The 64117-nt window shown below is 43.4% G+C and overlaps 1 protein-coding gene and 1 long non-coding RNA gene across 3 annotated transcripts in view; one reads left to right on the top strand and one right to left on the bottom strand.

The window, feature by feature from the left end:
- Nucleotides 1–4356: 4356 nt before the first annotated feature.
- On the bottom strand, nucleotides 4357–8045 carry LOC119025391. Its single transcript, XR_005076806.1, has 2 exons — nucleotides 7914–8045; nucleotides 4357–7096 (listed from the first exon to the last, which is right to left on the bottom strand). It is a non-coding gene; the product is annotated as an uncharacterized LOC119025391 (long non-coding RNA).
- A 32996-nt stretch (nucleotides 8046–41041) lies between these two features.
- The window catches only part of gli2a (GLI family zinc finger 2a), an 81609-nt gene continuing 58533 nt past the window's right edge, over nucleotides 41042–64117 (top strand). For both annotated transcript variants that reach the window (XM_037110650.1, XM_037110648.1), the window contains exons 1-2: nucleotides 41042–41577; nucleotides 58275–58414. In XM_037110650.1, coding sequence (XP_036966545.1) covers nucleotides 58300–58414 — 115 coding nt within the window. In that variant the 5' untranslated portion in view covers nucleotides 41042–41577; nucleotides 58275–58299. The remainder of the gene's footprint in view (nucleotides 41578–58274; nucleotides 58415–64117) is intronic.

The following is a 64117-nucleotide window of genomic DNA, read 5'->3' as shown; positions in this document are numbered from 1 at the left end:
CCTTTCGTGGTTCTTTTGTCATGCCCATCTCCCCCATCTGTCCGCTCCTCCTCACCCTCTATCCTTCACGCTTTCCACTCTCGCTTGTCTCTTTGTTGTCCCATCTGCCTCGCTTCCTTTCTCCGGTCGGAAAAGAAGGAGAGAAGCATCCTTGCCTCCATCCCCGTCCCTCCCTGCATAACTTTTCCTGTATTTTCCTTGGCTTTACAGATACAAAAAGTAATACAACCCTATCATCTCTTCCTACCTCCTTCTTTCATTCCCTGCATTCTTCCCTCCACTGCCTCCCTTCCTTTCCTTCTCTACATTCATGTGTCCAGTTTCCATCCCTCCCATCCCCTCCCTCCACATTTCCTATGTTTTCTTTGATTTTGGCCTTCATGCCCACATGACCGACATCATGAGAAAACCCTCATGACGGTGCACTCTGCCAGCTCTGCCATGCGGACAGTTACAGCCCAGGAGCAATTAACTGGTTTTTGCACAGAGCGCCTCAGACAGGCATTGTCCCCTCACTAAGTTAACTTTGAAACATTCATAGTCCACAAACCAAAGAAATGTTCAGCATCTCAGGAACCTTTATAGAGAGACCAGGGTCTTAATTTAGTTGTTCATTGTTCTTGGCCCCCCAAAAAGTTTGACCGGGCCTGCAATCCCAAAGTTGGGACTGAGACTCAAAAATCTACTGGCTTATGAATTGGACCTTTAAAGAACAGTAAACTAAAACTTTGTATGGTGATTGTCATCAGTGAAACTCCCTCACCCAACGTTCTGTTTAATTTTAAATGTGTTATCTGACTGATTTATATTTCCTGGTTTAATGTCATATCATGTTGTGAATACACATACATGTATAAGCTTCTTTGTTGGTAGTGTTACATTTAGGTAAGAATGGTGCCAAACCAGAGACGATGGTGCCAGATGGTGTTTTAGCATTAGCAGATGTAAAACCTTTCAATTTCTTAATGAGTTTAGTTTGTTGCATAAACTTCAGTTCCTTCACAAGTGTTTCTGTGCCTAAACCTAACCAGACCAACATCTGGGAACCATGAAATCCACCAAATTTAGCACCATGCCACATTAATCCAGTAACTGTTGAGATATGTAATTGAATAAGTGGAATTGATGACCTGCTGGTGGCACCAGAAGAAAGGCCAGTGTCAACATTTGTAAGCGTGAGGCGTCGAAACATTCTCCAGCTGTGTTTGTGGCAACAAAACCGGATATCTTAAGCCTAAACCTAACCAAAGCATGACCACAGCATAGAACTGAAAACTGACCCAAAAGACATGCGAAGTTGCCAACATTTATCCTGGCGACTGGATTGTGGTGTCTGTGCAACTGTGAGCCAATGTTTCTTTTTCTTTTTTTTGCATGGTTGAAGATCAGTAGGATGTGAATGTTAAACCCTTCAGAAAAGGAAAACCAGGCAGACAAGACATAGAGGAGATCAAGTTCACAATGTCACCTTCATACAGATTTTTAAGTTAAATCGGTTAACACGTCAGTTAAAAATGTTCCAGGCAGTCGTCCCTCAGTAAAGAATCGCTGCCATCATGACAACACATGAAAAGGTTTGACAACTTATTGCATTCTCAATCCACTTATTATTATTAATCGTACAATTAGTGAGTATCAAAGAGTATCAAAAGTATTAAGAGTCAAAGTACAGACAATAGTTTTCTTGATGTTTCAGCTGAATCTGACGCAGCACTGCTCGGAGGTGTGGGTGTTAACCGCTGCACGCTGAGAGGCATGTCTAACATGAATGCAGCCTACCATTAGCCTCGCAGTGAAGATAATACAACTTCCTCTTTCCACATGTTAGAACCTGACAGCCAATTGGAGCCATAAAAGTCCAGAAGGTTCCCATAGCCAGCAGTTCACACCAGGCAGACTGTTGTTAATGTTAATGAGGTGTGATGGCAGGCTGCTTGGTTGTCAAGGTCAAGGCTAGCACAGCTTACAACACAGAGGTCTGGAGACAAGTGGCTGAGCACCTCAGTGACGCTGCGATAAAACAGGAAAGAAGAGGGTTTTGTAAGGACTGTGGGTGAAGGTTTTTTTTTTTCAAAGCTGTATGCTGCCTGTTTTAACAACAGGTCAGAGCAGCTTTGAAAATGAAAATGAAAGTGAAATGACTTTTCAAATCATTTCTGCGACATACGATCTAACTTTACTCAACTTCATCAGCTCCATGCTGCACTTGGCAGCTGTTGGTCAAACATCATATAAGAGCCATATATGATGAAATCACGTCGGTCAGGAAACAATGGAGGGGTGATCACCAGGAGGGCCACGAACATATTAAACTGTGTGCTTTGTAATTATATGCAATAAAAGATGAAGAATGCTTCATGTATGTTTCTAATTGTGGTTCTTACTGTGGCAGTGATCTACGTGTTTTTTATGTATGTGGAGCTTTTATGTGGTACGTTTCTGTGTTGCATGTTTAAATTAGTGTGTGCTTTATGTTGCAAACTGCTGTGTTGTGCAGTATATATGTCTGGCAACATCATTCACTGTAGCATATTACAAACTTAAATAGTCTTTTTTATTGCTTTAGATGATTAAAAACCATTTCAATAACGCTGTCCTGTATTCTTTTTTAGAAGGAATACATAAAAAATGTGTGGAAGGAGATGAAAAACAGCCTCATGGCTAACTGTAGCACACTTAAAGCATAGTTTACTAATGTGCTATGTCAATTATGAATAAGCTAATAAAGTAGCAGTGAACTTGAGTGCAAGTAAAGATTACATGTTAAAATATTACTTTATTATTACAAAACCTATGGGGAAAAGTCTGAAAGTATCTTATATTAGATATATTTAAGTTTCAGTCAATTTCTGATCTAACTCTACATGACGTACTGTATATGATGGGTCATCCTATTATCTAATATTAATTGGGTTTTTTTATGATTATAGGAATCAGTGTTTTGTTTTTTGTTTTTTTGTTTTTTAAGCTAACTGACATTAAAATTAATTGGCTCTCATTCAGCAGGCAGCCTACAAAGTAAATAGTAACTAAAACTAAAATAAAAGTCCAAATACAATACTTAAACATTGTGCTTAAAGTACAGGTATTTAAGTAAATGTACTTAGTTACATTCCAACACTGGTAATCAACTTTTTTTCTGTTGACCGACTTACTGATTAATCGACTAACTGTTACGTGTCTCCAGGAGCGTGAGGGTGTTTTTCTGTTATTTTTAATTCAGTAAACAATAATTGAGGATATTTGACCTATGACTCACAGTCGCAGTATGTGTGTGTGTGAGAGAGAGATGGTCTATGAACCATATACGGGAGGCATTTCCACTGCTGTTTACACAGATTCACATACACTGCCTCACCATGCGAGGACACTCACACGCACACTTTCAGAGACACACCCATACATACAATCTATATATACACTGAACAGCAAAACAGTCCAGGTTCTGTCTGTGATGGTTAAAAAAAAAAAAAAAGAAAAGAAAAACCGAGGGAGCCAGCAGCGAGGCAGAGTCTTATCTTTACTCCTGATGAACCCGGAGCAGATCCTGACAAGGCCAGGTCACATATTTAACCTCTGACCCGCTGCACCACCACTGAGAGGCCTGCCAGGAGAAGCCACAGTGTTCAGAGGAGAGGGAGAGAGCAGGGATAACATGGAGAGAGAGCGAGAGAGAGTGTGTGTGTGTGTGTGTGTGTGTGTGTGTGTGTGTGTGTGTGTGTGTGTGTGTGTGTGTGTTTATGTCAGACTCGGCTCAATGTAAACAGCTTGGATGCTGTCTGTCACCACAGCCCAGTAACGCGGTTGTCCTGCGTTCACTGACTCATTTACAGCTGTTATGAAACTGCTTTTAGGAGCCGGGTTATGGAAGCATACCATGTACCGAAGCTGCACGCGGCCGTTTTATAGTGCTCTGAGGAGGGTGAGGTAGTTTGCTGCATTACCTCTGTTTGTACAGAGGAACAAACTGTGCTGAGGTTTGCCAGAGGTCAGAGAATCTGCAGGCGGATGGGAAACGCTCTTGTGTCTCCCTTATGCAAGTATATGCCCATGAGCAAGGCACTTCAAGTGATCACTGGTTCTTTAACTGCCAACCCAATCACTAGAATAAATGTTGGCAATTTTCATTTCTGCAAAACACGGACCTGGTAAGACTTCAGGGTCAGGAAAAGATCATGTTCTGGCTTAAAGTACCTCGTTCTGTAGCCACTAACACAGCTGGAAAACATCCTGACATCTCATTACAAATATCCAGTGGTTTCACGCTCACAAATGGAAAAAACATCAGCTCATATCATTGAGGTTTCGCAAAGGACACATTAGCAAAAGAATTGTCAAAAGCACCAGAAGCCAAGATATTCTTCAGCGGATTCAAGATTTATTTTTCAAAACAGCGAAGCAACAGTTCAAATAATACAACTCTGTACAATCACTGTTGTTTAACTACATTAATTAACACATTTTCCAAATTTTGACCCCAGCTTCTCAACAGGCTCACTGGTAAAGATTTGTAGTCCACCATCCCATAAGTAGGTGAACCCCGAGGGCTAGTTCAGTGGGTTGTTCCACAATATTAGTGGTGTAATGATTCTGAAACTGAGATAGAAGCCACAACACAAATGTTCATGGCCTGATGTCACTGCCTAATTTTTGGGACCTCCAAACCTCCAACCATGTCTGCCACCACCGTGTCACAACTTCATCACTTTTATTTTGAATATTAAACCTGTCACATGTTGACATGTCAGAAAAACTCTTTCAAACATTAAACCAGGCCTCCTTCTCGACTCTGAAACTCAAATTTTGCCAGACTATGTCCTGCCGGAAACAAGTTCCCCAAATCCATCAACTGACCGCAGTCTACATGGTGCCTTCAGGGCCTGCTTGTTAATCACAGACATTGTGTTATATTAAATCCACATCAAGCCTTTTTAAGGAATTATTGTTGCACTTAGTTATTACGTAAACTTGTTTTTAGATATGTTTCTTCTTATTATTCATTAATTTAATCATTTGCTTATTTGTTTCTGTTTGCTTCATTAAAATGGTCCTCAGCAAACTTGATTATTTATCATAAGTTAATCTATGAACTTAATACACCTTCATAACGCTCTCCGGTGTTCTTGATAGGTGCACTAAGTCGCTTGTGTCTTCACAAGCAGCTGTGTGAAGAATGAAAATGTCCTTAAGTGGCTGTTGAGTTTCCGAGGAAGAAGGTTTCCACTAGGACAAACAATTTGTAGACTAAATATACCTCAGTGTCTGCTGGATCGATCCTGACGCCCTTTATATTTCTAAACTGAAAAATGCTGCTCTTTCAAGCCTTCATTCCTCTGCTCAGTCTTTTGCTGCCTTGCCAGCTCATCTGAAGGCTGTGGTGTCACTTGCTGCTCCCGCTGCCTCCACTGCTGCTGTGCACGAAGCATTTGAAGCCCCACCTCCACCCCAGCCTCCACCTGCAGGCTCTGAGTCATCCCCTAGAGCACAGTTATCATCATCACTCCCCTTGCTGCTGTGCTGGGATCAGTGTTTTTTTTTTTCTTTGTGGAGAGTGACGAGGTCAGAACCTAAACACCAAATATCATCACTGTACGTGCTCTATAGTCACATAATTATCCATTCCACGTGAGTTTTGGGGGATTGAACTGACATAACCCTCATGACATCAGAAGGGATTATTTTCCCACACTTGACAAATCTCTTTCGGAGCCACAGCAAGCATTATACAACTGTTTTCATGGACTAAACACTAGTCCCCATGAAAAGTAATCTGACCTTTAAGTGTCAAAATCTTAAGAAATGCCTTGTGCTTAAGTTTAAGGACAAAGTCACTGTTTACTGCCTTCTGTTCTTTGTCTTTTAGTTTTACTCTTAATCCCTGGAATAGAATTACCAAGTCAATTATGGTGGTCTTAACTGAACAGAAAGGTTTTATGGTTACTACTTTGTTGCTGTAACCACGGTCTGCTTTTTATATATTACGACCCTGAACCCCTGGACTATGTTTGCATGCACATAATAATCCAATTATAGATAATAACAAGAGAGGGCTCTACTTCAATTAAGATGTTTCCATGGGTCTCATATGGGGCTGGGCCATTAATATTTCAGCGTAGAGCCCATTACATTACAATGATGTCAGAGGTGCCACCGCGGTGTTGTGGCAAACTTTGCAAGAGTATTAACCTCAACATAGCAGAGCATGTATAAGTATATTTGTTTAATTCAACTTTCTTACAAAAGCTTTCATGCTGCACAAATTACAGAACTATATATAATTATCCATGTACAAAATATACATGAACACATAGGCCATCTTTTGAATATGCGACAGGGTGAATGTAAGCAACAGCAACCATATGATGATGATGATGTGGATGGCATCTTCATAGCAAAAGTTAAAATCTGAGATACACTGTCCATCAACGTTGGCTGAGGTGTGAGCACCAAGCATCAATGTTATAAACACAGAGTCCACTTCTCCTCGTCCAGCTGTAGTCCTGAGCTCTGCCAGCTCTGAACACGGTGCATCCATCGAGTCCAGCAGCTTGATATTGTCCATTTCCTTTTCCTGTCACCAGTCACTAGCCAGGGGCAGCCTTAAAAAAAGATCGTTTGGCACGGCTGTTATTCTTCCTCGCTGTGGCGGTCCGGCCAGTTGAATGGTTGAAGATGCTGCAAGCTGTGATGGTCTCAAAGTCTGATGGCAGTGTTTCTGCTACAGGCATTTTTTGTTTTGTTTTTTTAATGTAGCATAATTTGGAGGAGCAACCAGACGCTGCACCTTCATGACCTGACATCGCCACAGTTTTCTTTTTTTCTTTTTGCTCTCGTGGTTATGAATCACATACATAATTTCCCCCCAAATGCAATAATTGTAAGCATGGCCAAAAATGTAATTGAGTATAACCTAATGTTTCACGTGAAGGCAGTCAATTAGGCCTTGTGCGGACCAAAACAATAGGCTTCTTATTTCGATTATTAATTGAAAGACACAGGCATCACTTCTTATAAAGACCCACTTGTAACGTCTTCTCCTCGAGCTCGATCTTCTCTTCACCATCACAGTCACGTCCAGACATCTGGAACTGTATTTCTGTAAAACACAATGAAACATATTCATGTTAACAACATGATCTCTGTAGGATAAAACTGGACTTTGAAGTCCATTCACATGGTAGATCTCTGATTGGCTTAGTATAAATACTTAGTATGTGTTAAATATAAACAACTTAATTCACTATTTCAGTTATTGGCTGAAAGATTTCTTCTCTTTCTTCAGCAAAATAAATCATGTCCTCCTGGATTACCTGGAAATCAGATCCTCAGCCAGCTGAAAACAGGCTGTTTTTCTGACTTTGTAAAGAGGCTTAATTCACACAGGACCGCCACACATACATATAGAATATGATGTATCGCTGTAGATTAAACTGACCAAAAGTGTGTAAGGCAGTAAAAATAAACTCAACCTTAAACATCTACAGCAGGAAAATCACAGGTGAATATTATAACAGCTATATCTATCAGATTTACTGGTAATAACCTGCTAGGAGAGATTTTACTACATAATGAGTAGTTTTACTTTAATTTGCTGATGATACTTTCATAGCTTTACTTTATGGATGTTTTGAATGCACAACTATTGCTTGTAATGGAGTATTTTCACAAAGAGTGTGGTATTAATACTTTATCTTAAATAAATGATCTGAATATTGATCAATATTCAACAGTTTTGACAGCTGTAACACTCACTAGTTGTTTTTCCATTATGGACCCTGAACGCATCATCCACCTGCAGCAGCGGGCAGCTAGTCGCTATTAGCCCCGCTGGTGCTAACACAAGCAGCGCCTGCTTCTTACTGCTGTTTAGTAATGTTGTCATCAGTGACATCCGTCATGACAAATGTAATCACCTTTAGTAGTTTTGCCGCAAACTTTCCGTGTTTCTCTTCCTCCGTTTTTCTGCCCTGCTGCGGTGACGTCGCTCCATTTCCGTTCGTTCCCCGCGTCTTTCGGTTTGTTTTGCTAGTCTCTTCCGGAATCATGTCTGCACATGCGCAGTAGCGCGGAATAGTCCAATGTAGCGGGGACTAAAGCGGGGGGGGGTCCGAGACACTTAAAATGCATTTTAGCACGCAAATTTTTAGAAAAACACAATTAATTAGCGAAAAGTTGAAGAAAATTGTTTGTAACTTTCCTCACAGACAGAAAAAGTGCTGCTCAGCATTGCTAACAATCTGGCCTGATGGCCAAAAGTGGTACTGCAGTGAAATATTCCCCTGTGGCCCAAAAGCATTTTCCCCATAAACCCCCATTATAAAGGAAGCATCTGTAAAACCAACAGAGTCCATTGTGACTTTGTTCATCCATGGAGGCCACGTTACTGCACATATTTACAGGCCACATTACCAGGATGGAAACGCAGAAGCCAGAAAAAAAATTACGCATATGCGCTTCTCTCAGCGGACTGAATGGGTATCAAATTCTTATACATATATGCGTCACATCCTGGTTGTTTATTACAAGTTAATGTGTTTATTTTTAATCCTCTGGTCATGTAATATACACTAGCATTTCCCTGGTTCTCCACGTACACAGTCTGGTCAGCTACCCAACCTAACTAACTGGCGGCAGCTGCAGTTAGCAGAACTAAGCAGCTACTCTGGTGATTTGCTTGCTCCCCTATCTTTTTTTTTTTTTTTTTAGCTTTAATTCAACAGGTGGCCAATTCTTGCATATTGCACCCTAAATTATCACCGGAATGCAGGAAACAGAGACCTCCAGAGCCACACTTTGGTTTTAAAATCCTCCCTTTTTTGAGGTCTCAAGGATGGCAAGTTTGCGTGTGTGTTGTGGTAAGTTTCACAACATTACGTCACACAAACAGGCCATGGAATGTAACTCCCACACCGCCACAGAACCCTGTGGCTAATCGATGCAACGCCTGATTTGGGCCTGAATGAGGCCTTAAAACGGTCACTGAGGTGCAGGAAGTGTGTTTGCTGCGAAAGAGAGACAGAATAAAGAGCTCCCGGTACATGTCCTGCATGAAGATGTACGTGTCACTGTATTTACTTGGTCTCCATCTCAGCAATAATGCTTCCCCCAGTGATTCTTCAGCATGTCCCCGTATCATCATCAGTTGCATATATACAGGATGTTTTCCCCCTCCGTGACTTCGCGTCCGCTGAAAACTTCAAACAGATGTATTCTAGACCACACTGTATGGGATTTCAATGAAGGGAAATTAAATGCAGAGGAAATGTGGAAGGTGTAGAAGGCCGGTGTCCATGTGTCACTCATCTGAACGTGGATTGCGTGGTGTGAAAAAATGATTCCGCACCTCGCTTCATCATCGCGAATCTCACCGTGGTCACGTTGCCAAAGAATGTTCTCTCGTTTACATGATCCATCATCTCTAAGTGATGAAACGTGTAAACCGAAACACATTCTTTGGCAGCATGGACAGTTTCAGAGGTAATATTATGAGAGGAGATATATTCTGGTACTTTTATCTTAAGATGTATTTGTTTCATGTGACGGAACAAAGTGCTGCAGAGGTTTAAGGGTCGATCACTGTAACTGTGTAAGTGCCTTTAGCCCCGAATACCAGAAACAGTGTTTGCGTGCCACATTTTTGTCAGTAGTAACTCAGGTTTTATGATGTGCTGCTTGACGAATAAAATCCCTCCGGTATGCTTCTTGTTTTTAAGCCTTTTCATTTATCAGAATTATGTAATTTTCTATATAGAGTGTTTAAATATTTAACACTGTTATGAATCGTGAGCCCTGTGGCACACAAAGTTGATTTGCTCCGCAGTAAAACTGATTAATGGAAATCATAAACTTGATTTTATGAAGTCGCCTTGTTTTTCTCTCAGTTTTCACAGAAGCTTCATGCAATGGTTATTGCCTTGCTGCAGGCAAAACACTGATTCAAGAGGCAAAGAGGAAGGTAATGGATTTATAAAACATGTCATCGCAGTACTTTTTCTTCCCAACTACTTTATTTAGAGGTCAAACTGCAAATGCATGCAGCTGAACCAGCAGGTCAAAAAGCAAACCAGGAGGTCAGTCGGTTAAACAGTGATGGATGTTTAAAATGAGCGCTGTTCTGTGGCTTTAAAGGGACAGTTCACTACAAAATCAAAAATAAATATTTTCCTCTTTATCTATTTAGATTGATTGTCTTTTCTCCAGAAATCATGACCCGGTTATTCAAGATAATCCACAGATCTTGTTGTGAGCAGTTTCATGCCAGAACTATTTTATTTCTGTGTCACCTTGCTGAGGTAAGGGTGTAATAACTCATGGATGAGAGGCCAGTTTATGTGACAGCTCAGTCAGGGAGGACGGCGTTAATGTTTCCAACACGGTCACGAGAAGCAGCCTTTTCCTCCTGAAACTGCTCACAACAAGTTCTGTTCATCGCCAATACCTGACAACTCTCGCAAAAGCAGTCTAGATGGATAAACGGCCCTACAGGTAAGAGCAGAGATATGTTGTTGTTTGGGGTTTTTTTGGGTTTTTTTTACCGCCCCTTTTAAACCTGTCTCATCAAGTTGCTGGCTTCACAAACTCACCTGACTGTTGACAAGACTTTGCTGTTATAACTCAACACACTTCTATCAGCTAGATAACTGTTTTTAAGAAAATGATTCATCAAGGTGCATGTTGTTTCATTCTTTTGTCTCTTTGCTCAGCTGATGCCGATGCTGAACATGTCCCAGAGAAAAAAGAAGTCACAACACACGTGACTCAGACTGTTTTTAAGTCTAAGTTCTGTAATGCTGCTGAGTGTTAAACCTGTAGTAGTATTTCTGAACTGCCTCTAAACATGCATTTGTCATCTTATTCTTCATTTTAAACAATAACAGTGTTATTGGTTGCAGATGTGGACTTCCTCTGGTCACATGAGTTATGTACAAACAAAAAACAATCAAATATTCGACCATTTAATCATCCAGAAAAGTTCATCTCACTCTCATTGAATTTAAAAGATCAAACCAACCACAAGCTCTACAGATCTATAGCGGGCGTCCATGCAGACAGTCCGGCCGGGCCAAGCTTAATGTCAACACAGTTCTTCCCGGCTGCACATTCCAGCCTAAAGTCCAGGCAACAGTCAAAGGAACCAGGCAATTACAGTGCAGCCGCCTGCGTCACTTTTCTGTTTACTTCCTAAATGTTCAGAAGTCTCGGAGCCTTTTGAAGTCACTTCCTTGTGTGAGGGGGCTCCTCTTTCTCTCCGAGGGCAAGAAACTCGCCGCAAGCGAGCGAGTGTGCTCGGTTCCAGCTGCGTGCCGTGAGAATGGACTCTGATAAAAACGGTCTCCATTTTGTCACCTTAGCAGAAGGAGTGCACATGTCAGACGGAGCCTAGAGAGTGTGTGTGTATCATTCAAATGTTCGAACTGATTTTCAGTCACAATGTTCCTCATGAATCTGAAATTAGTTGCCTTTCCTCAAACAAGTGGTCAGTGTTTACCCTCATTTACGGGAAATGCAACTGAGCTGCTGACCAGAAAGTAAAACAGAAAACAGTGAACAGATAAAGTACAGAGTGAGGATCTACAAATTACACTCTCCTGCACACATACGCAGCTTTTCTCAGGTATTCTGAGTAAACTACAGTGAGTCAGTAGAGCGCATACCTACACCGAGGCCAAGTCGTCTTTATCTGCATCAAACTGAACTGTAGATACCATCAAGGTGAGAAAGGTAAGTTTAGCTTTTTGTCCTGCAGACAAACCAACCAACCAAAAAACAGACGTGGGTGAAAACATCACCTCCTTGTCGAGGGTAACAGTAGATTACAAATAGAGCTGTCATAGTTTAACAGGTATAAATGTTATTTGAGTATGCACAATTAAAAGCAGGACACTTTGAATTATATAGTGTAATTTAAGTTACAGAATGAGTAAAGTTCCTGGGTTTACCGCAGCCTCGTCCTCCAGTTTCTCTTTGGTGATAACAAAACATTCCTCGGTAAGGCAGGATATGTAATCTCTTCAGCGTATTGTGGGTGTGCCCTGGGCTTCCTCCCAGGTGAGTATCCCCTCCTCAGGGAGGCTGCCGGGAGTCCTCCTGATTAGATGTTCAAACACCTCACTCCTCACAAAGAGCGTAAAACTCCTGCCTGACATCTGAGCTCTTCACCAGATCTCACCTCAGATGCTTGTATCTACCGTCTTACTCTCTTGGTTACTTCCCGGAGCTCAACAACATAAATAAGGGTTTGAAGCATCACTGCTGACACTGTACATGTCCCACTGTCAATCTCAAGTTCAATCTCAAACCCGCATCATTCTTTACATGAGGCATCGAGCGCCTGTGAGGTTCAAGTGTCCACGGCTGTATAAGGTTTACTGATAACAGCACTCCTTCCAAAATAAATCACTTCAACGTACAGTATATTAGTATTATGGCCTCCAGCAGTGAAGTGTAATCCAACAGAGCTACATCATCGTCAAAAAAACAACAGCATCCATTTTTCTCCAACTCACTGAACGTCCATCATTTCATCCCAGCAGATCCTGAAGCATTCCCAGGCCAGATGGGATATAATCCCACCAGCGTGTTTTGGTTCTGGCTCAGGATCTCCTCCCTGTCGGACGAGCCAAGAGTACCTCTGAAGGTATCCAGGAGGTTTTCTAACAGATGCCTGGACCACCTCAACTGTCTCTGTTTGATGCAGATGTGTACAATAACAAATCAGGTTCAAAACAAACCACATGACATCACAGAAATGCTTCCATAAGAGCACTTGAAATCAAAACAGCAACGGTCATACACACGATTTTCCCCCAGTTACTGAAAAAGAAGCGCCGTTCAAATGGATCCGTTACTGACACGAACGAACACAAAGAAGCCTTTCTCTGTTTACAGATCTGTGCTGCAGGAAATATTCTCTGCCCTCATCATCCTCTTCTTCTTTCTGTGCAGTGTGACTGAAACCACTTGTGTCATGAAGACTTTCTTGAGTTTAGAGGCCTGTTGGAAGCTCAGGACAGGTCAAGCAAGCAGCTCTCAGCGAGTCAAACCAGAGAAATGGGAAAGATTACAACCAGATCCATATTTTTGATTGATCGTGTCAGCACGCTGTCATCTGTTGATACAATCTCTGACTTTAATAGTCAGGAAAATCAGATCCGGACGTCAAGACAGCGGAGAAAAGAGAAAATATATTTATAAAGATTCTAATCTCTCCGGTTTGTATCTGCTAACAGACACACGTCGTCTCTGAGCCTGTTTGTATAACAGCAATTTGATCCCACGAGCACAGATCAATACTCTGATTACTGCTGTCACATGAACAACTTACCAGTGGTGAGTAATCAGAGAGTGATGAGTGTGAATCGATTAGAAGATCATCAGTGTACCAGTGTATGAATGGAGTTGTAACACTTTATAAACTCCCAAACATCAAACTTTTGAAATCTCACAATGTTAAAGAAAGAGAGAAACAGTTCCTGGATCCGTCCCTTTATCTGGATCGGCACCATAAGTTAAGGGGGCCAATTCTGGGCTGAGACACATCCAAGTCCAAGTTCTGTGGAAATCGGTTCAGTAGTTTTTGTGTAATCCTCCTGACAAACCAACCGACAAACCCACAGAAACAGGCAAAAACATAAACTCGGTAACAAACGTGGACGTAGTTTCATCGTTAATCAATCAATCAATTAATCAAACTTTACTGATTAAAACATGGGATGAAAAGAGGTTTTAGAGACTGTTGCACATAAATTACAATTAAATGAATAGTTAAAATAATAAAAGATGAACAAGAAAATATAAAAACAAGCATAAAACAAAACAGTGATGGAGATAAAATAAATTATTGCAGGTAAAATCTGAAAAAGTAAAATTAAGAAAAGTGTAGGAAAGATAAGAATTAGAATAATGAGAACAGCAGTAATATGTAAATAAAAAAATCCATATAAAATATAGTAAAAATGAATATAGGGCTGTGATAAAAGCAGAGTTTATCAGCTTCAGCCCTCAGCAGCTACAGAGCTGCGAGGATTCACAGTGTCACATCGGTTTCATAAAGAGCTTCAACTCATGATCACGTGTTTTCTCCTGCATCAACTTCAGAACAAGCGCACTTTGTTCCTGTTCCTGGAATACACATCGTCAAAATGTAAATATAACAGCGAGGTAATCACATGGTTACTAACTCATTGAAGTGTGTGGGGGGTTTTTTTTGCTGGAAATACTTCCACTCATGTACAAAATCCTACTTCTTTGCTGCCCTGCGTCTTTCTGGATAATAACTGAACTATTAACTGTGAAGTTGGGGTCACCGCGAATTACATAAGGACTTTAATCTATTAACATAATCTGGATTTTCACAGTAATCGAGTTGTTTGTGAATGTTCTGCGTGAATATTGTTTTTAAGTCTGATTTGAATGATGTTTGACTGGAATAACCCCCGGCGCTCTCTGCCTGTCCCCTGCTGCCCTCCCAACACAACATCACACACTAATCAATATGAATATTAAGACGCCGTAATCTCTGAGTGTGTGTGTGTGTGTGTGTGTGTGTGTGTGTGTGTGTGTGTGTGTGTGTGTGTGCTTTCTCTGGGTGCAGGGGGAAACAAAAATCCAACTGTCAGCTCCCTGCGCCTCAAACAGCCTGTGCGAGTCATTTAGCACACATTTAGCACATTAAACAATTAGGCTCTGAAAGGGGAACACCCCCCCCCCACACACACACACACACACACACACTTCCTCCCCCTTCGTGTCCACCCATGTTCAACAATGGGACTACACATATGTCACATACGTACGTACAGGGCTGAACATAACCATGCACGAGTAAAAAAAAAGGATAGATTAACCGTGATTTACATGCCAAAAGACGCTCATACAGCACACACAAGTTGCGTTGGAGTGCGTGCATCAAATGTGGAAATGTGCAGGGAGGGTGAAGTGGGAGCAAGCGGTGAGGATGGGGGGTGAGGCGGGGTGATGACGGGTGGGGGGGTTTAGCAGCAGAGAGGGTTTTAGCAGCAGCTGCCCAGAGAGCGACGACTGTATGAGAGGGAGAAATAAAGAGCGAGGGAAGGAGGAACGGAGGGAGGGAGGATGGAGTCTTAGCTGTCAATCGAGAAGAAGAAGAAGAGGAGGAGGAGGAGGAGGTGGAGGCAGGCAAAAAAATGCAAAAAATGTCATTTAGCTTCATGCATTTTAAGTCTTTCAGGGAAAAGGAGAAAAGAAGCCGCAGTGAATCGTCTGTTGTGAAGTCCTAACATGATGTACACGTGTTGCCTTCACTTCCCTGTGATATCTAGATGTTGCACCACAAAAATGACTAATTAATATGCCTCGTTTTTTTTTTTTTGTTTTGTTTTTTGTGCAGCGTGGATGGCTTTCGAGCTGCCGGTCCCACCAGCTGCCAGCAGTGTCACAGGGTTAGTGGGGCCTTGGGCCACACAGATAATCAGCTTTATTAGTGCTGCCGCTAAAACCAATTTAAGAGCAGACTAGAGGGATCAGACGGGCCAGCTGTCCACACCAGCGCCTCGGCAGGCACCCCGGCCCCAGCCCACACAAAACACCAAAACAACAACGAGCCAACTGTGTGCGCTGCCAATTCAACTGTGTGAGCAGGCTTATTACCATATCTCAAACACTGGCCCAGAGGATGTAAATAAAACTCTGCCATTACAAAATCTGCTCTCATTGATACAGTTGAGGTAACGATTATGGAAATATTCAGAATGTTTACAGGTTTATGTTACTTTAAACTAGGATTTTATATATATACATATATATATATATATATATATATATATATATATATATATATATATATATATATATTGGTGAGATGTTTGTTAGCTCCAGTTTGGTGCAGTTTTTTTCCTAATCACCTCCAGTTCTTTCCACAGGCCGACTAACTCATCCGCGCAGTCAAAACATCCTCGCCTCATTAACAAGTCCCTGACCCTGACAGTGACCCACCAGCAGCCTCATGACCTCATGGTGTTTCCTCTCCACGTACAGTGCATCGCCCAGCCCTCCCTCCGCTGATGCTAATTACAGAGCGGTGAAAGGAGGCTAACTCCATATTAGACGGGGCTAGTGTGCTGCTGCTGCTGCTGCTGCTCTCAGCCCCGGGCACAACTTCAGCCTTACGTCACGTTTGTGTCTGGGTTGAGAACGAGACGAGTGGGAAGTTCCTGCAAGATAATCTGGTCCGGTCACAGTCTCAGTCCCCGTCCTCTGCGGAGGGGCCAGGTCTCGTCCTCTCAGACAGAAGTTTCAAGACCAGATTAGACACGAAAAGGGCAAGTGAAAAATAGGACACGGTAATGGATTGGCCCTCCAATATCAGGGCACCAGGGCAGTGAACGTAACGTCTGAGGACCCAAACAGAAAACAAGTCTTTTACTCTTTAACGGACATTTAGGGGACATTTTTCATGCAAAGTGCATCACGTGTGGATGTAAAATAGTTACCCAGCCTTGAGAATTATGCAACCCCGCTGCACAATTAGCTAACATTCAGCTGCTGAGCCCAAACAATTACATTCAAGGAAATTAGAAAGTAAAAAATATGCTTCTCATGAGACGTAACACCAACCAGAGAGGACACGTGTTGCTCTTCTCTCTACGTTTGCTGTGACGATCCAAAAATTTGTAAACCAGCAAACTTCACCTGATTATTCATTCACATACGTGCTTCCATTGGACAAATGTGTCTCTAACTTGGGGGAAACAGCTGTCAGCGAGCGCAGGACTGAACTTCTTTGGTGGTAAAGTGTGAATAACAGTGATGTCAGCCATCACTGGCAGGGATGAAGAGTAAAGATTCCTCTCTCTGCAGCTCCTAAACATGTTCACACCTATTAGATACATTTACAATCCATCAGGGAGCCATTAGAGTCTCAAACTTTAGTTACACATGAGAAGCTCGAGCTCCAGCGGCGACGTCCCAGAGGAGACAGAGCGCAGGGCATGAATGATCAGTGTGTGTGTGTGTGTGTGTGTGTGTGTGTGTGTGTGTGTGTGTGTGTCCATGCACACACATAGCGGCTTGTATTCCTGTCATCTGTGTGTGTGTGTGATTTTGTGTGCACATGCCATGGTTTCATTCATGTATGTTGGTGTGTGCTGTTGCATGCTGTCTTGTATTTTCACGTGCGAGTGTGTGTGTGTGTGTGTGTGTGTGTGTGTGCAGGATTGAACGGCAGATTCTTCCAAACCAGCGGCGCAGATCTCACTTAATCTGCAGTTAACGGCTGTTTAAACAACCTCCATAAATGTTTAACGTTGCAGCCTGCGCCCTATTGAATGGGAGGCATTTTACTTCATGTGAAAACAGGCCGCCAGGGGCCTCGAGGGCCCCCCCCCCCCCGCAACCCGACTCACATTTAGTGTGTGTAAGAAGGCGGCCATTATCGGCCGCACAATGACACAATTCACTGCGACAGTGTGTCTGCTATCCCATTTGGTTTGTATCAGGGCCCCAGAGCTGCTGATGGCTATCTAATTGGAAGAGTTAATCAAGAGCTAATGTCTGAGGAAGTGATGCGTTCAGGTTCAGACCGAACACAGTGTGTTTCCTCCGGTAATTTCTTCGGTGCAGAGAGACGAGGTGATGCGCAGTGAGATTTTGTGATGTTTCTGTTGTCGTTTAGTTCATTGACTTCACATTTTAACCCTTGAATAATTTTGGGGGGGCATCTGACTCTCATTTATATATTTTGTCTTTCCTGTCCTGTTCTAGCAGCCAGCATGACCTGCCATACATCATCTGAAGCAGGAGAACCTGAACTTTCAGTCTGGCTCGTTTAAAGTCCCAATTTTACATTTGCTTTGTCTGAAACTGGAGGAATTTAACAGAATCATTTAAATACGCCATTTTAAAAGATGTACTTTTCGACTTTTAGACCTTTCCTAAGGAAGTTACACCCATCTATGATAATACTGTCAATAAGCTGTAATCTTATATTTCATTTACTCTCCATGAGAATAAAAACGAAGGGTGCCCTGAGTGGCCAAACATGACGTGTTTGGTACCTCTGAAAAACTGAGATACTCCACTTTACACTAGTTTATAGCATGAGGGTTAAAAGCTTTCAGTGGAACCTTTATTTCAGTATCCTTCTTCCTCATAAGTTGACTTTTTATTCCAATTTCTAAATGTTTATGATGATGGGATACCGACATGTCGAAGCACCGTTCCTCAGCGGGCCTTAAACGTCTCGAGGAAGTCTGAAACTGTACGTATTTTTTTAAAACCGTCTCTTTATATTCTGTTTGTTGTCGTACCTGGCGCCAAGTTATCTGAAGCGAAGCATTCACACACATACATTGTACCCAACTCAGCCACACACACACACACACACACACACACACACACACACACACACACATTTTTACTTGCAGCATTATGTGGATAACATACACAGTTTGTTAGCCGTGATCTTTAGAGACCTGAAAACAAAAAAACAGAAAGAAAACTCATTCTGCCTCTGCTGCCGCCGCTGTCGAGCACACACACACATAACACACACAGACACACACAGACACACACACACATAACACACACAGACACACACACACAGAGTCAGTGTTGTGTGTAGAGTGATGACCAGTGCATTCAGCAGGCAGGACTCCCTCCACTCAGCGCTCTAGGGGAGCACAGTGATTTACTGTTCCTCTCAGCAGTGTTATAAACGCTGCTCCGCTCTCTAATGAGCCTCTGACATGCTGCATGTTTCTTGTGTGTTTTCCTTCGGCTCGGTGGCGACGGCTGCCTGATTGCTGCCCCCATTAAGAGGGCATTCCCCGTGACACCGGCGTGCGCCTTCAGCCATACGCACTCAGGCATTACAAGTAATCAACTGAGGCTCGCTAATAAGGCGGGGAAGCCGAGTACCTGCCACCTGGCAGCACCCCACAGACACAGGGAGATATATGATCGATTAAGAGAGTATGACCATCAGTATGAAATGAATGTTTTTTTCAGCCTTGTTAAGACAAATCAGAGTTTTTATACTAATAGCTGCATCACCTTCCAATCACATGAGAGGCCGGTGACGGCAGTAACCTGCTTATGTCTCCTATAATGTGATTAATTGGCCTCTCATGGCGGCTGCTGGACGAGCACTTACTGATGCAAACACTACAGCCGCAGTGTCAGAGCGTCGTACTCAGGGCTGCACAGCATGGCTACAAAACTCAGACTGCAATAACTTCAACTAACACTGTGATTTTTTTGCAGTTTGCATTTTCACAGAGAAACAGCTCACAGCCTGGAGTTAATGATCTTCACTGGCTGTTAAAGAGAAGTGAAGCCTGCTGGATCGAACTTTTACTCACAGAGGTTTGAACACCGACCGGCTTCTTGGTCATAGAGATATATTGGTTAATTTCCAGTAACAGTCTGTTATCCACATTGTATTTTCCCAAATGTAATTATTTAAAATATAGATTTTTAATGTTGTATTTTGTCTTTTTCAGCTTCTTCATATAACTATATTTATCTTCTCACAGTTCTAACGTTATCATGACGATGTATGTTTTGAGTGACATTTGGAAATATTCTCCCACATATGATGTTACAAACTGTTTAATGTTTATATTGTAGGCCCACAGTGTCTTTAAATTGTTATCAATATATTTGTATTGTCAGTCTGTAGTGTGACCTGATTGGTCCATGTGGGTCTAATAACCTTTGTAAGATAGTCTCCTAAGTTTTTCTGTAGGAAACAACCTGATGAAAGTTTTTTAAAAACACTATTAAAATCATGATGATGTGATATTTGTTGGGGTCTTTGCCAAATAAACATGTTTTCTTACATCTGGAGAACAACATTTACACAACTTCATTATGGTGCCATAACTTTTTATAAAGAAACTGAATCTTCTGCAGTTTGGAAATTGCACTTGGTCGTAAAATGTGTTTGTCCAAGTCGTCTATAATTTTCAAGTTGACTGAATTTTGTAATAATTCAACACAAATAAAATGTTCTTGTAGTATAAACTTGGAATTAAATAAATACTTTATTTACTGTTAAGTCTACAAAAACAGCTGGTGGATTTATCTTATTATATCAACTTTATCACTACAAGTGACAGCTGCAGCTGCTGTTATTGGAGAAACTTTGTTCCAACATCAGTCCAACAGTGAAACCACATCATACTTACTACTTCTCTGGATTTTAGCTTGTCAGGGACTAAAGACTCAGTTCAGTACCAACCTAAATCATGGTCAGCAATATTTTCACCTAAACAATGCATGCTGGGAAGTCTGCTGAAATGCTGATCATGTTTTGTTTTGGAAACTTATTTTAAAAAGTTGACTGAACCAACTCTTCATTTCAAGTTTTCAAGTCGCCTGAAAACATTTTAAGTTGATGAAAAAATATAATTTAATTCCACGAGAATTGTTACAATAGTTAACTGGGACACTTTCACGTTTATCTTCATAATCAAATCAGACCAACACTTTGTTCAAACACTCTGGTGGTAAATTACTTCCACTCACCTCAGGTGTGTGTGTTGGAAGTGCACATGCTGCTGCCCCAATGATTCTCCTAATCCACTGAAGTTGAAAAGAAAATCAAAAACCATCCTTGTGAAATCAGGAGTCCCAGTCATGGATATATAACCTGTCTTCATATGCACACACACACACACACACACACAGTCCAGAGACCTGCCACACAGCCAGTCTAGAAGCCAATCCAGCGCAAAGGCAGGTGGTGACCGACTGACTGACAGCTGCCAGCACAACAGCTGACACCCAATATCTGCACGCCACCAGTTGCAGCTGGACCAATGGGACGTGGCAGCGAGCGTCGCGAGGTCGGCCCAGAGCTCGTTCACACTCCACTCTGAGGACCACAGATCCCAGTGTGCCCCAGTTTCCCACTCCTGCGTGACCAAATCCCCTCTCTAGGTCTGTCTGGACCTGCCGTGCAGAGCCGCCAGTCCCAAGGATGCTGTCCAGACGCCACGCGACGCTCTCTCTCCTCACGAGGCTGGATTACTCTATAACCACCTGGACTTCAGGATGAAGGCACGTCGAGCAAGATTGGGAGAAGTTCACTTAGACTTTTACTCATTCAGGAAATTAATTTTATTTCAAAACTGGCAGCTGAAGATCTTGAACATGCTTTTGAGTGTTATGTTCGTATGGCTGTGTATGAGCATAAGAAGATATAAATCATTATTTTGTGTACTAACTTGCATTCTGTGTGCATTTTATACACATGCGCATTTTTCACATTTCTAAAGTATTACGCCGCATTTGCAATTTAATTAAAGTATATAGTTCTGTCTGTGCAACACCAGTGACACAATGAATTAAATAAAATAAAACAAAGTCATTCCAAAGCGATACAGCACAAAATCATACCTGTGCTGATGCATATTTTTGTGTGTGTGTTCATGTTCGTGTTACGAGGAGGAGCTGTCTGAGGCAGCGACCGCTTAATAAGCATTAAGGGACGGACGGTGGAGGGTTCTTTGACTTAGCCTGCACAGCACACGAGTTAATCCCTTTCCTTCTGCAGACTGACTGCTACTTTGCTTAATTTGACCTCAGGCTCTTTGTTTTCCTTCCTTTGGTGGAAAACACCAAGCTGTTCTGGACGAATTATGCTGATGAAAGACATTGTGCGGCTTCTAGAAGGTTTGATGAGGTCAAATATCTAATCAAAATAATATCAGACATGAAGAAGTGTTGGGACCTTCACCTTCACCGGCTGTCGGTGCCTCATTCCACACATGTTGGACCTTCGTCCTCCAGGAGATTCAGCTTCACCTCTTGTCTCTTCTACCTCTGCATGAGTGGTGGACTTGAGTCGTGTCTACAGTGTGATTGTGTCTCCTGTTGAGAAGTCATGTGGCTCACGTCTATTTGGCAGCACCTGTCGTATTCTTCATGCATGTTTGCAGTCTATAATTTGATCAGTCTGACTGTCCATGATGTAATCTGTGCAGCAACATCAACTGCAGCAGCTCAGTTCAGCTTCAAACTGTGACACTCCATCTGACCTTCTAGTGTCAGTGACAGGCTCCAGGATCAAGTATGCAATGTTCACTTTCATTTACATTTAGAGCATTCAGAATAAAGAATAAAGCTTACGTTGTGACTTGGTTGCAGTTTGGTTAGGTTTAGGAAAAGACCATACTTTTAACGTTCATGCATGCTATCAAACTTACGTAACACAACTCAAAACAAGTCACTCTTGGTTTCAAACGAAACATGAACTCCACCTCCTCTCTCCAGCTCCACCTCTTGCTTTTTAAACTACCGTGGGCGCTTCAAGAAGTGACAGTAGCAGAGTGACTACAGCATCACTTTAGAAGCGTAGGACCACTGACATGTCTGTGGCTGACATGTCTGACCTCCTCTGTTGCTCTTACTGAGGTTTCATCCTCTTTTTCCATATTAAATGTTTTGCATGGAGTTCCTCCTCATCTGAAGTGAGTGTCTGAGGATGCAGGATGTCATATGATGAACCAGTCCAGCCAATATAATAAAATGTTGGCAGTTAAGGCTTCTGCAAATGAGGAATACATTACCATACAATACCATATTGACATTTCTACAATGAATATCATATCACGTCCGTATTACAAGTATATCAGCCTGCTCTCCTGTCCAGAGGTGGAGGAGATCATGGTGGAGTTACATGCAAGTGATGAGTCTGCCAAGCCAGTGACGACAGTTCGAGCCCTGGTTTCAACATTTGTTCATTCCAGCTGTGTTTGTGTGACAAATGCAGGTATTTTAAGACAAAAACGTGATCTTTTCCTCACAGTAACCAAGTGGTTTTTGTGCCTCGACCTGAACAGATTATAAACCTGGCATTTTCATGGTGTTAAAAAGAAAATAGAGCCCGAAGAACCGTCAAGTAACAACATTTGGAAAACATATTCGTGATTTAGCAGAAACTCACGCTGCCAACATTTATTTTGGAGATTGAGTTGGCTGTAAGGAACACACTCAAGCCCCTTGATGCACATTTGTGATTTTACACTGAATGAAATAAACTTTTGGCATCCGAATAAAACTATTTTTCAGGGGATACATATCGATTGGATTTCTGCCACTTTACTGGGAGTGAATAGTGTTGTGGAGCTGAATGTGGTGAAAAATGACACTAAGGTAAAATCAAAAGCAGCACGTCTTTTCAACAGGATGAAGTTTCAACAGGAACAACTATTCCAGGTAGCTGGGACGCAGTTCCTGGAAAGTTGTTGCTTTGTAGAAGAAGAAAAGCAGCGATATGTTCATCATTGAGGTGAACCGACCACTAAAACCCTCTGCTGCCTGGATGAAATGTGTCAGTGTAAACAGATTGGAGAGTTCAAATTAAAAAAAAACTTTTACAAACCATGATCCCAACATTTGAGACATGCAGCGAGAAAGAGAGGATGCTCTTGAAGTTGTCGTGTGTGTGTGTGTGCATACATGTAGTGTATTTGTGTGTATACAGTAAATGTTTCCGTCTGTGTGTGTAAACTTACACCTGTCCGTCCTCGGGGGGGAAACACACACCGCCATGACACTTGTCTCTGAGGAGCTGCTGTATATTGAAATCTGAAATATATGTCGCATCATGAGCTAAACACAGAACAATGGCTTCATAATTCACATGTCATTGATACTACAGGGAGACACAACGGAACACGAAGCCAAATAATAACAGTATAGAAGGTGTAAGCTGGGCGCTGTTTCACAACAGAGACCTCTGTGGCCTCTCACACGATTGGAACAAAGACACAGACTGTATCGCTGCTGGATGAAAAAAAAACCAAAACATCACACTGCATACTTTCATATCAGCTGGGATACATTTTTAAATTTATCACAGCTTTTATCAGCTCTGAGAAGATGAAAAATACATCTATAATGGTTAACTAAAAGTGTCCTTAAATAACCAGAGCTGTGGCCAGAGATTATTCCACATCCACTGATGAAACTACGAGGACCCCTGCGGTAAATTCCAACCAATCTTCTCAGCGTCCGACACAGTGAAACTAGTAGCCCCCCGGGGGCAAAAATGACTCAAGTGGAGAAACAATGCAGCGTTGCCCCAGTATCACCAGTATCACCAGCACAGAGCTAATAGATAGCAGGTGAAGGATGAGAATGAGCAATGTCAACACTGCAATCGGAGCTCCCCGTTGGCAGGCCTCCAGACCTGCTTAGCTCTTCAAATCAAGTGGCACTTTAATGCTCTGTGATGCCAACATGCGCGAGCGGGGGAGGGGGGAGGGGCGGGACCACCGAGCCCGCCGTGTAGCCGTCAGTCGGCCATTCATGTGGAACGCATTATCATGTGAACGCAGAATATGTGCAGATATTTGGAGAGGGAGTTCTGACCCTGTCACCTCCCCCTGCAAGGACACAACAAACTCAACAAACATCAGTGGGGTGACGATAATGATTTGGAGACAACAGGTGGATGTTGGGGTGGAGGCGGAGCTTATAGCACGCTATACAAACAGCAGCGGCGGCAGCAGCATGTGATTGAGATGAGCAGGCATGGCAGATCAAAAGACGGAGCAGAGAAAAGACACCAGATATGAAACCCGACTGCTGAGGGTGAGCAGGGTTTTGTTACAGAGAGTAAATCATGTCGTGTCCTGGTGTAACACCCAGGCTGCCTCCTGAAACTGACTCGCAAGAGACATTTTATTGGTGCAACGCTCAAAAAATGCTTAATACTAAATGTAGGTGTCTGTGAAATGGCTCTGTAAGACACGAAGGGTGCCAGGAAGCTCAACAGGTCTCTACATATTTGAGGTATCCAAGTATCTTTAAAAAGCTCCGATTTAATTACAAATTCTTGAACGTGTCTCAAAGGCCTTTTACTTTGAAGAGGGAGCCAGCATCGTCAGAGGAGCTGACTGGCCTGGAGTAACGAAGGTGGATCGAGTGAAGAAGTCTTGGAAGAAGAAGGAAACTGTCACTGGAAAGATTCAGAAAAGATGTTGTTTTCCAAGTCTTAGAGTCCCGCTGCTCGTCAGTGTCACGTCGACCCAGGCTGGACGCGCTTCTTACCCCTGGTCTAAACTCTGGACACACCAGAAGTGGGCAAAAAGATGATAAAAATGATAAAAACTTCACGTCAACTTGATCACCTTCACAACAGATCGACCTACAAACATCACCACCCTGCAGCAGGACAAACTCTATCACACTCTGTTACATCCACTTTATAAAGCGCTGCCCGAGGTCGGCCATGCATTGAATGATTTGCATTATCTGAACTTGTCCCTGAGGACAACGTCGCTGTTTTCAATTGTCCTACATTTCCTCGTTGTCACGGCGCCGATGCCCTCCATTTAAGGACAGCAGATCATCACCGTGAGTGAAAACACAAAAGGACGTGAACTCTTGTACACGGGGACAGTTTTATCTTCAGCTCGGCAGAGGAAATCCAGAACATTTTTCATCTGCCTGTGCTCGAGTTACAATGTGTCCCTGCGCTCTCTAATCCACGTGTTTGTCTGGAACATGTCCCGCCTCACAAAGCACACTATTAAGCACAATCAATCTACTTTGCTGAGAAAAACCCAGAGGACACATACTGATAGGAGACGGAGGGTGAAGGTTGAAAAGCAAAAGCAAAAAAAAAAAAAAAAAAAAGAGTCAGTCAATGAAGACAATGCATGTGCATACACGAATGTATAATGCAGCTTAACGCAACGGATTCCACTCATTCATCTCTTATGTTGTATTTTTAGAAAGGCCGCAAATCCTCTAACCCCTCCGTCTGATATTATGCAGTGTTGATTTAGGTGGATTTTTGGATGGGGGTTGGTTGCGTGTGTGTGTGTTTGTGTGTGTTTGTGTGTGTCGTGGAGGCAACCTCTCATAAATATAATGGCAGAAAAAAATTCACTGATGTCATTTATGAGCACAGAGTTTGGAGCGGTGCAGAGATCACGCTGTCTAGACTCCGGTAGGACTATAATGGGATTCAGCCAGATTACTGTGATTACACTTGTAGTTGTAATACCGGGCGGCTTTCTGGGGTAGCCAGGAGGCTTTGGTTTCATTCACTGATGTGCCCGGTCGAATTCCTCAATGGCTGTGGGGACACATTCAACATGCAGGGGAGGATTTAGCTTTTCCTACTCCTTATGAGTTTAATCCGAAAGATGCAGCCATGGAGAGACTACGAGATCGTCAGTTTTCCAAAAGATTGATCGTGTAAAGTCAATGAGCTGATACTGTCATGAGACCCTCCAGCAAGGTATCTGATGCTCAGCTCCACCGATATGTGTGCAAAAACATAGAGCAGCTGTGCAGGTCGAACAGGACGAACAGCTGAGGCGAATCACGGTCTTCATCTTGATGTAATTCAGTGTTCTGATGGGTTACCTTGGGTCCCGGCACGCCTCTCGACAAACAGAACCCGACCAAACTTCCAGTCTGTGGTCAGCGTGAGGTCAGAAAAAGATATTTTCAGCTTGTGAAAATCAAATTTGAATAAACAGGATTAACTTTGGTTAAGATTAGTGAAATATTGTGATTCTGGTAATATGTTAATAAAAAAAAAATTCTGTTTCTGAAATACAGAGAAAATTACTCGTTTTAAATTTATGAACATGGTCACGAATTTAATTTTAAACTGAACTGCTGACTGCTTAGATGAAGAGAATGGACAGTTCATGCCCATGTGCATGAAATGTCATAGATCACAATCAGTAAAACTCTTCTGATGGAGCTCTGTTCAAATATTCTGTTCAGCTCCGTTTTATTGGAAAAGTGGGAGAAATCTGAGAGACAGAAATGGATCAGCATGTTCAGGTAAAACTAGAGGTGAGTTAGACGAGATAAATTTCACTTGTGACATTTCAGTGAGCTGGTTTCATTTGGAACTTTTGGCGCTGGCCCTTTAAGGCCGAAGAGGACACCGAGCCACAGGTGGCATGGAGCCACTTCCACAGGCACACATGACTCTCAGGTGAGCAGCTTGAATCCTGCCAGGTAAAGGTCTTAAGATAAACGAGGGCGAGTTCATCCCGCACGCCCACTCGCTGGCTGTCTACCTGCGCTGACACAAGGTAAACGGGGTTAAGACAGTCGAGACAGTCACTTGGGGAATGAAGTCCCAGACGGTGCCCCAGTCTGGCTGATTCACAGCAGAGATGTCTATGACCTACATGTCATGTTATGGAGGGAGACCTGCTTACTCAGTTTTCAGCAGCTACCCCTCTACGCTTTAAGGGGAATAACACGTCTTTCAGGACTATAAAAGATGTTTTGTTCTCAGTATTTGTCCTTAAAATACCCGGTCCCACACGACACGGCCTATGTGGGCTCAGGTAATACGATCCACGGCTTGTGTTTTGTGCTCTGTGGATATGTATCAGATACCAATAGGCTCGCTTCAGTCACTGCAGCCTGATCTCTCTCAGCCATCAATCACAACGGGCCCTCAAGATGTTTTTTTTTTTTTTTTTCCACCAACATACTTCACGTGTAAAAGTTCCCTGAACAACACCGGTTAAGTAACGTGTCTCTGCAGGCATGAGGGCTCGATGCACAACACTGTGAGTGACATTAAGAGTGGTCATTTGGGACTTGAGTGCGCTCTTCAAGCAAATCCCCTTTGTAACGCGCTCAGATGCTAAAAGGTGTTTTTACAGTAGGGCCGAGACTGTTGACAACACAATGGTTGTTGTCTTTCATCATCACTCACCTGTCTGAGTCCATCACTCACCTGTCTGAGAGAGAAACCCCCCTCTCCACCCTCTCCACCCTCTCCACCCCTGCTCCTCTAATGGTACATCAAAGCACCTTAACTTAATCACCAAAGCTGCAGCGAGAGACCACAACAAAAGCAAGAAACAGTGGGGAAACTCCCCAACCTTTGACCTTTTCCTCCCTTATGAGACTTCTCAAGAGGAATCAAAGCTCTCAGATGTGGCACACATGAACCCCTTATTTCGATCCCCAGCCCCCTTCCTGCCTCTCCGAGCTTTGGTTACATTTAACTGTAGCCGCCCCTGCGATGGGGGAGCTGCGACGTGGAGTCAGTCACGGCAACTGGATCATATCTGAGTGGATCCTCTGGAGGATACCGCCAGAAGTGGGAGGCAGAGACTCTAAGTCCAATTTCCTTGTCTGTCTCGACGCTCGAGGTTCCCAGACGGTTCAGTCATATGGAGCAAACAGCCTGGTTCTCTCTGCTGAGAGGAAGCATCAGGCCGGCCAGTCACCCAGGCTCTCTGTGTAATACATAACAGGCCGCCCATAATGAAAACAGAGGGAGGAAGGCATGTCAAAAAAGAATGGCCTTGATCTCCTACATCTGCAGAGCGTTGAGGCGGCAGCGCTGGGACAGGTGTCTGAGAGCTCTCAGATGAGGTTCAGATAGAGAAGGCAGACACTAACAGGCCTGCAGAGACAAGAACGCAGTGTCACTGGTTTGACTGTCGCGTTACGGTTCGACTGCTGTGTGCAAATCATGAAAATGTCTTGAGAAAAGTTACTGGACACACAAGTTCAGGAGACACTACAGGAGATTTGATGCGCTGAGATTTGTTTTGCTTTGATAAAATGTCCAAAATGCACATTTGGTTGTTTATCTTAGTACAGACTGTACGTACATTAAGACATATTTAGCTAGTTTACATGTTTAAACATACAATTTCACAAAACCTAAAATAACGTTCTTGATGTAACTGGTGAACTTAAGCCAAACATCTCCACTTCAGCAGCACCTACAGACACCAAACTTTCCAGGTTTATTCCCGTCCATCTTCTGAAGGTTTACACAGAAAGGTTTGTTCATGTATCACTCACAGCCTGGTTTATAGAACAATATAGAGCTAAAAACATGCTGAGAGTCTATTTTTTAAGGCTGTTGACCGTATTTTCTAAAGTATGGAGTGATACATGGAAATATCTAAAACTGCCTGTTAAAACTTTTGTCGATAATTAACATTTATAAAAACTGTCTTAATGTAAGTTACCGACTCAGGATGTTTCATCATGATATCTGTCAGTTAATATTTTTACCTGTTCACCTGCATTGTCCATTTTTTATAGGTTAAACTACCCAAACAGTATGTAAAGTGTAAGTCTTATTCCTTATTTAATCTTAATTTCCCTTTATTACACATTCTATCTATGTTCAGCACTTGTTTTTGACATATGACTTGTGTTGTATAAATAAAAGTTTGATTTGATTTGCACTTAAATGTTTATGCATAAAGAGTGATACAAAATATTGAACCCTGTATAATAATGTAACACTCTGTAAGTATATAATACAGATTGTCCAGTTTTTTCATTGTGGTATCACATGTTTTATGTGAGTAAATAATCAGAGAACTTCCCCGACCGCGGGCCAGAACAATCACTCCATTATAGAAAAATGTAACAACTGAGATATTTTTTTGTTTTCAGGCTCTCAGATGTGGTTCCCTGCTACATTTCTCTGTCATGATAAATTGAGCTCATTTCCCTTTTCAGATTGCTGGTTGACCCGAACAATCAATTTCAATTTCAAGTCTTGGCCTCCAGAAACTTGGAATATGGTGATTTTGGGACATTTTGGCCTTTTTCAAATAGAATTAGAGCTGCAACGATTCATCTGTTAGTCACTTAGTTATCAGCTATTGAATTAATCACCATAAAGTTCCAGTCAACATGAATATTTTCTGGTTTCTTTCCTCTTTTATGACAGTAAACTGAGTTTCTTTGAGCTGTGGACAAAACAAGACATTTGAAATCAAATAAGTCAAACAACGAATCAATAAATTGACGACCAATTTATTGTCCAGCGATGCCAGTAATTATTTGTCAGCTAAAATAAATGTGCTGCACACGTTGAGGCTCGTCGAGGAGGATGAAACAACAGGGCGTCCAGCTGAAGAGGCCGAGGAGTCCCAGAGAAGCGAAAGAGTTACAAAAAAGGAAGCCTGAACACCGGCAACGTGGGAGAGAGATGGAGAGATGAGGGAGAGTTTATTCCTCTTCCCTCATCTGCTGTCCTTTTATTCTCCGAGGCTCAGACCAGCGATGTCTATCTCGATCTGGCCTGCATATTTTGGACTGATCTTTCCCTGGGGTTCCTCAAACTGCCCCTCTGTGTTTGGGCAAGCTTGAAAGAGAGCTGATAGTATTCAAAGTACCATGACAAGAGAGTGACGCACACAGTCGCTGAGTTTTATCTCCACAATCGGCAGCTGGGAGCGCGGCTTCAACGCATGCCCGCCGTCTCACGTTTCTGCAGCAGCGGCCCCAGATGCAAAACGGGGCCACGAAAGCTGCTTCATAGGTCAACGGCCCGGTGATTTATGAGACGGCGAAGCACCACGTTAGAACAATGCGCTGCACGGCGCGCTCTGGTGTCGCCTGAGGAGACGCATTGAAGGTCTTGAAATTTCATCAGCTGTATCTTTGTTAAACCGCTGCCCCTGAGCCACGGAGAGATAAAAAGACCGACTATAAATCACCAAGTCTTGCAGAAAGCCTGGAGGCCCAGTCAGCTGATAAGTTAATTATGTTAATGTGCCAGCGGTTGGTCTAATTTCAAACAGATTGTTCTAGTCAGAGAACAACAGGATGTTGTAATTCAGACCAACCAAGATGCTCTTATTCCCACTGCGCTGCTGTCAGGAAAGCTGGCAAACAAACGGCCGCATAAATCAAACTAAGACGGAGCGGATGTCACTGGAACGGCCCTCATCCATCTCAGCGCCGCGATCACCGAGGGCTGCGATCGCTGAGACCCGTCATCGCTCCTCGTGCCGAAGATCTAATCGACAAAGATTGCGCTTGTGTGATATTCTCCTCCGCGGGTTTAAGTCAAATAATGAGACAATTTATCTCTCTAGATGCTTCAGTAATCTTGTTACAGAGAGTCAGAAATAGGAACATTAATCAGATTTGTTCCATTTTGAGATTCTTTTCCTAAAATGTCACCAAAGACGTCACTGCTTTCACCCCACAGCGGATGATTTCAGGCCCGGCTGGCAGAACTAAATGTTGGCATTTTGTGTTCCTGCACTTGTATCATATGAGCATTTCTACAATTTGTGTCCTGTCATGTTCACATAATACGTTAATGAGCTGACTTTCATGTCAAGAGGTAGACAGTCCACTGCTGTAATACCGCTGGATAATGGATTTTTTATTTTTTTCCTGTCCTGTTTGTGGCGACAGAAGCAGGTGAGCCACATTACGACCTTTTTCTAACCCTTACCGACTGTTTCTTACGTCTTAATTTTGACCAAAACAGGCTACATCCTCCAACAACCACGCAGCAACATCCTGGCTCGAAGGAAATGTGTTTCTGGAGACATTTTAGGTGAGAGGAAAGCCAGGAGCTTCATTTTCACATGACAATATTTAGTTTCTACAGCATGTCCAAAGTTTCCAGAGGCATCTCATCCCACCTGATGCCCCTCAGATGTGAATAAAGCAGCCACAAATCAACCAAATGCAAATGTGGAGTGAACAACGTGACTAGAATGCACTGCACAGCTTTCTACATGGACAGTGAACGTAGGTGACAGATCCTGTGGTCACGTATCTTGAGTCAGGGGAGGGTGGATGGGTCGCACACTGGACTTTCCCTCTGGAGACGGTGGGATTATGTCCGACCAAGTGTCAAGAGTGATATATTGAAGTTATGTTACGTAAGGAGGTTATTAAACACGAGTGACATAACTTAAGTTACGTGACGCGAGCTACATCACGTACGCAACTTACAAGACAGAACGTAGTGGTTTTGGAGCCTAAACCAAACCAAACCACAACTGTTTGACAACCAATGGACGTGTCGGCTCTGTTCCAGGATGAATAGTGTGTGTACAGTAAACCTGAGGATGTGGGGAAAAGTGGAAAATTGCCTCAGAGGCCCTGGACTCTGAGGAGGCCCAGGTTTTTGCTGAGTTCTCAGTTAGTTTTTGGCAGCTGAGTGATATCTAATTTGTTTGCTAATATACGGCACTAAAGCCTCGGACAATTATGAGCTCCTGGGCCTCTGGGCACACACATGTGAGAGGCCTCCTACACGGGATCAAGACTTTTCATTTTGCATCTGTTGTCGGTGCTTTCTCACGTCTCTGAGGACGTTTTACACCTGCTTTTAGGTACTGAAATGATAGAGATGTCAGTGTTTACACATGTTCCAATGGCGACACTCAGATAAAGATGGGAGGAAACGCTGGTCATCACAGAGCAGGGGTGAGATGTGATGATGAAGAGGGTCGCTTAGAAACCCTGCTCCCCTTCGTCACCTTCGCCCAGCTGGCCGGTCGATGTGGACCAGGCGGCGGGTTCGTGTCCGTGACCTCCTAGCAGGGTTATCCAGTTCACTCTCCATCATTAGACGGAGGAAAGCGTGCAGGGCGGTTGTGTCACACTATGCAATTTGTACAATTAAAATCTGTCTGCTGGACAGTCATGGCGGCCTGGGCTCTAATGTGTGTTACTGTATAACGGCAATGCTCCTGGTTTGAATATCTTATTATCCTTATCTTATTGGACTGTTTAGGGGAACTTTTAACTGAGCTTGCCCTGACTTGACTTTATCCTTTCCAGTTTCTCACTCAAACAAACCCTTATCCAGGGATTCATTGTCTTTATATCATGAATACGTTATGATTGTGGACATGAGGTCATGTTATTGTTGTGAGCTAGCAGCACTGATGCATATTAGATTATGCTCAAAGTCTTGTGATCGAGCTACAAGGCTGCCAAACCATCGACCGCAGTCCGAGTCTGAGGCGACACGTCCAACCGCTGAGGTGGTAAATTTTCATGAGGTGATCGTGACGACCAAAAATAGGTGTTTGAAACCAAACCAGGAAGTCTTCCTTCCTCTAACCGAGGTGGTATTTGTGCCTAAACCCTTACCAGAGCATCAGCACAGTGTTGTGACAACAGAGAAACCTAATCAGACTGCAACATAAAGAATCGTTACGCTCGAACGTACCTGTGATTCAGAAGATTGGGTTTGAATCTTTGCTTTAAAGTTACAATAAAACAGTTTTCTGCTCTTGGAACAGAACTGTTGAGGAAGTCGAGGAATTTACCAGGTGAAACTGGGAGACTCACACCACCAAGACGGTTTTGGTTGGCTGGTTGGTTGGTTGGTCGGTTGGTTTCCACAAAACCTGGATGGAGGATGGGTCTTGGATCAGAATGGTGCTTATCCAGATAAAGAGAAAGATCCAGGACATCAGGCTGTTTTTTGACATTTTCATTCATTTCTCAGAGAATGTTAATGGACCTCGATGAAGGATTATCAGGTTTATCTACGTGGTTTGTAACTTTGAGTAAATGTAATTTGATGTGGATCCTCGATCTGATGAGCGTAGATTATAGTTAAGTAGTTGTGGATGACATCCAGTTTGATATTGGATATTGGATTAAGTTGGATTGAATTAAAGCGCACTGGTGAGTGACATTGTCGTTGTAACTGCATTTTAAAGTTATAATTACGTTTTCTGCTTTTCTCTGAGAGAATGAACTTCTTCTTCTTGTGTTTAATGTTCTCAGATCCTCTGTTTTTTATTGATATTCTCAGTCTGTGGGAATCCAGCGTGTCCGCTGTCCATGTCCACGTGATGTCTTACCCTGTTAAAGACAAACAAACGCTGGCCTGAAAAACCATCACAACATGAATACAATAAGCAGGTAATCTTTTCCAAGCCATGCACCAAAAAGTTGTTGTTCTACTGAACCAGCAGGAAAAGCAGATCGCTGGTTCCTCCTAGTGTTCGGTCCGGGTAGTGCACCTGCCACTTGGGACTGTGAGTGAGAATCTAAACTCAGCACAAACAGTAAAAGCACATTTATTACTTCTTATAAAAGAAACACTGGCTCCAGCTGTAAACTTTCCTCTAATGTGTGATTTTCTTGCTCCTCTTTACCGTAACAGTGGGGAAACTTTTTTACTGGATCATTTGGAGACATCACAGAACCCTGACCGAGTCGTCCCTCCCGAGAGAGAGACCGTTAATGTGTGATTAGTGGTCGGGGTGTGTGTTGACGTCTGATGCGCTTCCATAGGCGCTGCGCCGCACGCTACCGTGACTCTGAGAGCCAGACTGAGGCCGTGAGTCAGAACACAGGGCACTTGCGGGCTGCTGCACTGCCGGCTCACTCGGCCAGCTGTGACTGCTGTGGTGAGGGCCTTGGCTGCAGATTGCCTGACAGCTACTGTATCTGCAGCAATCTGCGGCCAAGGAGTCTGGACCTCAAGTGTCCAGAGCGACGTTCTCATGGTCTTCAGAGAGGGTGGAGGGGGTGGGTGAAGGAAAGTCCCAGACCGAGTCACGGCCTTGTAATTCTTCCTGTGGAGGGAAAGTAAAATTAGTGCTGGAGTCTTAAAACGTCAGAACATGACTTGTTCCCACCTGCTGGATTCTTCAAACCTCAGACAATGACGACCTCTTGACCACATCTCCCAGTTAAGCCAACAAACTGCCCGGACCGGATGTTACAGACCGGCTCCTTTGAGGTTGACCATGAGTCACTGAAAGGGGACAACACCCTGCCTCCCCCCTCCCTCCCACGGTCCCCTCCCACGGCTTTGAAGTGGTGGCAGATTGTGCACAAACAACATAAACCTCCCTGCGACAAACGCTGTGATTTACCACCCAAGGCAAGGAAATGGCCACTAAGACAGTTCCATTCAGTTTATAGGGCTGTTTTGTAGCCCTTCGTACCTCCGGACGGACACGCTCTTTTGTGATGGCCACTTTGAGAATGCTGGAAATGAGGATTCCCAAAGCGGAGCCAGAACAAATGCCCCTCCGACCAGGCACCTTAGCTGAGGCTAAACAAGCTCAGGACGAGTGTGTCACGACAAAACTCACACTCTCAGCGCTGTGGTCCAGAGATCGGAGGGCCAAATGTCACTGAGATCACAGGTTAGATGATCCTCGCGTCAACACTCAAGTCCTTTATCTATGAAGTCCTACAGCTTGTTGGTTATTGGACGTATTGGACACTTTGTCACCGAGTCAGAATCAGATTTACTGGCCACGTATGTGAGTTTGACTCCTGTTTATCACAGCGTGCGTACACAGAAACAGACATACAGCTGAGAACACTGACGACAAAAACTGAGAGTTTAGGTAAAGAAGGTAAATAATGAAGCGCTTACGTAACGTGAAACGTTCCTGCATTACCAGGACTTTCACCTTTAATACTTCTCTTGTTTTCACTATGTAGTTTTGGAGAAGAAATTCAAACTATGAATTTTAATATTTACAACATAAACGAGGTAATAACACAAACTGAGAAATATTTATAGAGGATAAAGAGGATAAGGTCTCAGAACACTGTTGGAAGGTATAAAGGTGGCGGGGTCCGCCACATCTAAACAAAGTAAAACCTTCAGTTTGTTTATTCAGTTTGTTCTGGCATTTAAAAAAAAATCAGTCGGTGAAGATCTTAATCTTATATATCTTATATATTGTGAATGCAGGATTTTTATTTGTAATTGAGTATTTTTTTATTGAAGTTGTTGCAGAATATATTTTTTGGTGCCTGCACCTCGTTTCTTTGATTGGATAATATTCACAGTGTGTTGGAGTGGCAGGAGGGAAGTGATCAGAGTTCAGTCAGAGGTTTTGTTTATATGTTCATACAAATCAGTGTTTCAGATACGGCTGAAATACGCTGTGAAAGGTCTGTACACACTGTAGTAAACCGGCATCATTTCAAAATAGACACTTTAGATGTTGAACTGTGAAAAAACTTTAATTTAATTGATGTGGTCAACAATGTGATGGTTGAGCTGTTGGTGCCAAACAAGCTGCAATGATTCAGTAGACCATGAGAGGGCAGCATGTTCAAAGAAATACTTCAGACTGACAGATCGACTGAGGGCATTTAGTATCAACTGAGGAAGTTTATATATCAAAGTATTTTTAAGATATAATAAAGAGGTCAGCAGATTCATAAATATTATTTTCAGATATGTTGCTAATTTTTGCTTTTTCTGGGTTTGAAATTCTGAAAACTTTCTCCTTCTAAAGATGTTAATTATGCTTCAAATGAGACAATCTGAGAAGGAGAAACTTCTTTCACAACTGAATGTCCACATTAATTACCTGTGGTGACTCCAACAACAAGACAGAGCTTTATTTTGAAGGGTCACAATTCAAAAGGAGAAAAGAAAAATACGATTGAAGGTTTCACACGTTTTACATCCTCATCTCATCTGATCTCAGATAATATTTACAACATCAATTATGTAATAAAACAAGTTCAGAAATATTTATTGCTTAATGTATTTCCAGAGTTGTAGAAACAAGCTGTCCTCAAGAAAGAAAAAGATCCCGTGAACGGCGTCTTAAGATTAATACAGTCCGGCAAAAATCAACCAAGTTAAACAGCGTGAGATTTGTTGTCCTGGTCCTTTAATTGTTAACAGTCCCTTCTGATAAAAATGTTTCCCTTAAAACTACATACTGCACCTTTAAACCTGATTGTTTGATTGCACATTGGATGAATTGATTGACTTGATGTAATCTATTGTGTCTTTTTTATTCTACACTTTTATTTTGGACTTTTGGACGCTGTCTCGGCTCGACTCCCTTCTGATGGGAACATTCCAGGCAAAACGTTGAATAAATGTGACTTTTGCCTTTTATTTCTGCCGTCTGAACGCTCACCTTCAACAACCTGAAGCTTCATACCTGTCTTAAAGACACAGGGGCAGGTTGAGGAAACACTGCAGGGCTGTGGAGGCCTCAGAGAGTCTGTTTGAATAAACCGTCAGGAGCCCGGCGACGATCAGATAAGAGGACAAAGTCACCACTGTGCTCCAGCAGAGGGCTACCTCACCTTCCTCACCTCCCTCACCTTCCTCACCTCCCTCACCTTCCTCACCCACTCCACAGGGATCTGAGTGAAGTCAGCTTTGCTTTATTGAGTCTAAACACAGAGAGTGTTTTGTGTGTTTTCACCTCCGAGGGGGGAAATTTGTGATTTGGAGCTCTGTGAATAATAAACTAATGGCTCGTTCGGACCAACACTGTGTTCAGCTCACATCAGAACAACAATATTCACCACATATCACAGACTTTATGTACATAGAGACTAAAACGGATGTGAAGTAACGAAGTATAAATACTTTGTTACTGTACTTTTCCTCCCTACATTTCCAAAACAGACTTGTTACTTTACTTTGAATGCATTTGAGGGGAATTGTGGATTATTTGTGTCAGTACTTCGTCTTTTTGTTTAGTCTCTATCTTTACTTCTACTCGAGTAAACAATGTGTGCACATTTACCACGTCTGTGCTCGAGTACAGTTTTGGGATACCTGTACTTTACTCGAGTTTTTCCATTTTCCGCTACTTTGAGTTTTGGTTGCTTTAAACGCTGAATAATTTGAGCTGCTGTCCTCTTTCACTCACCCAGCATCTGCAGATTTAATCAACGTGTTAAAATCTCCTTGCGCATCAAAAATAGTTTAAAAGAAGCAACATTTGTTATCTTAAACTATTAAACTCTATAACCTTCCAGCAGTTGATCCTGTAAGCGAGATCATATTTAAATTTGTTTCTGATTATCCAGGAACATGAGTGCTGACTTCATTTCAACAACATGTACCTCATAAACATTTTGGGGGTAAAATAACGAGCTGCACCATCGCAGGCCGCAGATGTTATCGCACAAGAATGTATGAGGTAATATGATCAAACCATAATCTCACGGTCCTCCCTATCAAACCTCACATCTCTCTGGCACCGACAGCTTTACTGTCAGAGCTCTGCAAGTTACATTCTTCTTTTTCCAATCAGAGCACGCTCATTAAAATTCCTGCCTGTAAGCCGGTGCGAGCTCGGGCGGAGGAGGCCAGCGAGCCTGACACTGGCATTCACCCTCTTTTGAGGACGTGCACAGGCTCAGAGGCGCAGAGGTCGCTCATGTGCACAGGCGTGTTTTTGAGAGTGGGCACTCAGGCATGATGCAGGCGCAGAGCGGAGACAATAGGTGGCAGCACCTCCAGCCCTCACACACACAATCCCTGTGTGAGTCAGGAGCTTTTCATCCTCCACCTCCATCCTCCTCTTTTCTTTTCTTTTTTTTTCTGTCCGAGCTGGTGTCTTCACACGGAGACGCTGAAGCGTTCTGTGTGCGGCTTCGCGTGTGATTCACTCATGTTTAACAGTCCAGGCAGATCACAAACTGATTCTGGGACTCATTCTGTGCATGTGTGTGCAAAAACACAACACAGGGAGGCTGAACACAAAGACGAAGGAGCACAATGAGAGAGTGAATGATTGAGTCTGGAGGCCGTGAAGGGAAACAGCCTCATTCTGAGGACTTTGAGTCTTCAGCCGCTCCTGAACGAGTTAACGATGAGGGAGAATTTCTGTCTCTGATTTATTTAATTGTTTGCAAATGAATACAAGACAAAATAATTAAAAAAGTGCCTCGCACAGGGAGAACATTAAGACTGAAATAAAACGTTAAAGGTTCTATTTGTAAGAGATAGAAAAGAAAATTGATTTTTTTTCGAGTGTCAACTCGTCAAAAACTGACACTTCTGACCTACAAAACTACAAAACCCAAAACTTTATTTGACCATGAGACTCAAAAAAATCGTCATTAACTTTAAATACAGCTGTGATGGTTTGACAGTGTTTAAAATCAACACAATAACTGTTAACTGGTTACTGATTTAATTCCAACACCTCTAGATGACCTACAAGAGAAATAAATAAATAAACATTCGTGTGTGTGTGTGTGTGTGTGTGTGTGTGTGTGTGTGTGTGTGTGTGTGTGTGTGTCACATAAAATAGAATTCTGTTTTTCTGGAAAATATGGTTCAGTACAACACAACACACAATAACAGTGATTAATTAAGTGACATGTGTATGTCAAATCAATCACAAGTCAAAACGTGGCTAAATTTGGAAGAAGTGGCACCAAATGAAAAGCTGCTCGACTGTAACGACGACTGTTGTGTGAAATTAGAACTTTTGATGGTTTAACTTATAAAAGAGGTTTAACGTCGTTCTTTCATACGATAATAAATGACAGAGCAGAACCAAACCAGGTGACTTTTAATTTAAATGTAGTGAATTAATGAAAAGGGACATTTTAAAATCACCTTGAGTATCTCGAATATTCTGTAAGAAACTGTGTGTTTACTGCAGGTCGTTTTATTTATTTACTGTGTGAAACATCTTTTACTTTATTTTGGTTAATATACACATTAAATATTCTTTGTTTGCATTCAACAATGATTTGTCTTCATTTATATCTTGTATCTTGTAAATAATTCTGGGTTGTTTTTGAGTTTTTCTTTCTTTGTGAAACACAATTTGAATTCAAACTACGTCTTCAGTTTACGTCAGATATTAAGTTGAATCAACGACATCAACAATCATCACAATTAAATTTGATTTCTTCATTTTCTTCTAGTGTTTACATACAATATATGAACCTGCTTACAGTTTGTTCATTAGAGGTGTAGAAGTTTGACTTCGACTCAAACCTTCATCATGGTTTCTTTTTTTATGTTATTGTGAAAAAAATGTCTTAAAGTGTTTCCAAAAACATGATTTCTTCTTCTTGTATTAAAAAGAAACATCTCAGGAGAGTTTCACCTCACACACAATGCATGCTGGGAAGTCTTTGGGAAGTTGATATGCTGACCTCGTTTGTTCATATTTCATATTTCTAAGAGTTGATTGGACTTGTGTACATTAAATTCACCCAGCTCGTCATTTAAAGTCAGAAGACGTCACGTTCAGAAGTGCAGTGAACTTGTACATGTGTGCTGAGTTCATTAGAGTCACAGTGGATGTGTTATTACAGTATTTTAAAGGAATGTTGCAGAAATTAAACAGATATTCAAATGTTTCTAAAGTTACATCCAGACATTTCTCCTCTGTTGAAGCACGTTTGCATTATTTTATCACCTGACAAAAAGCTTCAGCCTCACCGTGAATCAACTGTTTTATGCTAATTCTGCAGAAGAACATAATAGATGTGTGTGATGAAGATGTTAAAGGAGGGTCCAGCTTTATTATCTAATCCTGACAGGACTGCACTGTGTCCACATCTATTTTTAAACCCTCCATCACTTCTGTGTTGCTCTTATGTTGCACATTCCTCAATAATAAAATCACCTCACACACACTCAGTGCTCAGAACAAAAGGGGAGGATCATTTTCTTCTTTCCTCTTTTACTCCCACATCTTCACTTTCCTTGAGAATCACAATAAATTAAAAAATAAATAAATAAATAAAAAATAATAAACCCTGTTAAAGGGCCTTTCAGATGCACCGGCACGGACAGGGTTACCGGAGGTGAATTACACATGAATCACATAATAAATGCTGTTTGTCCCGCAACATTTCACCGCCTGCTGCAAACGCTGCACGGCTGAATAAAAGGTTCCTGCAGCTAAGATGAAAAAAAAAAAGGCTGGATGGGAATAAACAAAGCATGAATTATGAAGATTGTTTGCTGACTACTTTTTTTTTTCCAAACCAGCAACCTTTAAAACTCCATAACTACAGGGTCTGGGTGTATTCTGTTGGTGAATGTGAGTTTGGTTTGTTCAAGATCTTAGAAGAGCCTTGATTATCTGTCCACCCACTCACAGAATCACTGCTCCTGGAGAGAAAAAACACAATTAGAGCTGCAAGAGCCTTTTTTTTTTGTTTTGTTTTGTGTCCAGAAACAAAAGCTTCTGGACTTTTTGCATCTGCAACAACTGATGCAAACATGTGTGCGCTTCAAGTGTGACTTATAAAAACCCTGGCTGCCATTACGCATTCTTAACTGTTAAGCCCGTGAAAAATCGAACAATAAATGAAACTTTATCTAACTTCTCCCCCCTCCTCCTCCTCCTCCTCCTCTCTCGTCTACAACTGCTGGATAGAGTTAGCCCGGCCCATCTGGTGCAGCAAATGGCCCAACTCACCAGGGAGCGAGGGGAGTGAGAGAAAGAGAGAGAGAGGAGGAGATGGTGGAGAGAGAGAGGAGGGGAGGGGGGGTGAGGAAGGAGAAAGAAGGAGGGGGGTCGGATTGAAAACAGATCAGCAGCCTGAAGATCTCAACACCACCGCATGTCTCTGCTGCAGACTGAAAAGCCAAACCGCCGCTCGCTTCCAAACTTTTACGCAGCAAAACAGAAACAAAGCTTCTTTTTTTTTCTCTTTTTTTTCTTTTTTTTTTTTGCCTTCTTTCTTTTTACGCACCATGCGCAGAAGCACGCACGACCCGAGAGCGCACCTCAGGGGAGAAGATGGATTGTAAGAAAAAGTTCGACTCGACTTCTGCTCCGCACTGAGAGTCGCTGAGGTTTGAAAGAGGAGGAGGAGGTGGAGGAGGAGGAGGAGGTAATGCCGTGCAAAAACTTTTTTTAGCGTTTGAGTGTCTCCAAAACTTTTTTTTTTTTTTTTTCATGGAGTTTCGCGTCAAGTCCGGAGAGGCTTGTTTACGCGCGGTGCCAGTTCACTCCTAGTTTTACGGGAATCAGACTCCAGGCAAAGTTTTTACCTCGGACAAGAAGAGAAAGAGAGAGAGACAGAGAGAGGGAGAGAGAGAGTGGAAGAGCCTCCGCTTCCAAGTGGAAAAGACTCGCAGAGAAGGTAAGAAAACTTCTGTGATGATGCTGACAGAGAGAAGTCGCTGTGAGGTTTTGTTCTGTTCGGTTCTGTGAACTCTTCAGTTCGGGTTGAAAGAGTTTCTCTCTCTCTCTCTGCTGCCCTGCGTGTCAGCGGCAGATGATTCTCAGGCAGCTTCACATCTCATTTGCACTTTGAACTTATCTGACACAGGAATCCAAAAAATCTCGGGCTTGCAACTTGATCCATATGGGAAGAGATGCGATCAGAACCCTCGGCGCCATTCAACCAATTATTATTTGATTTGATTTGATTTAGCTTTTAATGCTTCAGCACAAAGTTGATTGTGTTCAGCTGGTTTTTTTTTTTTTTAGGCAGATAAAAATCTAATTAAACATCCTGCAAATGAAACTTTTAAACTGAACTTTCCATCGTTAAGGGAAAAAAAAACACTTTATTGTTTTTTTATTTGTCTTTTAAATTGAAATAACTCCACTGACACACACACACACACACACACACACACACACACACACACTCTTCACTTCTCACTTCACTGTTTTTAATCTCTTAATGCAACAAAGCAAAGACACAAACACAGAAAGTGTGAGCAGCTCAGCAGCAGCAGCAGCAGCAGCAGCGTGGACGGTCCACTGTGACAGGACTGTGGGAGATGTGTACTTATTGTTGAAAGATTCAAAGTTTGCTGTTTGCTCTCCAGCCTGAGCGGTCAACAAACACTTGACGCCTTTGTGGGGCCCTTAAGCAGCTATATTTGCTGTTGGCTTTTCCTCCCATCTAACAGGCGCTGCTAATGATCTCCAAACTCATGTGTGGACTTATGAGCCCCACTTTTTTTGGGGGGGAGGTTGTTGGTTGGTTGTTTTTTTGGCCTACATATCACTGAGAACAAGCTGTTTTCTTTAAGCCCCCTTTCTTTTCCCATATAATTCCACATTTGAAAATCAAACGGACCCCCTTCTTTCTTTTTTTTTTTTTTTTTTGCATGCTGATGAGAAACAGACCCAGAAAAGTTTTTTGGGGGAAAAGAAGAAGAAGAAGAAGAAGTTTTGAAGAAATGTATAGCAGCGCTGGTGATCTTGAGTGTGTGTGCATGTGTGTTTTTTTTCCGCTTCACATGATGACAACCCCGGTCAGGGCTGCTGAGGTGATTTGCATGAGAAAAAAGAAAAAAAAGTTTTAGTGCATTTGCTCCATTGTGAGGAATGAAGAGTTCCAACAGTTAGGGCCTACGGAGAGTGAAAGGAGTAAAGAATGGATGAGCCTATTCAGCTCATTCAGCCTCAGTTTTCAGGGGCTCCACTCTGCTAGCGTTCAGGGACCCATAGTGGCCATGTCACTTTCATCTCCACAGCCCTGCCCCTGTTGTATGTCCGCCGCCGGAGCTCCCCCCTCCTCCTCCACCTCCTCCACCTCCTCATCTTCACACATCGCCTCTGTGCACAGGCCCCACTTTATTGATCTGGTTCCTCTTTTTTTTGTTGTTGTTGTCGTCTTCTTTTTTTTTTTTTTTTCCTGCTTCTTTTCTGGAAGTCTGCAGAAAATTTAATGAACCAAATACTGGAAAAGGAGTGACTGTGTGTGTGTGTGTGTGTGTGTGTGTGTGTGTGTTGGAGGGGTAAAGACCAAGGAGGAGGAGGAGGAGGGGGGGGTGCAGCTTTTTTTGAAAGCAAATACCGATGAAGTCTAGCGTACAGGGGACAGAGAGGAGGGTTGGAGGGTGAAGAGGGTGAAGTCTGAGTGACTCTGAGGAGGAGGAGGGGGGAGGAGGGGGGAGGAGCACCCCACCACCACCCTCCTCCACCACAACCACCCACTCCTGCTGAGTAAACCCAAAAGTTGAAAAAGAGGAGAGAATGCTTTAAACCGAGCGGAGACTCTGTACTGTACCGATGAAGCCATTCAGCCGCCTGTCACCTCGCGATGGCAGCCGTAAGGAAACGGGCTGTGGGTGGACGGGCGGGCGGGCGGGCGGGTGGGGGGTTTGATTCTGAGGCCTCGGCGGTTTCGGCTGAGAAATGTTTGCACTGGAATTTAGTGGCTGGGGATGAAGAGTAGCTGCTGCTTTCTCCCTGAAGCAGAGAGTAAACCTCTGACCTGCCGCTGAACGCTCCGGAGTCAAGAGTCAGAGAGACTGAAAGCAGAAGCACTGATTTAAATCTCAGTGCAGAGTCATAAAAAGCTCAAGTCACATCAGACTATTAAAGTTAAAGGTAGAATCAGTAGGATTTTGTCCCAGCTGTTCCTGAATGCACCACAGAGACAGTTGATTGTTGAGTCTCATTCTCAGGACACATGTTGGGTTAGTAAAGCGTCCCGAGCAGCAACAATCATAAGACAAAGAGTTTGACAGTAACTGAGATAACAACTGATGATTACTTTCAAATAATTATAGATTTAAAAAGATTGTTTTTGGTGCATTTTCACCTTTTTTATTGGATCTTGACAGAGACTGACAGCAAACAGGGAGGGAGAGCAGTATGAGATGCAAGACAGGTGCTGTGTGGTTCGATTGCTTTCTTATTCATTTATATGTTTGTGTTGTTTCAGTCATAGTTTCACAGAAAAAATGGTGAAAAATGCACATGGAAAAATTCAGATTTGCTCATTTAACATCATCTAGCATCCAAAACTCCAATAAACTAAGTTAAGAAATGAAAGAACGCACAGATGACACAGAAAACGCTGGAAAAAGACGATCTTTATAATTTGATTCACTGATCGAGTTACAGACTAATTGTTTAAATCCAGATTTGTTTATTTTGTCTGATCAACATTAAACTGTTAAAGCTGCACGATGGTCACAGCAGATCGTCTGTAATCAGCAAATGTTTGCCACTTTACTTTACTTTTAAAAATTCAAATCGCTGGCAACAAACACGAGTCTGTCATCAGTGTCGGAGTGTGAGCGGCTGTCACGGCGTCCTGGAGCTGCTCAGAGGAGGCCTGAGACTTCAGCATGCTCGGGGATGAATTGATGAGACTTTAATGGCCGTTCAGAGGGCTGTAAAAGGCAGAGACGTGTTGAGCGATACCGCCGCCGTCCTCCACAGTCGGGCCTGCACTTCAGATGGAGGAGAAAAGTGGGAGATGGCTGCTCACATTCATGTGTAGAGCCCTTCACTGGATCCCGGCTCCTCCGAGCAGGACAATCCCCGCTTGTTTTAACGCCCGTTGTTTCACTTCCCCCTCCTTTGCCTCGAAAGCGTCCTGTCCTTTCTCCCTCAAGTGTGTGAGGTTAAATAGGCTCACATCATATCTGGGTCTCCCTGCGTCTCCCTTCGCCTCTTTACACTAGAGCAGAGTGGGCACTCGAAGCCCAGAACAGAACGTGAGGTCACGCTGCTCCACGGCTGCTCGTCACAAGAGCCCGTTCACACTGTCGGGCCTCTGAAAAACACGCGGCGACGCAGCCTGATGTGCATTTAACAAGTCGCGTTCAGGGCTGCACAGTAAAACAACTGAAGAGCTTATTACAGACGGGCTGACCTCATCAGTAACGAGAAGAGCTCCTCGTAGTCTGAAACAGAAACAACAACCGTCTTCTTAACCACAAGAAGAAGAAGAAGAAGAAGAAGAAGAAGAAGAAGAAGAAGAAGAAGAAGAAGAAGAAGTCCTCGGCCAGCTCCAGATTCTCCAAAATGGAGGAAAACCCAAACAGATCCGTTTTTATCTAGCGCTCTCTGCGTGATGCACGATGTGTCATCTTCCCATCACGAACCCGGCCCGACTCCTCAGCCCAGAACACACACTGACTCATCGGAAACCCAATTTCCCAAAAGCGTTTCGGCAGTAACATCATCATTGTCTATCAGGCTCACAAAGGAACAATAGTGCTCGTAGCTCCGGGGTCTTCTGGGGGAAACCCGGCCCAGGTCACCAGAGGTCACTTCATTTGTAGTGGGGGGGGATGGGGAAGCTAATTTCATTATCTCCACACAAGATAAACTCTCCGGACAATGGAGAGTGACGTGTTGTTGTGTTTTTGCCTTTACTTTTCACACAGCAGTCAGTGTGAAGGTGAAGCCCCACGTGTTGTTGTTGTTGACCAAAAAAAAAAAGATTCAGAATCAGAAAGCAAAGTTTTTATTCTGACATTTCCCTCTTAAACAATAAAATCACTTATTTAGAGCTGCAGCGATCGGACAGCGAACCATGAGTCACTCGACAGGAACGTGATGATGAATTGTTCTTAATTAAGATAAATAAATAAATGATTCTAGTTGATTTCTTGAGTTCCAGCGGCTCGAATGTGTGAGACTGCTGGTTTCTTTAGTCGTCCATGATGATGAATGAGATATCTCCTGGTCGTGGACAAAACAAGACATTTGTCAACATCGATTAGTCAATAAACAGGAATTAAATCTGCAACGTTTCTGATAAATGGACTTGTATTTCTTTAGCGCTTTCCCAGTCGACACATCGCTCAAAAGCGCTCTACAAAACTTGTCACGTTCATGCAAAGTGAAGTGTTGATCCTCATTAGGAGCAGATCGGGGTTCGATATCCTGCTGCAGAAAAAAGATGTTGAACATTTGCTCCAGGATTTGCTGCTTTTCTTTTATCATTTGGGTTTTGATTAATGGTTGTGAGGATGTCACAGACTAAATGATGTAATGATAATATTATCTCCACCTTAAATGTTGCTCAGGTTCCCTCGAATCCTGCGAGTTCACACATGTAATGAACCTCTCAGTGACTGCGATGTTCAGGATGTGTGACGGTCCTGGATCGAGACAAAATAGGCAATTTGACGACATACTTTTGGTCGATATTTTAAATATTCTGGGATAGTTTGGTTGAATCAGACCGTCAGGAGGAGAAAGAGTTAGACGATCTGCTGCTGTTGTAAATGGTTAATAAAGACTCTGCAGCTGCCGTGCATGAAGTGACTGTGCGGGTTTATAAACAACACTTACTTTATAATAAATAATTTTGTTTATAAAACATCTTGCTGTTTGTTGACAGTGAGATAAGTTTTATTCATGACGGTGTTACAGAAGGATAATGATGATTTCCCTTCAGCGCATCATTATCACTTCCTCATCAAACACCCGACAGGCCTTTTTCTATGCGACTGCGAGCTTTAGAGATGAACTGACGGAGGCTCGCAGACAATGGCGTATTGTCTGCCATGTTTGCCACAGGCCCTAATCTGATGCAGAGGCAGAGATCGGGGTCTGACAACAAACTGCAGCCAAGCGTCCAGAGAGAGAGAGAGAGGGAGAGAAAGAGGGGAGTCTGTTTGTGTTTCTAACTTTGGGGTTTGTGTTGGGAGGAGGAGAGGGTGGTGGGTTTGTAAGTTATGATTTACACTACGGGCCCTCCCGTAGCTATAAAGTCGGGGCAGGGCGGTCGGGGCTCCTTTTTTTCTAACGTTTCCATTTGACGGGAGATATTAGATTCCAAATGGTGCTGACTCGGCGCCAGGCCACAGTCTCCTCTCTGATAGAAGCTGGAGACAAGAGACGCGGAGTTAGAGTTGAGCTTGGATATAGAGACATGTGGTTGTCTTTAGCAACAAGCTCTGCAAAAAAAAAAATCCTCCCTCCCCCCGAACACAACATGTCTGTTGCTGCCATCATCTCCAGCTCTCTTTTCTCTCCCTACCTCACTTTTTTCTCAGCGCAGTGGCTCGGGGCCAAAATGAGGTTTGCTCGTGTTTTGTAATCAGCTCATCAGAGAGAAAGTGGGGTGAAAAAAAAAGAAACCCACGCCGGTCGTACGTGCCGGGGCCGTCTTTGGGCCCCGGCTGTTTCACATGCGAGGCTCGATAACGTGAAGGCTGCTCTCGGAGTGAACTCGGGGTGTCAACAGGTGGTCGGAGCGTAGCGAAGCATTCCAGGACGAAAAGGTGGTGAAGACAGCAGAAAATCTTACATGCATGTTGTTCACGCTCTGGTTGTGGGGAACGACGGCTACAGAACTGCAGTTTGAAAGCAAGTTAAAGAAGCAGGGCTGCTGATAAACTTCTGTTTCCTAATTAAAATTTCCGATCAATCTGCTGATTATTTTCATCTGTAAATGTCAGAAAATGGTGGAAAATGTGGATGAGTGTTCAAGATGATGTCTTGATGCTGCTACTCGGGTGGTGGAAACAGTTTTATAACATCGTCTGTGGCTCTGGAGGAGACATCTTAACAATTTGTATGTCTTCTTTCAGTTGTTAAACCTCTTTTCTGTCTCCACAATCACCTTTCAAAATGTTGTAACACTCAGGATTTAGAAGAATTAAGTTGCAATGTAATTGTAATGAGTTAGTTTTTGTTGCACGTGCTAAATAACGATGCTAATTCTGGAGGGTTAGAGGTGTCAGAAGGTTGTTGTTTTTTTCACTTAACTGCTTCACAGCTCTCAACCTGTCTGAGCAGGCACAGGTCATACGTTTTCCAAAGGGTTAATCTCCACCTTCCACATTTTAAACCACCACGGACGCTGAAAAAGCTCCACTGTGGGGCGAGAAAATGTGGATTTAGTTCAAACAGAAGGCCAAAAATGGTGAGAAGAAATCGCATTTTTAGATTTTAGTCAGCTCAGTTGTGGACGTGGTAACAAATTACCAGGACATCTCACCTGGTTACATGCGCTAACAGCTGCTACTGACACTTCACAAGCCAACACACAATAAACCAACATCTCCCCCACCAAGAAACTTCAAGGGAAGTCCCCCCTCCGGTCACCAAAGGCCCCGAGATCTGCCGAGGACGTAAGCAGCAGCTGCCTCGCACGGGCCGGCCGGGATCAAACCGCAGACTGTCGACTACCGCGAGCAGTCCGGCTGCAGCGGAGAGAGTTCGCCGCAACAATGTGGAAGTTTCACCACAGTGAAACCTGAGTGAAGCAGATGCCAACATCGATTTGGGCCAAAACCTTTACAGACTGGCTTGTAGGCATATCCGCTGTGGTTCTGCACAGGAACACACACACACACACACACACACACGCGCGCGAGGCCAGTCCTGCTTAAGTAGTTGCCGAGGTTATTGACAGCTGAAGCAGTCGAGAGTGAGTGCTAACAACACATTTAGGATGAATGACCCGGTCCAAATGCTTCAGAGAGGAAGCTGGCTTCAGTGTGGCACCGGTGACAGCTGTGACTTTTACACACAAACACACACACACACACACACACACACACACACACCTCAGTCACATGTTACAGGGTGAGTTTACTGTTAAGTCAGCTGTTATATGTCAACAATAAACACACGACTGTTTTCAACCGAGCAGCAAATGCTCACATTTAGCATGTTAGCATTAGCAGCGCGGCTCTTTCTCAAAACCCCCCAAAAAATGTCTCGGAAGCTTTTGGATCGATTGCCGTGAAATTGTATCCAGATGAACATGGTTCGCCTGAGATCCCGTGGATATTTTTTTTTTCCTGTAATGCCACTATGAGGATGACATGCTCAGTTTTTCCGTGAGCTGTTCACGTGTCAACATTTGGATAACTCGATGTACAATCTGTCTCATCCACGCACGTGCCGGCTCGACTTCAGTTTGACTGACAGGGATTTCCATCTCCATCAAACAAATCTCTGCTAATTAACTTTTGATTTGAGATCAGATATTTTAAGACTTTTACTCGGGCACTACATGTGTGAGTGACTTTTTCTTTTGCCAAAGTTACATTTTTGGATGATTTCTGTCCTTTTTACTCAAGTAAGACTCTTTAAGTCAGACTAAGCCTCGTGCTCAATAATGAACTTTAAAGATTTACTCATAATTAATTTTCTGTCACTTGTCACTTTTATTAACCAACTACACTCCTCCTCCTGCTGCCACATCTACATGTCTGTAAATCTGTTAATTTGTTGGTTTTACTCCACTCTTGCTTCAGTATCTTCATCCCGCTGTAGTTATTTGATTCTCTGAGGGCAAGAAAGAAAAAAAACAAACCCAAATTGCATCCACGTAGATTCCTCCCTGCCCTGTGTGTAGGCCGTGAGCTCCACATCTGTTTTCTGTTGGTTGAGGGAGACGAAGAGATCAACCACAGGATATTGCCTTTACCAGCAGGAAAGGTCAGGTTCAGGGGTGGGGTAAGAACTCATCCACAGGGCTTTTCTCTGCTGTTTAAGATGCCTTTTATATTACATCAGTTGTTTGCTGCTCATTACTCTGTATCTTCTGCAGAACCACTGGATGGTTGGGGTTTTTTTGTCATAGGGGATTTAAGCCCCCGTGTGCAGATTTTAAAAGCTTTGGATTGGACAATAGATTAATAATGATTTAAAAAAAAAACCTGGAATGTGGAGAGAAAATCTTTGTTAAAGCTCTCGTTTACATGACATGTATGAACAAATTTATTTCCGCCAGTTGCTGAGCCGAGTGAGGCACTTAAAGTGGAAAACCTGAGCCCCGGTTTTGACAACGCATATTGTGGCAACACTCTGCTTGACTGACCCGAATCTATACGCGTGTGACAGCCTGTAGTCATGTTGTTTCAACCCCCTGAATCAGACTAAATGGCTAATGCGTTGCTGTCAGACCTCTCACAATCCACCTCGTGACCTTTTCAGACCCGCGCGTCGAATCCTCGCAGGGGAATCGTTCCTGCAAAGCCAAGTGATTCACCCGCGGAGAATGTGCCCTGTCCGAGTCCAAACTTGTCTTCTCCCAGAGGTGTTTGAAACTCGCCGTCCATTGCTGTGTGTATCATTCGTCAACAAAACAATGACATCCAGTCAGTTCTGGATTCCTTTCTGATGACACTACGCAGAGTTTTAGTTCCTGAAAGTTCAGGAAAGTATAAAAGTTTGTGGCAAGGTGTCAGATATCAATGGTGTCTCTAGATTTTGAGTCTCTGCTCTTAAAAGCTGCTACAACTGATTTTTTTTGCCACTTGGGTGCAGTGGATCAAGCTGTAAACACAACATCGACAATATATATTTCTTTTGTGGGATGGTAAACGTTTTAGCTGTCTGTAAAGGAAGTTTCTGGATGCTAACATCAGCTAACAAGTGATGTTAAATGTCTTGCAACCAGGAGGAAAACGGCTGCCGTGTGAAATAATCTTTATTTTCTGAGGAAAAGTTTTTTGCTCTTAAGCCGCTAAATTCTTCACCTTGTTCACCAGCTAGTCGCTAACTTTGTCTGCCATTTGGTTCTGGGTCTCGGACGTCGGGTTTTAAGCGCATTTTGATGAAAACTGACGCCTGCTTGGCTCGAAACAACACTATGAACCTGCTTTAAGGGTTAATTACTTCATCTGGTAACTGTGGGGTTCCATAACATTAAGAAACTGCAGACCGGTTGTCTCTATAAACGTGAGTCGATTTCCAAAATGAACAGAGAAGAGAACAGAGAGTTTATAACAAGCTTTGTAAGTGATTAGAGCAGTTTTCTCGCAAAGGTTTTCTGGAACCTCACCACGACCCGAGGGGCCTGTTAACGGTTTCTTCTTCTTCATCTCGGCCCAAAAAAGGCAGAAATCAAAAACTTAAAACTTTCAGAGGATGGAAGCTGGCAAGGTTACAAGTTTCAAATGTGGTAAACCAGGAGGTGAAAGTTTTAGGATGTGGTTTTAAAAACTAGAAAATGTCATTTCTGAAGCACTGGCGGTTTGATTGCGGCCTGCTGAAACGCTTTGTGTTGCTGGATGTGTAGCCGGGAGCTGAAACTGCGTTGCCAGCTTAACTTAATATGTAGAAAATGAGAGTTATAGTGCAAAGACTGACTGTTTACTGTATGAGCTCAAATGTACAGAGAACGTTTTTATTAGTTTACAGTTTTAAGCGGACTTCAAGCCAACCGTAAGCTCCTTTTACCTCTTGTGGCTTTTATTTTGAAAATCCAGCTAAATCCCAAAGGTTCATGGTGGGCTTTTGTCTGTGTGTGTGTGTGTGTGTGTGTGTGTGTGTGTGTGTGTGTGTGTGTGTGTGTGTACTGCAGTTAACTGCCGAGTGACTCCTGGCTCAGACTGGTCACATAACAGAGATTAACATGAAGGGGGCAAAGACTTAAACTCCGTCTCATTACTGAAAGGAAAACATGACGAAACAGTTTGTTACACTCAGTGAAAGTGCTCAACAATCGCGCTTACGGTTAGAGGAAGTTAAAATGTTTGCAGATAACACCTCGAGGTTGCTGCGAGAGGCAGTACGCTGCAGCGCTCTGATGAAAAAAATTCTACATTCGATTGATAAAATGAAGGAGAAAAAAAACCCTTCCTGCTGCAGTCAGGAACTAAAAATGGGCTGTGCTGTCTAGTTAGTGAAAAGAGCTCTCATGGAGGGAACATTTGGTGAGTTTAAATTAAAGGTTTCTCGTCAAACTGTCGCAGAGAGCCCGGCCAGAGGTGGTTACCGCCGCCCGTGTGACGGGGAAAACCAGCTGGATTCTGTCTGAAACAGCGAGCCGCTCTCTGGATCTGAGAGAAGAAGTCTGTGTGGACTCCCTCACCACCTCCTCCTCCTCCACCTGTCCACCTGTAAATTAGATCTGACGGTTGAAGCATTCCTCTTCAGTGTATCATCGTGTTTTAGCCTTTTGCCCACTTCGGGTGCAACTAGAAGGAAGAGTTGAGAAGACTAGATGACCTTCTACTGCTTGAAGGACAACAGCTTAAAAGAAAAGAGTTGTTCTTCAATGTCTCTTCTCACAAGAAATCACTTTTATGTTTAAGTAGATTGAAGCACGATGGGAAAATAAGTTGAGACAGTCGCAGCAACAGAAACAGAGGATGTTGCCGTATGAAGTTAAAGTAGATCTGGTTCTGCTTTTCCACTTTTTTCCTTTTCTTGAATGTTTTATAGGTTCTTGTGCAAGTAAAACATCTTGAAAGTGAAACAGATCAGAGACAGCAATGACAAACGCTCATTTCTCCCACTATACTTTTTGGGATATGAGAATTAATTTAGTACAGCTGCTCTATTGTTGTTATTGTTGTTGTTTGCAGTGCAGGTTCAGGCGTGTGTGAGCCGACCAATCAGAGGAGACTAGGGTGGAGCCTTAAAGAGACAGGATCCAAAACAGAACAAATGTGTCTCCTTTTAAAATATATCACATTTTTGCTTGAGTTACCTGGACGATGAGAAGGTAATAATATAGATTTTTCAGTTCTTTCTTTCACTAACTTAACAATTCAACATGAATTTTACGCCTGTAACATAGAACAAACGACCACACATTTTTGAATCATTGAGATTAAAGGGTTAAAGTCAAGCACATTTCAGAGCAATTGGCAATTAAAGATAACACATGAAAATATTTCCCTTTTAAACACGTATGATACTCAAGTAAGGTGAAAGTCTCTCACAGATATAACTGCAGTATTGTAGGTGAGTAACTCTTTAAGTCACGTTCTCACAACAAAGCAGAAATAAAGCACGCAGGAGCAGAAACAGATCACAATACTACAAAAAAAATCTGAGCATGAGTCTTCAAAAATAACTCGTCAACATCTAAGTCCATGACGAAGACGCGAAAGTATGTGAAAAAACAAACCGTATTTTGGCTTTTGATGTTTGTTATGTTGACCTGCATGAGCGTCAGCGTCAGAAACCTGAGCGGAGAGGTCTGCAGGTGGCATAGGGGCAGAAGACCTCACCTATCTAACTCCGCCGTGGCTGCCAAGTGAGCAGAGTGTGGGACAGCAGTTGGTGTGTGTGTGTGTGTGTGTGTGTGTGTGTGTGTGTGTGTGTGTGTGTGTGTGTGTGTGTGTGCGCTGCCAGGAAAGAGAGCCTACCAGCATGCGGATCACATTGACTGAAAGATAGGAAGGAAGAAAGTAAGAAGAGCAAAGCCTGGAAATCTTCAAAATGAGCGGCGGGGCCTCGTTTGATGTGTGTTTGCATTCCTGTCGGTGTTGGTGAAAGGCGAGCTGCTGAACGGTAGTGGTGGAGAGGAACACTTGAAACTGATCGAGGCGCTAAGAAAAACACACACACCAGGTCTCATAACAAAAAAAAAACACAAAAAAAAAAAAGTCTGTGGTGGAGGTGGAGGTGAATTAACGAGAGGAGGAGGAGGAGGAGGAGTTCAAAGAGGAGACGCTCTAATAATTCATGATTATTCTGACTTTGTCTTGTTTTAAGACGTTTTTTTTTTCTCCAGAAACAAGTGATTCTTGCACTGGAAACAAGTGGAAGTCATCAGAACCTTCTTATGATCTGAAGGCTGACCTTGGCAGGAGAAGATACAACAGTGACTTTCTCCCATTACCTCAGTCTTTTTCCTGTGCCTCGTGTGGTTAAGTGGCATGTCTGGATGGTCCATCAGAGCGAACGGGCTGCTGGAGGAAAATCAAAATGCACAATCTTTGCAGTAAACCGTTCCTCTTCTCTCTCTGAGTATTTGCCATCCTGTGTGTTAAACCAGCTCAGACAGCTGCTTATATTTTTCTCAGCTATGAATGCATCAAATAATATTCATCCAGAAAATATACACAGCCCTTTTTTTCCTGTTGAATATATTAAATACATATTTCTTGGCATCTGTTTTCACTCACGGAACAGTCGAACCGGAAGTCTTGCATTTTCGGGGGGGGAGGAGGGAAAAAAGGCAAAACGCACGGACACAGATTCTTCAGGCAAAACCTCACTGTGCCTTCAGTGATTTATCGCAAACATTCAAAGACATTTCTCGATGGAAAAACATCCAGTTTTGTGGCCGTGTGGCAGGAAGGAACAAGAACAAAGCAGCCTCGCTGCAAAACTGGTTTCGGATATGGTTAGTCTCGCCTTACCCATGGAGAAAAAAAAAAAGAAAAAGGAAGAAGCAGCTTTGCATTGAAATGAGCTGTAAATCATTTAAAGCAGTAATCTGTAAGATCCTTGTTTTTGCAGACGGAAGTTGCTCTGGTGGTGTTTTTGCTCTGCGCTTCCCAGAAATCATGCGGTCATCACACAGTGAAGCTGATCCTGGGTCAGCTCATTCTACAAGAGTAAAACCTGTTTGTTTTGAGGCAACGCAGGTGAAAACACACAGATTCTGGGCTGATCATCCTCCATGAAATGTCTCGTTTTAGACTGATGAAGACAAAATGTCCAAAAATGCACCTTTTGGTGTTTATCTCTGTTCTCGACATGCATGTTAATGAGCGCATATTTAATTAGATAGCCCAGTTTGCGTATTAAAATCGTATTTATCAGAAAACTTGTAATGCAAAAATAACTGTTTTAATGTGAAAAATCAATTTCAGGCTGATGTCTACACGGGATTTTTTTTATCCTATTGACCATTTTGGGGATTTTCCATCCATCTTTAAATTCTGTTTTCTTGAACTCTGAGCCCAAAAATCTCCACTTCAGTCACACTTACACACATCAAACCTTCCAGCAGCATCATATCTATATTCTGAAGGTTTATCACAGGGGGGATTGTTCATAATATCATTCACAGCCTGATTTATAGAACAGTTTATAGCTAAAAACATGGCGAAAATTGTTAAGGCTGTTGACAGTATTTTTGTATTTATGGAGGTGAAACATAGAGACATCCAAGAATCTCTTTGTCAAAACGTAAATATATTTATTTAGATTTATCAGCAGATGTGAGAAGTCATCATTTGACGTCTTGGTGACTGTGTGTGTTGTAAAATGAGTAATCCTGCGCTGCTATCTCAAGTCTCCAGCCTGTGGTGGTCACATGGCCCGAGAGGCGGGGGTACGGAGAGAAGAGGGGAGGTGGTGCTGGTGGTGCTGGTGGTGAGGAGGAGGAGGAGGAGGAGGAGGAGGAATGGGCTTATCCTGTTCATGTAGCACCGGGCTGCCCAGCCAACCAGAAGATGAGAAAAGAAGTGCACCCTTGTTGTTTGTTCGCCTTTGGCCCCTGCCATCTGTCCTCCCGGTTCCTGACACCTGTACCAGCCTGTCAGAGCCGGGCTTCCCTGTCATCGGGGGCAACGCGGGTCCGGCCTGTAGGGAGACACCGGCTAGAGGGGGGTAATGTAACAGCTCTGCAGAATTAGGGAAAGAGGTGGGTGGGTGGGTGGATGTGGGGGGGTCAGGGTGAAGTTGGGGCCACTTTCTGAGAAATGAACTGAGAGCTACAGGGACAGAAGACTGACTGTATGTTGTTGTTTTATTGTTATTGTTATATCATTTGGCTTTAGAGGTGACAAAGATTTAGATGGATAGAAATGTACAAAGTGGTTGTGAGGAGATTTTATTTTCAGTGTTTGAGCTTCTGTTGATTCGATATAGTATAAAAAAAATCACAATATTATCTTAAAGGTGCAGTATGCAGGAAAAATGACCAACAAAGTGTGATTAGATAACAGTTTTCTATGTAGGTCTCCAGAGCTCCTGAGCACCCACACCGGACCGCTAACTGGACAGCTAACAGTTAGCAGTTAGCGGTTTTACTCTGGTGATCTGTTTCCCACTTTCTGTTTTAAGTTTGAACTTCGACAGGTGGCCAGTTCTTACATGTTGCACCTTTAAGGCCGTATCAGCCAGCTCCACTACACATCCAGATCCAACAGTCTCACTAAACTGCACCTGCTGACATGTTTTTTTATTTTTCAGTAAATGACCTTTACAGGTGCTTGTACCCCAAACCTCTCTTCATCCAAACATTGGCTCGAGGTTCAGAGGCAATTGGAAAGCAAATAGTTGGCATGCTGTAAAAGCGTGGAAACAGCTATTAATGTGGTGCCAGATGTTCATCAGACGCCGATGTTAAGGGGAGGATTCTCAGTTATTTTTAAGGGGGCAGGCTGCTTGGAAGCCAAGCGCCGTTGCTGCGAGCGCTGGTGTGTTCATAGGCACATCTTATCTGGGCCAAGAGGGTTCAGTACCAAAAAGGAGCCTGTTCGCGGGCCAACTCTGAATAAGATAAAAGCCCATGAAAGAGCACATTAAATTCTATCACAAAGGTGATGTCAGAGTGACGGAGTTCTCCGAGACGAGACCCGAGGACGCTTTTGGCACCGGGAAAAAAAAAAGAAACAGATGCAGCCTAAACCTGTTAGTCACCCACCTCTAATCGGCTTACATTGGCTCGGTGACAGGCGACTGGCACCTCCGAAGGGTCGCAGACACGGCTGCTAATACGCACACCTCACAATAACGGATGACATGTTGGATATCCACATGAAACCAAAGACAACGCTTCACACGTCGGCTATAACCAGATCACTGAGCGGTTACCTTGGACGGTATCATTCTCCGCGCTCATTATTATCATCAACATGTTTCCAAGGCTCTGCAGTGTTACTGGAGGGAGAGAATGTGTTTTTAATTTGTTCCTTTCATCCTTTATTTTGTGGTCTTTCTTGCAGCCAAAAATCACATTTGTTTCCCCAACTCGAGCGATATTTAATTTCCGGATCGCCATTTCAGGGTGTTGTTTGTGTCCGTTGGGCACAAGTCAAGCCGTAAACACGTTTGTTTTATAAGACTTTGCGATTTTAAAATGACTTCTTTGGTATGTTCGTGTAAAGTTTTAATCAGCCGACTTCCCGTAGCCGCCAACAGGTGCGAGCGGCGAACTGAAGCGCTTCGCTCGGATGCCCCAAAGCGGTCAGATGTAAAATGTTTTCTCTCTCTTCCAAACATGGAAAAAGATTTTTTCCCTCCAACCGCACCTGTGACATATGAAGTCAACCCCCCTCCCCCCCCTCGGTTGCATCCAGTTGCTCGCTCTTGCCATCATGTCATCTCAGCGCTCCGTCAAAGCACACAGACATTTTCTCACCGGCGTCTGAAAGCAGGTGGAAAAGCGTCGACCTTGCTGGAGCGCGTCGGAGCGGCCGCCTCTGCCTCCCAGGCTGCAACTGGGGCTTGTTTGTTCTCGCCAGAGGATGATCTTGTAGGTCCCACCAAGTCAAACAAGTGGCGCGTTGCCAAGTCATCGAAGCCATTCACACAGACGCGAGGAGGTTATTGACACAGTGTGTGTGTGTGTGTGTGTGTGTGTGTGTGTGGCTCTGGCCTCGGCGCTGAGAGCCTCTCACATCCACAATTGGAACAGAAGAGCTGTGTGAACTCATTACATCAAACTGAGGAACCTGCGTGTGTGTTCAGGGCTGACCTGACATCAGTCAGTCTGACTGAACAAACACATGATACACACCTATGGAGCAGCCACAGGGTGAACGCTGTAATACACTTCAGTCTGCTTAACAAAAAAAAGGAGTCATTTCACTCAACAGTCTGGAATCTAACTGGAACCCTGCAGCGTTTAAAACTGTTTTAAGTTTACTATATTTAGTTTAAAAGGTCAGTTCACCCAACAATCAGAAGAACAATCAGTACTCAACTTTGATGTCTCTTTTCAGAAATCACGACCCGGTTACTGAAGATAATCCACAGATCTTGTTGTGAGAAGTTTCATGTAGGAGTTGTTTTTCTGGCCGTATTGCTGCAGACAAGGAAGTAGGCGATGAGAGGAAAGCTGACTAATGACACAACACTGCTCACATCAAGGTCTGAGGATTATCTTGAGTATCTTGAGCCTTTTTTTGAAAGAGTCGTAACTGTTGAGTTTTTAAAATGTGGGGTTTTTTTGCATCCGAGCAGAGAAGAAGACAGACGACACCTGATATCTCTTTTTTTTCTGTTACGGCCATGTATTTGACTTCAGATTACTTCAGATGTTAGTGTTTATTTGCAACCGTCCTGACTTTAAAATCACATCTCTGGCTCTAAGAAAGTTTGCACAGTTTGCACAAAACCCTGACAACACCTCCAGGCTTAGCGCTGCTCCAGAAGATTCTGTAACTCTCATTTCTTTTGTCTCTCTTGACTCTCCAGGTCGTGACAGGAACCGGAGAGCAACATGGAGACTTCAGCTCCAACAGCCACAGAGAAGAAGGAGTGTAAGAGTTCAGGTCTGGACGGAAGCAGCTTCTCAGAAATCCCGAAGAAGCCGTCGCCCACCACGCTGACCAGAGGTACGGCTCTTTTCCCAGCGTCGCTGCAGAATGACAGTCAGTCAGGTCTTGTTTGTAGTTTGCTGGAAGAGGCAACACTTCCTCAACACGTCTGTTCTTTTTTAAACGTTAGTAGAGGAAAGCACTCTTCAATCTTTGTTTTTTTTTTTCTGTAGGACCGTGAACTCTGCAGTGCAGTGAACTGAAACATTACGGCTCCTCACATAAGTAGCTGGGTGGCACATGAAAAGAGTTAGACCAAGAGACGGGGGCCGCGTGTTTTCAGAGATGTCAGGGAATGGGTGATGAAAAAATGTTATAATGAGGCCGAAAGACCTTGTTCTCACCTCCCGAGTGTAAATTTCATGAATTACTAAAAAAGGGCTGGCATAGCAGTGGACAACATGGTGTATCAGAGGCCCCGGATAAAGGCTGGAAGATGGGAAGCACCTTTGAAATGCTAAGAAGATGTCGTATGACATTGTGGCGTTAGCGGTATCTCGGCTTAATGATGGGCTTGGTGGCCTGCCACGAGAGGAGCCGCGAGCATTAATTGTTTAGGGATGCGGGGTGAGAAAGTAGGACGTTTCAGTGCACCCTCGCTGGCACCTCCACAAAGAGCCCACAAGTTTGTTTTTTTGGGGGTTTTTTTTCAGACCAGCAAAGAAGAAGAAAAATATTGCGCTTGCCATGACATGAATTATTCAGCCGTGTACACAGATATGACCATTGTGTGTCATGTAGGCTGTGGGGGTTGAATGTTCGTAACCTTGCAAGTAGTGTGCCACTAATCAGGGCTTTATTTTGTGCTTGTGAGGTAACACGGAGGGTTGCAGGCTGCAGAGGGGTCATCATTAAAAGATGAGCGCTCATGTTTTCATTAGCGAATGTGTGATGAAATCTCCTCATAACGAGGTTTGAGGACCTTGCTCGGGCCCTCTGAGGTACACAGCGTTATAAATTACTAACGCCTGCTGGTGGATCCGGCTGGTGGACACTGAAACCCCTCAGGAGGACTCGCTGGCATCGTCTGAGGGGCCACCGCAGGAACGTATCATTCAAGTGGTTTTACAGTTTAATGAAGGGCCTGGTGGCCTGCCATCACAAAGCTCACTTTGTCACGTGGGAACAGTAAAAGTAGGCCGCTAGCAGGTCATTAGATAGTTTTAATGCTCCGCTTTTGTTTCTCAATTTGATTATTCCTTCTTTTTTTGTCCGAGCCGGTCCTCACATCAGTATGCATGCGGAGACATAAATATGGGGCAAATGTGAATAAATCACGTAGCTGGGAAACATTCTTTGTAAGATGTCTCAGTTGAAGGTCCTCTTTTATTCTATGTTATTTATTTATTCCGAATTTAATCACAAAGTTCTGGAAACCCTGCAGACTGCTTTATATGTGTATTTTTTTTATTGAAGTTCACCCAAAAATTCAACTTTAGTCATTATTTCCTGATGTTCGTGGAAAGTAAAGCTAAGGTTTTACAGTCCACAAAACAAGTCTATCGCAGCCGAAGACTCACCAGAAAGTCTTCACCTCTCATCAAGGGTCCGAGTTACATCTTTGCAAACTCAATTTGGGCTCTCCGGGCTTCCATAGTTTTGGATTTTATTCAAGCCGAGCTGTGTTGAAATGAAATGTCTTGTGGACTTTCCATCAGCTTGCGGACTAAATGTCCATTATTGGGTGAACTGTTCCTATAAGCTTGTAAATGAAGCTGCACCATACAATCGTGTAACTTAAGCAGAAACATCCTGAGAACATCTTGTTGGCTCTAATCCTTTGTGTCAGCTGGACAGGAATCTCATAACTGGTTTCACGAGAGCTCGCGTTGCTCGTGTTTCATGGAGACTCGCTCTGCACCGCTGAACCCGGCGGCGCTCCGAGTGCGAAGACGTAACGGAAGGAAGCGTCTGCAGGGTGAGATTCAGGGGTCCGAGGGGGATGCTGGCTGAGAAGACTGGGTCCGGCCTGTATGATAGGAATCTGCTGGCTTCTCAGGACCTTGTTAATGGTTTTAAATGAGCGCCCACATTTGGTGTGACAGCCTGCATCTGTCTCGCAGCTACAGGGCGTGCTTCCACAGGCTCGGCCCTCGCAACCCGACTCCCGGGCCCCCCTGGGATTTACGAGTCTGTGTCGGCTTGTGCTTTACCATGTCAGAGTAACATGTGTTCAGATTAGGTGCCCGCTACCAGGACTGTAAAACATCTCAGGGTTTCAAAGGAATACCTGTGATTGATGCAACCCCCCCCGCCAACCTCCTCCTTCGTACTTCACGCCAGAGACGAGCGAGCGGACGCTCAGATGTGCTGCGTTTTCCCCTTCGGCTGAGGACGAGCGACGGTTTCAAACGTGGAGCTGCCAACTTGTTGTTTTACGGCCCTTATTATATTCAGAGAAAGTTTGCCAGAGAGAATATTTTCCATCATCCCTCACTTGGGTGTTGACTGTACGAGGCCAGTGGAGCAGACAAGCTTGCTAACACTCTGATTATTTCTGCCCAACTGGAGTCTTATATTCATCTTTCTCTCGGTCTGGCCGCAGCTTCCCGATTCCAAAACGGAGATTGATGTTCCTCAGCATAAAAAAAAAAAAAAACACACTGTCCGCAGATAATTATTCACAGTTTGATGTATCTGAGGAGGACGCCGCAGAAACATCCCCTCACTTTTGTCAACACTTGCTGTCTCACTTATACTTTAAATCACGCGACTTCGAGGCTTTTCTTCCCGTGAAAATGGATCGAGTGCGAGTGGTCGGCGTAGCGTAGATGGATGAAGAAGAGAAGTCTGGTGTAATTACTCTTGCGGGGAGGAGGAGCGATAAGAAGCCGCGTGTTAATCACAGCCATCACGGGAAAGTCTGGAGATGGAGCTGGAGTCTGAGGGGTCTCCACCGGGGTCTCCGCGCTGGTCTTTCTCTGGAGGGTGCTCCGGAGCGGGTCACGGCCCCCCTCTGGCAGAGAAAAATGTCCCAGAGAAAAATAGACCCCCTCCCCTTCCCGGCTCCCTCCCCGTCCACAGGCCTACTCCAAAGGGACGGCCACTAATCTTCCTGAGAAAGAGATTTCTGCCTTTCTTTCTATGTTCCTAAATGAGGCTCTTACGCTGCTGTGGTTCCACAGAGAGGTGGAGGAGTTGTAGGGTGGGTGGTGGTGGTGGTGGGGGGAGGTAAAGGGGCTCGGTGGTCTGGGTTATGCAGGGATGACCGCATTCATACCAGACCCCTGTGCCCCCCTCTCGTTTGGGTTTAACTCCTTGGCCCTCCACCTCAGCTGAATCGGGGAATTTATCTCCTGATGCCTGACGTGTGCGGCGCAACTTCATGTGTCTTTCCTATTTAAAGAAACGGCTGCAGATCGAGTTACAAAGCCTGTACGTACAAGAAACACGTCCCCCGGCTCCAAACCCTCCAAAACATGTCATGGATTTCATTTTTTAACAGCTCAGAGTTCATCTCCCCAGTGCTCTCTATCAGGTGTCATCTACGGTAACATTTTGTCACAGCGTATCAATAAATTCCTCTCCTGATACTTGAGAAGACCTGCGAGCAACAAGCTTACAGGAAGGCCTATTGACCAAGTCCCAGTGTTGTTTGTGTTCCTGTCAGGGTCTATATCCGCACACTGTCAGGAACTTGCTCCGTCTCCTCTAAGAACGACTTCAAGAGATATTGTTTCTTGTCCCGGAATCACTTTCAATTTATGGTCTTTTTGTTCGCGAACTTCCAGCTTCATCGTCCGCGGAGTCAGTTTACACACAGATTGTTTTTTGTGCCCTGTGTGTCCAGAATGTGCCAGAAACATGGAGGGAAGGGATTCGATGATTATAAATAGTTTTTATGGAATGATTTTAGTCCTGCAAAACTCTCAGTTTTATTACTGTAATGCTTTCATTTATTCCACAAGACGACTGCTGTAAAAAAATCAAATTAGCAATTATAATTAGCGGTTTTAAGTACAAATGGATTATTGCAGGAAATAAAGTACATGGCAAACACAAATGTATCATACCTGCAATTCTTCTATGAACACATTTCACTATAAATTGATCAATCTACAAGTTGTAAAGTTGGAGTTGGAATAGTTTACAACTAAAGTTTGCCTGAAAAGACGGACTACACTTTATAATTCAAACACGGGCTATTTACTGACATATTTTGTATAAGTACGTCCATGTGTAGTGAAATTTCGTAATGTGTGCTACACACAGACCTTTTTTCAGGCATCATGAAAAAACCCATCTGACATATTTCTGCAGCTCTCAGTAGCTTGACGCCACTAAACAAGCTGCGAGTGCTGTGAGTTACTCTCTTGACAGCCTCGTACTTTAGTTTTGCAGTAATGTGTTTTAAAATAGAAACGGTGGATGCAGCCGAGCCTTCAGGGTTGAAAAAAGAAAATGTTTAATAACTGCGTCCCTGAAGTGGACAGATCTAATGTAACACATCCATTTTCTTCTTCATTCACACGTTCATATATTCGCGGCCTGTCTGCGGGCCTTGAATGGCCGACTGTCTGTCTCCCTACAGTGCTTGCATTAATTCATGTGGCTTTTATAAACAGTTAACTTGGTCGCTTTCCAAGTCGCCCCTCCACCCGCGTCCACCCGCCTCCATCCTCTGTACGTCTCTCTCTCTCTCCGTCTTATCTCCAGTTTCACTCTGTGCACTGGACGGCCAAGACTGGATTTAAAGATTAGATATGCTAAGTGAAAGCAGAAGGGGGACATCTTGTTTTTACACTGGCCCCGCGTAAAAGCCCCCCGAAAAAAAACATACGTTTTTGAGCCGACTTCATCATCGCTCATGACAGAAGAGCTGCTGGCCTACATACTGAGGAGGCAGCGCTCTCCTCCAGCGATGTCAAGCAATTGTTCACACGGGTGTTGTGAAGCGTATCCTGTCTGTATCATCACTCCCATTTTCTCACATTTGATTTGAAACTGAATTATCCATAAGTTCGCTGGATTCTTTTTTCATGTTGTTACTTGAAGCAAGTGAGCGAAAGAAAGCTGAATCCGACCAGAGGAGTTCAGAGGAATTCTTAACAAGTTGAAAGCACCACGGAGACTCGTCTTCCTGATTCTGAAAAGGAATTTCTCAAGACAAATGTTTATTTTAGTGAATGCTTAGAAGACAGTCGAGTATTAAGCCGTCGTCAAATTGTAGTTTTCCGAGCCGGGCGTCTTTCTTCCGATAGCTTCTTTTGACTGAACGGAGGACTGACAGCTTCTGGCACGTCTCTAATGTGGTTCTGAAACATAAATCAGCCTCAAATGAGAGGACATTTCTGATATTGGTTGCTTCTTTGGAAAGCTCTGCCTTCTCTTCAAAGCCAGCAGAGTTTAAAAAAAAAAAAAAAGAAAGAAAGAAAGAAAGAAAAGAAAGAAAGAAAAGCATCGTGGTATGCTTTGGGCAATGTCGGCGAATATAAATCTCTCTCCGTACCAGAGGCGTCTACACACACAGGGCCCAAAGACAACATGTTACATTCCTCGCCGTTTACAAGCAGTGGGAGAGGAGGTGGAGGCAATATATGGATGCTTTAGGGGATTAACCAACACCCCCGTCCGCCAGCTCTCTCTCTCCCCATCCCTCGAGTCTCTCCCTTCTCCCTGGCTTGTACTTCCCTTTTTCTTTTTGTGCTTCATCCTCTCTTAAACAGAAAGCTCTCTCCCAGCATGCAGAGTGTAATCCATGCCCCGGCCTCTAAGACACTT

The sequence above is a fragment of the Acanthopagrus latus genome, chromosome 9 (genome assembly GCF_904848185.1).
Source record: "Acanthopagrus latus isolate v.2019 chromosome 9, fAcaLat1.1, whole genome shotgun sequence".
NCBI lineage: Eukaryota > Metazoa > Chordata > Actinopteri > Spariformes > Sparidae > Acanthopagrus > Acanthopagrus latus.
Note: the sequence above shows the minus strand (reverse complement) of the source record. Positions and strands in the feature narration are given on the sequence as shown.